General features: G+C 34.2%; 3 protein-coding genes and 1 non-coding gene across 13 annotated transcripts; 2 read left to right on the forward strand and 2 right to left on the reverse strand.

Annotated features, from left to right (window-relative positions):
- The first annotated feature begins 247 nt into the window (after positions 1-247).
- On the forward strand, positions 248-6,538 carry LOC107644414 (protein REPRESSOR OF SILENCING 3-like). Its single transcript, XM_088486702.1, has 5 exons — positions 248-473; positions 1,523-1,747; positions 1,856-2,071; positions 4,567-4,971; positions 5,331-6,538. The coding sequence occupies exons 2-5, from the start codon at positions 1,541-1,543 to the stop codon at positions 6,345-6,347; spliced, it is 1,845 nt and encodes a 614-aa protein (XP_088342828.1). The 5' UTR covers positions 248-473; positions 1,523-1,540; the 3' UTR covers positions 6,348-6,538.
- A 459-nt stretch (positions 6,539-6,997) lies between these two features.
- On the reverse strand, positions 6,998-15,955 carry LOC107644413 (CRS2-associated factor 1, chloroplastic). 7 transcript variants are annotated; one of them, XR_015883551.1, is made up of 11 exons: positions 15,471-15,954; positions 13,090-14,320; positions 12,573-12,700; positions 11,947-12,172; positions 11,722-11,849; positions 10,699-11,594; positions 10,116-10,227; positions 9,837-9,978; positions 9,644-9,719; positions 8,451-8,693; positions 6,998-7,314 (listed from the first exon to the last, which is right to left on the reverse strand). XR_015883551.1 is itself a non-coding variant. In XM_088488234.1 (6 exons), the coding sequence occupies exons 2-6, from the start codon at positions 13,910-13,912 to the stop codon at positions 10,791-10,793; spliced, it is 2,109 nt and encodes a 702-aa protein (XP_088344360.1). In that variant the 5' UTR covers positions 13,913-13,917; positions 15,471-15,955; the 3' UTR covers positions 10,419-10,790. The 7 variants fall into 7 exon arrangements, 2 of the variants coding, with proteins under 2 accessions (XP_088344360.1, XP_020958632.2); XR_015883554.1 differs by lacking the exon at positions 10,116-10,227 and having other exon boundaries at positions 9,837-9,913; XR_015883553.1 differs by lacking the exon at positions 10,116-10,227 and having other exon boundaries at positions 9,837-9,963.
- A 300-nt stretch (positions 15,956-16,255) lies between these two features.
- LOC107644415 (putative glycosyltransferase At3g07620) lies at positions 16,256-19,815 on the forward strand. Of its 4 annotated transcripts, none has more exons than XM_016348269.3 (6): positions 16,256-16,447; positions 16,584-17,259; positions 17,367-17,497; positions 17,763-18,108; positions 18,724-19,012; positions 19,247-19,815. In XM_016348269.3, the coding sequence occupies exons 2-6, from the start codon at positions 16,675-16,677 to the stop codon at positions 19,390-19,392; spliced, it is 1,497 nt and encodes a 498-aa protein (XP_016203755.2). In that variant the 5' UTR covers positions 16,256-16,447; positions 16,584-16,674; the 3' UTR covers positions 19,393-19,815. The 4 variants fall into 4 exon arrangements, with proteins under 4 accessions (XP_016203755.2, XP_088344362.1, XP_016203752.2 ...); XM_088488236.1 differs by having other exon boundaries at positions 16,604-17,259; XM_016348266.3 differs by having other exon boundaries at positions 16,262-16,447; positions 18,724-19,815.
- A 42,061-nt stretch (positions 19,816-61,876) lies between these two features.
- LOC148566189 (small nucleolar RNA R71) lies at positions 61,877-61,984 on the reverse strand. Its single transcript, XR_015884100.1, has one exon. It is a non-coding gene; the product is annotated as a small nucleolar RNA R71 (small nucleolar RNA).
- Positions 61,985-72,089: the final 10,105 nt, after the last annotated feature.

Below are 72,089 nucleotides of genomic sequence, written 5' to 3' on the forward strand. Positions count from 1 at the left end.
AACTTGGTTGTTTTTAAGATGTTGGTGAAGAACTAAAGATATGTATTTTGAATTTTTTTAATGTTATGACTATTTTTAGTATTTTATATTTTTTATTTACGTGAAACCGATTTTACCGGTTCAACCAACGATTTATTGGTTGAACCAATAACTCAGTAAATCGGTAACTTGATCGGTTTGATCACCGGTTCGATTCTTACAACTATGCACGCGTGAACCAAACCACCCCCCCCCCTTTTACCGGTTCAACCAACGATTTCATTTAATCATTTGTCACTATACTCCCTGTACTGGAGATTGGAGGACTCTGAAGCGGAGGAACCCTAGCCCTCCATTGTCGCCGCCGTTCCCAGGTCGTCAGCGCCGCCGCCGTCCCCAGGTCGTCAGCACCGCCGTTCCCAGGTCGTCGAACCCTAACCCAGTAACTCGGCAGGTACTCTTCATCTTTGCTGGCTTCTCGGCACGGAACCCAGGTTAGTGGCTTGTCTTCGTCTTCGGTCTTCTTCTTCAATTTTTGTTCCATTTTTCTTCAATTCTTCTTCGGTCTTGGTTTGAACTTTGAAGTTTGGCTCTTCAATTCTTCTTCTTCGGTCTTCCGTCTTGGTTTCCAGTTTGGTATTCCCTTGTATTTGCTGTTGCTGGTGGTTAATGGTGGAAATTTTACAAATTTGCAAATTTGTATGTATGGTTCTGATTGCTCTGTCTTGTATTCACTATACTCTGATTGCTCTGTTAGTCAGTAATACTTACTCTGTTACCCTGTTTTAGTGTTTTAGTCAGTAATTCTTACTCTGATGGCTCTGATAGTGTTTTACTGGTTTACCAGTTGCTGATGGCTCCTAATTTGTTTGTTGCAATATTGTTGAATGCTGTAGGCTGATGGCTCTTAATTTTTTGTTCAAATTTACTGATGGCTTTGTTTGTAGTTGCTGGTTTTGCTGGGTGAAGGTTTAGTGTTTTGGAATGTTTCATAATGTGCTAATGTTTGTAATTGCTGGCTTTGTTTGTAATTGCTGGGTGAAGGTTTAGTGTTTTGTGATTATTGGTTAATGTTTTGGTTTAGTGTTCTCTCTTTTCCAGATTTCCCTTTTCCCTGTATTTCTGCATGTTGCTGAATTGGTAATTAATAAATTTGCCTTTTTGCTGTAAATCGGAACTTTACTAGGATTTGTTAAATTTGTTGCTGTAACTTGAATTTGTTGCTGAATTTGTTGCTTCCCAGTCACAGAATCAGAACAGAATGCTCAGTCAGTGCTTGATTGATTGGCTTTGCTCACTGATTGTATTTGATGATAAATTTTAAATTTTAAATTTGCACTGCCTATGTTATTGATTCACTGTTCTTTTAGTGTTTTTGTTGTTGTTAATCATTGTGATGAGCTTTGTTAAAATTTGCACTGCCTATATTGTTAATTAAGAAAAAAATTGCTGCTTCTAATTGTTACTCTTGGAGGCACAAAACATTGTCGAACCAACTTAATAGCATTCCTCTATCAACCGTATTATTGTTAATTGAGTGCAGGCTAACGTTCCTTAGGGCATGGAGGGGCAACACAAGAAGACGGTGAGAATATTTGTCGGTGGATTGGGGGAATCAGTAACTAAACAAGACCTCCACAGTATGTTCAGCTCTTTCGGCAATGTCGAAGCAGTCGAAACAATCCGAACCAAAGGTCGCAGTTTCGCCTATCTTGACTTCCTTCCTTCTCCCACCGATGACAAATCTCTTTCCAGGCTTTTTAGCAAGGTTAGTTTTTTCTCTTATTTTTTTAGTTAAAACTTCATTAAATTCAATTGATTATAACAATATGCATTTTCTGTTAAAAACTAAAAAAAAAAATTATTGTCTTGGCAGTATAATGGTTGTGTTTGGAAGGGTGGGAAGTTGAAGCTCGAGAAGGCTAAAGAACATTATCTAGTGCGGTTGAAACGAGAATGGGATGAAGATGCTATGTCTAAGATTGAGCATGTTAGTGACAAACCAGTCACTACTGATAAGTTAGAGGAAAAGCCCACAAAAGAGAGTTTAAAGACAAAGCAGCTCCACATTTACTTCCCGAGGTTAAGAAAGGTGACATACTAATATAACATACCTTTATTTATTCATTTAGTCGACACAAGTATGTATTCATTGGTCATTGACGTTGTTAAATGCCAATATCCAATGAGTCTGGATGGATCAAGCTCCTCTAAATTGAGGATATTGATAAAGTTACAAATTAAGATAGTGGGGTTCACATATGTTAGAAGTTACAAATTCAGTGGTGATTAAGCCTTCACTTTATCACTTTACTAATCTCATTTTAGAGGATCTTTTTTCAGTTTGGGAACCCTACGTTAAATGAACTCCATCTACAAATATGTTCACTGGTTGTGTTTCAACATGTCTTTTGGATGTTGAACTGTGGCCTTTAAAGGCGTTTGTGTTTTGAATAACCTTTAAACTGTGAAGCTAAAAGGTGTGGATGCTAGTCTTGGGTGTGTATCTAGTGTGGCTATGGCTTTGTAGAATGCCATTTTTGCGTATGAAAGTGGTATAACATGGGAAATATTATGTGAAATACTGTAGAGCTTTGTCATGGATTCATGTCTTAATATTTTTGGTTTTTTTTTTCAATGTCAAGAATTAAGCTCACAATATTATGGGTACAGTTATTTCGGTAATGAATGACACTAAGAAATTATCTGAACTGTTAGCTGCTCCATTTCTATGAGGCCATACTGTAAACATTTATTATGACATGTTTTAAAGGTTTTGGCAGGAATAACAAGGCCAACATTTGTGGGAGTGTCTAATTATGCTGTTCTCAGATGGTCTGTTTGTTTGAAGTGTGTCATCTTAGATTTTTTAGGATTATTCTTTTCTTTTACATATCTTATAGGTAATTTTGTGCTTTTGGTGTCTTGTTTTTGTTCTGTGATGTATATGTGTTTTTTCGGGACTGTCCCTGTATAATATGTAGAGACTTCAGGGAATGTTTGCGACATTTGTAGCCTTGAAGACTCATTGTTGCCTTCTAGGTACTATCATGAGAAGAGAGAGAAAAAAAGAGAAGGGGGGGGGGGGGTTGTATATATTTTTATATCATTGTTTTAAATGGTTTTTCATTTATATTCCTCCTCTATTCTGTTAAAATTTCTGTTCATGTAATACATGTTAGGTTAACATCTTAGGTTTAAAATGGTCAAGAATCTGAGATTAAGAACCTAAGTTGTAATGCACCTTATAAGAAAGTATGCAGCTGAAGATATAAGATGTGAAGAAAAAGGTAAATGGGTTAAGGAAAATGTGGGGCAGGTTTGGAAGAATGATCTGGTGGGGGCTGGGTCAGCTTAACTGACTTGCTGACTCAGCAGAAGGGTGTGCGTGAGGTGCTGTGGAGAATATGCAGCATGGATAGGGCACATCTGTAGGAATATGTGTGTCATTTGGAGGTAGGCTATCATTTGAGAAACAAAAGTTCGAATAAATAAGAACTAACAAACAGAAGAGCCTAGCATGAATGTAGCAAAAATGTGAAATTCACTAATCTATCTCTCTTAATTTCTAAGCCAGATACCTCAAATGTTTACGTGCCTTGCACCATGTACAAGCAAGGCATCTAATCCTACCCCACATGGCTTGCTTGTTGGAATGTCTGTCATAGCCAAATGTGTCAATGCCAATCAATAAGAATTGCTCTGAGCCTCTAGGGTACACCCAACACTCGCCAAAGATACTAAACAATGCATTCCAAAGAAAGCAAGCCACTGGATAATGTAAAATGGAAAAAAGTGATATTGATTCAGAATTCAACCTGAACATAGCACACATCTGGAGGATTATCCATATATGGCCTTTCAAACCTGAGAAAGGTCATTGTTATCCTTGGTTGTGAATAATACACCTTTTTTCCTTCTTTTCTTTGTATCATATAACATTGAAGACCAAGAAGCTATTTCAGCAAAATTAAAAGAAGAATCTGCAGAAATGCACACACCAGAAAAAAGTAAAAAGAACTCGTGTGCAAATGATAAAAAACATGAGAAACTCTAATTTGGCCATAGCGTAACATATAAGATGCATTGCCTTTGTTTACTTTGTTTCTCCTCTGTTCCAACTGCGACAAAACACAGGCTGAGACAGAGAGAAGGGATGAATGAGGCTGCAACAGAGGAAGAAGAACCTAATTGGGTTACCCAAGTTGTTTGTCTTTGACCTGACTACCCACCATATTTTGATTATGGCCTCAACACCACGGAAAAAAAAGCACTCCGCACCAGAAGCTCCATTGCATCCGGCTCCTGCTCTCCTCTGCCTCAATCATGTGCTATATACCCCTGCAATTGCTAAGCCTGCATGCTTCTATTGCTAAATTTTGGCTCAATTTGTATGTTTTTTAAATTTTTTGGATTCTTTTGTTGATATTTAATTTAAGACTTCCATTTATCTGTGATATATAAATGTGTAACAGTTTTATTATGTAGAATGCATTCTTGCCTTTCCCTTATATTCGGTCATGTAAAGAAACGTTAATGCTTAATCATATGGTTCAATTTTCACATGCAACATCTGTACTTATGCAGGTAAAATCTATACCATTCACTGGAACTGGAAAGCACAAATACAGTTTCCAGAATATTAAAGTTCCTCTTCTCCCTGTGCATTTCTGTGATTGCAAGGAACATTGTAGTCCTTCTGGCACAGAAAGGGGAAAACTACATATTGAAAGGGCAACAGAAATTGGAGGAATGAATGATGAAGAAATTAACATAATGAATGTCGTGATGAACAAACTACTTGGAAAAGAAAATGTTTCCGAAAAGAAGAATCTTGAAACAGAGGATTCCTTTGAATCACCTGCACATCCTGATGACTCTGAAGTAGGTAGTTCAACAGATGAAGATGATCTCATTATTAACGTGAACACAAAGAAAAATAAATCGTCCATAATAGGGAGTGAGGAACTTCAAATGATCTTGGAAAATCAGGTTAATTTTCATTGCTGTTATTATTATTATTATTATTATTATTATTATTATTATTATTATTATTATTATTCAATAGGCCTAGGGAATGGATCCTCTCAATTTTTTTCCCTCAATTGTTTGGTAAAGTGTGATCTCTCGCGTTACATTAAGTGGGATCAAGAAAAAATATGTGAGAGAAGATATTGAATGATGAGAGATCACACTTTACCAAACAATTAAGGGAAAAAAATTGAGAGGATCCACTCCCTTTACAAAAGGAACCGGTTAAGTTATCTCTTATTGTATCACTCCTTATTTTTTTTTTTTTATCAAAGAATAGATTTATTTATATTGTTTCTAATTGCTGTTTGGATATTCAGGACTCATGGTCCAATAAATCAAAAATTGGTAAGGAAGAAAATGACAAGAGTGAGTCTGATGTGCATAAAGGGCATAAGAGCAATCCCAACAATAAGAGAAAATCACTTCGCAAATCGGAAAGGGAAAGCATTGGACATGTGTCTACTACTGCTAAAGGAAAGAATAATGTGCAGACCCTTCCAGATGAGGTAGAATCTGGAGTGCAACCTGTTGAGTCAGAAGATGATTTTGGCAAACAGTCTAAAGTTTCATGGTCTCAGAAATCTTCATGGAAAGAACTACTTGGTAATGGAGGTAATACTGCTTTCAATGCCACTCTCATGTTTCCTATAGAACAAGAAAGACCTGATAGTCCATCCCAATCCATATCTTTAAACGACAAAACTGAAAACATGGAAGGGCATGAACACCTAGGGAGTAAACCCACCAATACAGAATCGACAAAGGAGCTCACTGAAGATAATCATACCAACACATCAGCATTAAGAAAGCATGCTGAAGCTCAGCCTGCTGACAACAATGTGGAGTTGAAGAAGACCGGTCGAGGTGCATCATGGCGACGGAAGCAATCATGGACACAACTGGTTGCTGGAGACAACAGTTCATTTAGCATTTCACAGATTTTGGCAGGCATTACATTCTCAGAGCCAATGGCCAAGGGGTCTACCGTGGACCCTGCAAATTCCAACAATCCCAAGCATAATAATGTAGGTAAGGATGCCATTAATGAAGTTGTTACTAGTGATGGGCGTATACCGGAAAAGAGCCAACATGATGGTGGTGGTGCCAATGATACTGCATATGAGGAAAAGAGTGAGACAAGAGAAAAGGAAGGATCGTCTGAAGAAACAGTACAAAAAGAGAGATCCACTGCGAGGGTTGAAGTAGGCGAAACTTGCACATTCATGAGAAGTTGTTCTTCTTTGAAAGAGTGGGCGAAGGCTAAGGCTGCTTTAAGTGGATCACTCAAAAGGAAACGTCCCAACTCCCGAGAACCAGTAAAGAAGCATGAATAACACTGTCGTGTATTTTTAATTTGTTGTTTTTCTTGGCTTATGCATAGCAAAATGAGGGAAATTAATTTTCAGATACTGCGAAATGATTGATTTCTGTTTGATTGGACAATGCTGTAGGGACTGCTTAACAACGTGCTATTTTTAAAATTTTCTGAAAATTTTAACGACAGAAGCCATATTTTACCTTCAAATATGTATCTCATTTATCTTTTGTGGAGTAATATTATATGTACAAGTCTTTTGGTAACTAGGTCCAACCAACTACAATAAAAACCATTTTCAAAATGAAACGCACGACGCGTGCTCTAGTGTTCCACTGGCGCACAATTCAAAGAGATTGTATTATCTGTACAAGTCTTTCTATACTTTTTGCAGTACACAATTTTTTGTTGGAGAGCATACAAATTTTGGAGCATAGCATACAAAGTTTTGAAGTATAGCAGACAAATTTGCACGTAACACAAACTTATCCATATAGCACACAAATTTTTGCACATAACAAATTTTTGAACTATAGCACAAAATTTTGCTGCACCAAAATTTAAGTGTGTATTTTTTTATTGACAAACTTATCGATATAGAACACATTTTTTTGCACATATTACACAAATTTTCGAACCATAACACATTGTCAAAGCACAGCGCACAAATTTTTGTTGCACCAAAATTTATGTATATATTCTTTTATTGATTTCTATTACACATTTATTTTTTTCTTCTCTTTTTCTTCATGGTGTATAAACCGATCACCATTCATTGCAAGCCAATATTACCTTACAGGTTCTATTTTCCAAAAAAAAAAAAAACAAACACATTAAGTATGTCATCATAGCTCATGGCTATTAACTTTGATGTGCAGTTCCAACATTTCTTGGTGGCTAGGGTCCACAGAAAATGTGACACGACAATCAATGGCTCTTGAAAAGTTCAGCGATCACCTCGTCTTTCTTGCAGTTGTCCATCAACACTGCAAACAAACCATACCACATTACATGTGTAAATCAAGCAAAGTGAAACAACACACCCCTTCATTTTTACAGCACACACATAACCGAAGCTAATAGTTTGGTAACTCACACTAATTTGACAGATATCATTAAACAAATTCTGGTTTATCATAGCACACAAATATTTAAGCGTAGCACACATTTTTGTTCAGCATAACTCAAAAATTCACACATATAGCACAAAAACCAAAATCATAGAATAACACTAATTTTCTAAACAACTCAATTAAAAAAAAAAAAACTAAGATCATCATAAATAACCATAATCAAGAAAAAAACATATACAATAGCACACAAATATCGAGTATAGAAAAATAACACAAATAATCGAAGTTAATAGCATGGTAGCTCACACTAATTTGTCATAAATCATTAAACAATTTCTAGTTTATTACAGCATACAAATATTTAAGCATAGCACACATTTTTCTTCAACATAGCACACAAATTCATACATATAGTATACAAATATTGAGCATAAAAAAATAATATAAAAGACATTCGTGCCTTTTTAATTTCACTCAACAAAAAAGATACATCCAATTTACAAAGAAGAAAAAATTAAACAACAACAACAAGACGTTGAAGAAAGAATGAACGTAAGAAGAAGACAACGGTGGTAGTGGCAGCAGCGACAACGACGGTGGTGGTGGTGGTGGTGGCAGCAGCGATGATGACGACGTTGGAGGAGGGGGAGGAAGAAGAGGGCGCGTGACTAAAGTTTAAATTTTAATAACTTGGTTAACTTGGTTAATAAAAACACTTGGAGACCAAGCATTTTTGTTTAGAAAATAATCGATTTTAATTTGTTTTGTTTATAGTCTAATATCCTCTTAAGCAAAAGTTACATTCACACTTAAGAATTCAGGAATATTTTGTATTTTAAAAAACTAGATTAGTTAAACTTTGAAAGACTCAACTTAGATGAGTTTTGACTATGATTTCCAGAATTGGAGCTGATAAGTTGGTTTGACTAAGTTAATTGGCAATTGGTCACTTGTTTGGTTTGGACCTGTTACTGGTTGACAGTTGACACGGAGATTCTATTTGCAAATAATTGAAAAAAACCGGAACAATTGGCAGAAAATTGGCAAACCATTTAAACCAAATGTGTTTTCTCCCCCGGGTTTTGCTGGCATAATGTCTGTCGTGCTTCTTGTCATCGCAATCTGCTTCTCTTCTGCTTTCTATGTCAACAGAATCTCGCCGCATTGTGTCGATGTCGCGATATGCAAAAGCTCATATCTGTAAGCTCGCCACGATGCCACTGTCCAGCATCTCCTCTTTACATTGCTCCCATGTCGCTGTCCGCTTCTGGACTTGGTGCCGATTCTCCATCCTGGTCATATTTTTGGTTTTTTTTTTCAATGTCAAGAATTAAGCTCACAATATTATGGGTACAGTTATTTCGGTAATGAATGACACTAAGAAATGATCTGAACTGTTAGCGGTCTCCATTTCTATGAGGCCATACTGTAAAAATTTATTATGACATGTTTTTAAGGTTTTGGCAGGAATAACAAGGCCAACATTTGTGGGAGTGTCTAATTATGCTGTTCTCAGATGGTCTGTTTGTTTGAAGTGTGTCCTCTTAGATTTTTTAGGATTATTCTTTTCTTTTACATATCTTATAGGTAATTTTGTGCTTTTGGTGTCTTGTTTTTGTTCTGTGATGTATATGTGTTTTTTCGGGACTGTCCCTGTATAATATGTAGAGACTTCAGGGAATGTTTGCGACATTTGTAGCCTTGAAGACTCATTGTTGCCTTCTAGGTACTATCATGAGAAGAGAGAGAAAAAAGAGAGGGGGGGGGGGGGTTGTATATATTTTTATACCATTGTTTTAAATGGTTTTTCATTTATATTCCTCCTCTATTCTGTTAAAATTTCTGTTCATGTAATACATGTTAGGTTAACATCTTATCACGTAATAAGGTTTAAAATGGTCAAGAATTTGAGATTAAGAACCTAAGTTGTAATGCACCTTATAAGAAAGTATGCAGCTGAAGATATAAGATGTGAAGAAAAAGGTAAATGGGTTAAGGAAAATGTGGGGCAGGTTTAGAAGAATCATCTGGTGGGGGCAGGATCAGCGTAACTGACTTGCTGACTCAGCAGAAGGGTGTGCGTGAGGTGCTGTGGAGAATATGCAGCATGGATAGGGCACATTTGTAGGAATATGTGTGTCATTTGGAGGTAGGCTATCATTTGAGCAACAAAAGTTCGGATAAATAAGAACTAACAAACAGAAGAGCCTAGCATGAAATTTGGCTTCCATAATCTCGATACCTCTTGGCTCTAACTCTCCCTAGCACCCATCTTGCCTCTTCAAGTTTGCCTGGTTCCGCAAGGCTGTTAGGTGTCTCTGTACAAATATATGCAAATTTAATAGTGTCAATGTTACATTCTAAAACTACCATTCATTTCATAAGAATCTTGAAATTCATTATTCTCACAAATAGGAATAGATAGAGTTACTAACCCTGATCCATTGATTGGAGTTCATATTGAGAATTCACTTGTCTATTCCTTTGCCCTTTCTTTATTTCTTCGTCAAGACTTGTGAAAGAAAAAGAGGAACTTCATTGGCAGGAAGAGGAATTCTGGTTCTGTTTCTCATAAAACTAACTTCCATCAAGTTAGTTACTTTCAAATATCTACTAACAAGCTTTCCTTCATTTAATTAATTGATATATTTATTAATCCTATAAAATGCAACACACAACACTAGAGACATAATATAATTTCTTACAAAATGTACCTCCAAGAACTAGAAACATTAGAGTTGCTGGAACCGTAGCCAAACACAAGGATATTTTCCATCCATATCTCTGGACTTCCTAAACTAATTATCCCCATTTGCAGCTAGGACACTGTCAAAAGTCATTAGGGTAATAGAGTCATTTTATGTTTAAGTTACACTTTGGCATATGGAAGATCTCGGGGTCCACTAAGGGAGTAGGGTCCGAGTGAGATTTTTTTTCCCTTGTGTGTGTCAACATTAACTTTTTTTTTGGTGACTTGTCAACATTAACTTTTAAATGTGAAATCCAAGACCAATGTATTAGATGCGCAAAGAAAATTGCATTGATATAACATAAGAATTATGATTATTCAAAATTAAAAATAAGGCAAGGGGCAGCAATAGCATAATAATAACAACAATAAAACCTTGCCCAAGTAGGTGGTGTTGGCTACATAGATCAAACGTCATGAATCAAGTCTAAACTTGGATCACACTTAGATATCTTCTTGACGATAATTTAATTCCATTCAAAAATAAAACAGTCAACTATTTTGGATATCAAAACAATAATAATTTTATTGTGCAACAAAGTACCTACTTTTGGTGGTATCATGTCAGAAGTCTCACAAGTTCATCTACTCTTGTTCCCTGTGGCACTACATTCCTCTGTCGCTCATCAAAATCTTTTCTTCAAATTTCGGAACTCTTCTGAGTGTTCTCCATTTCACCTTCAATCACAACAGTGGTAACTTCTTTTTTCTCAAAAGTTGAATCTTCTTGCTCGTCATTATTTTGAACCCTAACCTTTCTAGATCGGCTAAAAACAGGCCCTGGGGGAGCTGATTTGGCAAAAGCCACTGCGGTTTGATAAACATTGTCAGCATCCAAAGATCTGTCATCTAAAACAAGTGCACTACCTTTCTCAACAGCTTGCTCCCACAGTAACATAACTCCTTCTGTGCAAGATGCAGATGATATTGAAATTAAACTTTCATCAGCTGCACTTGAACTATCTAGCAACCCATTTGTAGAAGGATCTACCTTGCCATCAATAGAATTCTCACAACTTTCCAGCACAGAAACACTTGATTTTGTGCTATCAGAAGGTGGAGAACCCCTGACATCATCTGTGGTTTCAACTTCACAGGTTCCCATAGAAAGTGAAGCAGCATCGGTAACCATCGAGAAAGGTGGATTGCTATCTTCTATAGGGTAAGGCACCTCAGCTTGAGAGAAACTCACATCATCTGAACTCGAAGAAATACTAGTGTCATAAGATTCACTGCTTAGATGCTCTAATGAATTCTCCTGTGGCATTTCAGACAATTCTGGGGCATCTGAAGTCGGTGTATTGGAATTGTCACTGTCAACATCAATTTTATTGGCTTCATTGTAATCATCTTCGAGACCTGGGAAAGAGGACCTCCACTTTTTTCCCCTCCACATAAGTATGTGTTCATTCTCAAATGAGAGCAATATGCATGGAACAAGATCCTACAGTCAAGAAACAAAATTGGAAGAAAAATGTTACTTATTATCCTATGTCACCAACGAAAAAAGGGCAAAAAAAAAAAAAAAATCTTCAATGTTGTTTGCAAGATATAGGAGAAAATGGCTATACCCTTAGTTTTCCTCCAATCCTTCGATAATCACTTTCATTTAGTCCTTGACAATTTATTCGCACTAGTTCACACTCTTCAAAAGCCTCTCTGACATTTGCTACAAGGTCACAGTAAACACCATTTTTTGCTGTATATAAAGATAGAAGTTAGTCTCACATGGTCAGCCAAAAAGAGCAAAAACTTGCTTTCTTGTTAAATTGTAATGAAAATCTGAAAGATTCTACCCAGCTTGAATATCGGTTCCAAGTTCCTTCCCTTCCGACGAAATTCAGTTGCTTCTTCTAGTGTTAGGCCTTCTGGAACTCGCTTAACCAACCTAGGATATACTGGAGATACAGGTTTCCACAGCATCAGAGGAAAACGTTGGCGTGTTCTATAGTTGTAGTTTCTGCCCCGGAAGAGGTATACCGTACCACTTTTCCTATGAATGATTTTTCCCCCAGTCCTTTCCTAGGAAACCAGACAAAGACCATAAGTAATGAAAAACAATTAATTTCTTTATTGAGGAATGTCAGAGGACATGGTCAACTCAGAAAAGTAAGATCAGCGAAGGCATCGTAAAGAAAAGAAAAACAAAAGTTAAAAATTTATATCCTTGAGAGAAGCCAAAGAAAATGCCATCGGAAACCGTAGCCCCCCACCCCAAAACAAAAGATGCATGAACTATATTCTCCTTTACCATTTAAATTGCATAGCAGGATGAACAAATAAACGAATGTTTTAACCCAAAAGCAAATACACATCGACCACACAAGATGAGGTTTTACTTCCAAAACACAAGCACAGATTTGAGGTCATTATGAATTGATATCAGTGAAAAGTGGGACAGTTGAGAGCAGAAGAAACCAACCTCTAACTGTTGGCACACATTATCCATGTCGACGGTGCACACTCCTTTGCACTTTATCTTGCACACTCTCCGTCGTTTCCAAAGAGCATGTATATTCTCCAACATGTTATGTGTCAAACCATCTCTACCTGAAAAACACCCAACACAGAGAGTGCGTAGGAAAAAGGTAAATTTTCCATGAAATTCACATAACACTACCCAGAGTAATCAAATTTGCACAAACATTCACATACACACCCTGATCCACCATAACCTTTCCAATTTGGCCAAATTTTGCATATCTTACCTTATTGATTAACCCTTAATTTTGTTGGGGCAAAATGATATTTCAATTATCAACAAAAGGAACACACTTTTCATTACCTTAGAAAACTCCCAAGTACAAACTAACTAGATATTTTCGAGCAAAGTCTAACTTCTGCCTTGCATCAATTAACTAGATATCTTTAACTCTCAAATATGTAAAAAATAATAATAAAAAAAAATTAAAGAAAAAATTCAAAACAAGCAAAAGTACCAATATTGAGCTGGCGGGCAGATTTGACGGTGCCGGCAACCAACGCATTGATCTCTTCCTTCGTCAATGGCTCCCCCAACAACTCTTCCTTTGACTGCACGTGTTTCGGGCCCGATCCGGGTAAAAAGGGCCCGGGCTTCTGGACGGGCTTCACCCCCTTCTTGTCTGCCGGCGGCAGAACGAACGAGTCGAATTCCCTCAACTTCTTCTTGCTCGTCGGCAGCGGTGCCCGTCCGGTCCATGGCCGCGGCATCGTCGCTGGTCCGAACGGCACGTACGATGGCTCCCGAATCTTCACCGGCTTCGCCGCTGGCGTTTCCGTGTAGCTGTACCGAAACTCGAACGGTGCGCCTTCAACCACGTAGGAGACTCCGTCGTCGCCGATTCTCACGTTTGCTGGTGCCAATTGAGTCCTGCTTGGATTCGAATTCGGGGTGCTGGAAAACCTAACCGCCGCATGAGAATCCCACGGGGGCTCCGCCGGCGGTTTGGAGTACTTCGATTTCCTGCCGGGGATGGAAGGCCTCGACGGAGCGGAGGGCGTCCCAGCGGATTTGAAGGTTTTAACGGTGGCGCTGGAAACGGCGGAAGTCTCGGCGGTTTCGGCGATTTTGTCGGCAGAGTCGAAGCGGCGCGTGCGGCGTATCTCATCCTCGATTTCCTGCTGGGTTCGCCGGCGCTCGTTGAACTTGGCGGCATTGGCGTTGTTCCAACGAGAGAATCTGACCTCTGTGGATATTTGGGTCGGTTCATGGGTCGGATACGGGTCGATAATTGGCGCGGAAATTGGGAACCGTATTGGCAGCTTGACGGTTAGAGCCATTTTCACTGATCCAAAAGTGAAGTGAAGTGAACTCAAAACCGAGGTTCAGAAAACCGGACCGGTCATCGAACCGCTCATTACTGATTCACTAATTCATTGGTTCAACCATGGTTCAACCGAAAAAACCGTTTTATAATAAACACCTGATTCTATAAAAATTCAATGAATAAAGCAACTGGTTCTAAACACTCTTCCACTGCATTTTTTTACTTCGAAAGGGGATCATAAACAACTAGTTCTATGAATAAACAAACTACAATGATATGCAATGCCAAAAATAGGCCAATGATAAAATAATAAAGGGTTTCTCTCTTCAATTCTATGTTCAAGCTTGTAGCATACCAGAATCAACAGAATAATACCGTTAAAATAGTCTTCCTTCTTAATTCTTATATACCTCAGAATTTCCTACAAAATGAAAATTGAACACAACACACAGCTTTAAAACAAAAACAAAACAACACTCAGAATTCAATCACCTCTTCTAAACTCAGCCTTAAAACAAAACAGAACAACATTCAGAGTATGAGCATTAATCACAAAAAATTGATTTCTGAAACAACAAAAACAGCAGAACAACATTCAGAGTTTGAGCATTGATCACAAAATATTGATTTATGAAACAAAACAAAAAACAGAAGAACAACATTCAGAGTTTGAGCATTGATTTCTGAAACAAAACAAACACTGCAAAAACCAACAGAACAGCATTTAGAGTTTGAGCATTGATCACAAAAAATTAATTTCTGAAACAAAATAAACAATCAACAAAACAATGAAAACAGAATTTTTTTTTCCTTCAGAAGAAGAAAACAATGAAAACATGAAGCATATAATAAATCAATGATCACCAATATCCAGCAAGAATCTCAAAGGCAACAAATACACAACAACAATTTAGCAAATAAACAAGAACAAGACCTAAATAGAAAATCCAACAAATTAAATCACAGAAACCTACAATTTAGCAAATTAAAACAACAGCAGCCCAACAATTTAGCAAATTATCAACTTAACGGGTTCAAGAACAGAAAATCACAAAAAATAAAATAAAATAAAAATAACAGAAGAACAACAGAACAACAACACAAGAACAATTAGCAAATTAACAAGTTCACACTAACCGTTAAAAATTACCAGAAGAACACTAATGCAAGTGGAATCATCATGCTAATATGTTTTCTACAAAGATGCTATTTGTGCAGCTAAAATTTCCTAATTCCTAAGATCCAATTATTCTAATTTCACATGCAATCAACTTACTAAGTTTCTAAAAGCTAGAAATGATAAAACCAACCCGAAATATGGTTAAAGCATTTCATCAAACATGTTGAGTGCGGTAAACTTGAAACGAAATAAGAGAATTCAAAGCTTAGTATCAATGTGATAGAGAAGAGAACATAACTATTGTATACTTAATTCAGTCTATGAAAAAAATCCAAACCACTGCCAAATCAAATAGTTACTTATCGTAATAGAAATAAGAAGTTGCAGAGTTTCAAGCAGAGTATTGGTGTTGTGTGAGTGTATTGTCTGGTGGTGGGTTTAGGGAACTCACGGCGGCGAAAAAAAGAGAGCAGTTCGACGGCTAGTTGAAGCGCGCGGGTTGGTCGCAGAGTTTGAAGCAGGGCAACGTGGCTTCCAGACGAAGGCGAACCCGAACGGTGAATGGCGAGTGAACGCGAACGGTGAACGCCGAGCAAACTTGAACGGCGAAGAACGCGAACGAAGACGACGGCTGAACGGAGACGCGAACGTTAACGGCAACCAACGGCGGCGGAAGCGCGGCTGAGCAGACAAAGACGACGGACGCCGAGCTCGAGGAAGCAGCTGCGATCGGTGACAACGAACGGGGGTTGAAGACTTGGAGCACGAGGGAAGCTAGATAGACGGACGGACGGCGGCAGTATGCCACTCCTTGCGGCGGCGGTGGTGTAGGCTTACAGTGATAGGGTTTTTTGGCTGTTTCTGTGAATGAAAGAAACGGAGGGAGAAAGGGAGAAAGAAACGGAGGAGCTTTAGAACCAAGAGTGAAACTGAAAGTAAGCAAATTTGGCAAAAACGACGCCGTTTCTTTTAAACCGGTTGTTCTCTGTCCGGTTCAACCGGCCGGTTCGACTATTCTCCTCCGGTTTTTAGAAAAACGGTTTTAGAAAACAAATCGGACCGTAATTACTGCCGGTTCACGATTATACCGGTCGAACCGGCAATCCGGTCCAGTTTTCAGAATGTTGCTCAAAACAGTGAAACATAACTCTCCTAACCGATAAACCGAAGGATGAAGGATTGAAGGGCATTTTCGGAATTACGAAGCGACGTCGTTTTGGGGTTTTCTATTTTCTGTTTTCTGTTTTTCTCCATCGCCAACACACAGAAGGCAATTTTTTTTGTATAGTTTTTGGACAGTGGTATGAACGTAATTAACTTCAAGAATGAGAGCATTTTATAGTAACTTCAGTTTGATTCTTGTGCGTTCTCCTTGCAAGTGAATTGAGTAGTGTGAACTGTGAAGCTTAGTTGGTTGCTGGAGCAAAGGTATATGTTTTAATTCATCATAAAGTTAATTTCTTTCTTAATTTTTCTAGTTTTAAGAAGTAAGAACTGTTGTTGGCGTCTAATTTGATTTACCATGCTTATATTTTTATTTTTTATTTTTTAAACTTTTTTCTAGCTTTTGGGATATTGGAACAGGAGTTTAAGATTGCTGTAAGGATGAATGTTTAGTTTGAACTTTGAAGTGATGATGAATTGAGTTTTGGGGCATGAAAATGGGTGTTATGTCTATTCTAGATCGGAGATTGTACCATCTTGCTACTATGCGGTTCTTATTTGTTGGTGTGTTGGTTGCAATAGTAGTTGTTTTCCAATGTTTTGCACTTCCCTCTTGGAGATTACATTCTCTGTTAGATTCGGAGAAGTTCTCAGTAGCTCTGCCAGCTAAGGATATGGGGAATGGAGTAGATTTGGACTATGAGTTGGAGTCTAATGTGGATGGAAATTTGAGCATTGGAGAGACCCTAGATAGCAGTTATGGAGGGGAAAATAGTGAAGATGCAATTCAGAAAGGTTTCACTCATGAAAGACCAAACTATGCACATGATCCTGTAGAATACAGATATAATGCTTCACCACTAGGGGTTCCTTCAAAGGGCATAACATTTCTGGATGAAGATTTGGGCACCTTAATCACTGCAAGAAAATCTTCAAATGGCAGTGGAATGCAAAGGGGGGAAATGAAAGCTCAAAATGAGAAGTCACCTCTATTGAAAGTTCCTTTGTCCAATTTGAGTACTTCATTGACTCGGATGAACTCCTTATTGCTTCAGAGTTTTAACTCTTCTTATATGGTATGGAGTTTCAGCTTTGTGGTGAAAAAAAGATGAGACATTATGGAATATGTATGTATGGACTCCTAATTGTTGCATATTGTGTATTGATTGATCATTGATGACAGAGACCTAGGTGGTCTTCTCGTCCTGATCGTGAACTCTTATCAGCAAAACTGGAGATCGAAAATGGCCGTGTCGTATCAAATCCTTCTGGGCTTTATGCACCTATTTTCCGGGATGTTGCCAAGTTCTCAAGGTATGATCATAATAGTTAAATGTTCTAGATAGATATATAGCATTGAGTTGTGAATTATTCTTGTTCCATTTTTATCATTGTTATCATTCTGCTACTTTGATAACGTTGATTAATTCAGCAAGTCCTTTGTATTTTAGTGCTTCAAATTTGAAATATGCACATGTCAACTAGATTTCACCATTGTTTCCTCCTGAATAGTTCATGTGTTGTTCTTCTTCCAGTAGATAATTGATGGTTGAAGCATTTCTCTACATCTGTTCTTCAGGAGTTATGCACTGATGGAACGCAGGCTCAAAGTTTACGTCTACAGAGAAGGAGATAAGCCTATATTTCACCAGCCAAGGACGAGGGGACTATATGCATCCGAAGGTTGGTTTATGAAACTGATGGAGGGAAATAAACGGTTCGTAGTGAAGGATCCTCGCAGAGCTCATTTGTTTTACCTGCCATTCAGTTCACAAAAGCTAAGAGTTACTCTTGCTGAACAAAAGCTTAATGGTAAGCAGATGGAGCAATACCTAGAGAGGTACGTGCATTTAATCGCCGGAAGATATCGATTCTGGAACAGAACTGGGGGAGCAGACCATTTTCTTGTTGCTTGTCATGACTGGGTGAGCTTCTGTTTCAGACTGTCATTTCTTTGATTACTATTTATGTAATGATTTTCAACAAGTTAATGTCAATAAGTTCATTCTTTTAATTGACCTCCTTTTAGAAAATGTTTTAAGCAACAAGCATTTATCAATTCAAAATTTTGACCAAGATAATTAGTTAGGATTGATCATACTCAAAGCAAGGCGCTTCACACACACATCTAGACAATTGTACAAGTCCTTACGATTAGGGGAGAGAAATGATGTCTACACCACCTTTTGTACACCTTCCTTTTATGGTATAAAAGAGAATTTTTTTATCTTCTTTCATTTTCTATCGATCATTTTTAATACCAAAAGTGGAAGGTATATACAAAAGTGGTGCGTATAACATTTCTCCTGTGTAAAATATAGCACTAACCTTCCCTTGAGGGAGATCAATGTCACTTGGACAAGTCGAGGGTATTGTAAAAAATTTCAGCAAACCTCAAGGAGTGTAATTTGCCCTAGTTTTTATGATAAAACATGGAATAATCACTTTAATTGGATGAAAGGGATGATGGCCATATACCTAATGTAGCATATTAAAAAAAAATGTGCATTATTAATATGATGTTGTTTATGAAATTTCAGGCCTCTCAAATCACAAGGCAACCAATGAAAAATTGTATTAGGTCTCTCTGCAACTCAAATATTGCTAAAGGCTTCCAAATAGGAAAAGACACCACTCTACCAGTTACATATATACACTCTATGATGGATCCTCTAAGAGGTTTTACAGGTAAATCTCCTTCAGAGAGATCTATTCTCGCCTTCTTTGCGGGGAGCATGCATGGTTATCTCCGTCCCGTGCTGCTAAAACACTGGGAAAACAAAGAATCAGACATGAAAATTTTCGGTCCAATGGGGCGCGATATTGAAGGTAAGAAACTTTACATGGAATACATGAACAGCAGTAAATATTGCATATGTGCTAGAGGCTATGAGGTTCACACCCCAAGAATAGTTGAGGCCATTTTTTCTGAGTGTGTCCCAGTTATCATATCAGATAATTATGTGCCACCTTTTTTTGAAGTCTTGAATTGGGAAGCATTTTCTGTAACTGTTAGTGAAAGGGATATCCCAAATCTAAGAGAAATACTTGTCTCAATCCCAGAAGAGAAGTACCTTGCATTGCATTTGGGAGTGAAGAAGGTTCAGCAACATTTTCTGTGGCATAGGATTCCTGTTAAGTATGACTTGTTTCATATGATTCTTCATGCAATATGGAACAATAGGCTTTCTCAGATTAGACCAAGATAATGTTGTCAATGATACTTGACATTAATAAGTTCAATTTTTGGGATGAAATATGAGCAACATCGTGGATAGAACAACTGAAGCTAGACTCAAAACCTTATGATGGTGATGAATTAGAGTCTTGACCCTTTGCTAAACTAGTTGGGCTAAAAGCATATTGATGATAGTAAATTGGTCAACTGAAACTAGTCCAAGTTGATAGAGAAATATTATTTTGTCTTGTACATCGAGTCAATACGCATCAGTTTATCACTGGATTGAATTTAGTTATGTCAGGTCAATGTACATAAATAAAAAGCAAATTCTTGTGGAGTATTATGGAAATGAAAGAGTGGAGGGAATTCTAAATTCTTCCAGGGAATCTTGGTCTCGTGGACTGTTGTATAAATAAATAATAAATATTCTAATAAATCATTGAAGTTTGGTGTATCTATCTATCCATCCATCATGGAAATGGATTTTTTCAATTTTTTTTAACAATTAAAAGAGTAAAATATAATCTCTCATTATTAATTTTATAAGTGAAATTAAGAAAAAATATATAAAAAAAAGATATTGAAAGATTAAAGATCACACTTTACTCCTTCAATTATTTAAAAAAAAATTGAGAGACCATCTATCGAAAATTTATCTATCTATCTATCTATCTAATTTTTATTATATAAAAATTAAGGCCAAAATCTTTGTACATTAAATTTAATCATCTTTATTTTTTTAATGATGCCACCTTAGCACATTTGCTTACTAGACAAAGTTTAGAAATCAACCAATCAAATTTTTAAAAATTAAAAATTAAAAAAAAATTAAAATCATAACTCCCATAATTAATTAATTTATTACATATTATTATTCAATAGAAATATAAATTATTAATTGAATACAATAAACATCTACATTAAAAGTGTCATAATAATATTATCATAACAAATTTTAAGTTATAGACTATTTAAATTCCATACTATTTGACATACTTATATATCATATATAAGACTTTTACCGCTATTACTTTATTTCATAATTCGTAGTTCGTCTACGAAAAATATTTATACCAACAAATGAAGAAAAACCTATTTATTTAAAAATGATTCTATTAGATTATTAGGTACAAAATAAAAATATTTATTTTATTTTTAAAACAAATTTATGAGGAAAAAAAACTCTTATTACTTTTACTATTTATACTTTTTTTTATTATTTTGTAATATTTTGCATATAATTATATTTTAAAATCTTTATAATTATACTTATTTAAATATGCTATTTAAGTTAAAAAATTAATTTTGATCATTTTCCAACACTATTTTAAATTTGTATAATTTGAGATATTATCTAATAGAGTAAGTTAAAAAAATATATTAACAAATATTTTTACTTAAATACTATTTAAATTAATTTTATTAAAAATGAGTTATTCAATACACACAAACACACATAATACATATTCTAAAAAATTGTAATCTTACTATTATAGATGTCATTGAAAAATTATATGCATTAGAAAAAAAAAATAAGTAGATGTCAAAAGAAAACCCACAAAAAATACAAAAAATAAAGTTCTTGTGATACAACATAAAATATTATTAACATGTATTTTTATTTTATGCTATTTAAATTATTCTTATTAAAAATAGTTTATTCAATATATTATATATACACACACAATAAATATTCTAAAAATTTTTATTCTTATTGTTATAGATATCATTGAAAAACTATATGTATTAGAAGAAGAAGAATAAGTAAATGTCAAAGAAAAACCCACAAAAATATAAATAATGAAGTTTTTGTACTACCACATAAAAAAAATATTACAGATTTAAATTATAAAAAATTTTATTAAATTCTATCAAATTATATACATCATAAAAAATTCTATCAAATTATAAATTACTAACTCAATAATTATTATAGATTCTGAATTAAACCAAAGGTTTAGATCAAAGTGCTACAATAATTTTTGTGCTATTTGATAGAGAAGCAAAAAAATTATTGGGTACAACTACCTTAAATCTAATTACACTCTAAGATAGCAATGACACTCAAATATCATCCCAATTAAAAGATTGAGAAAATTATTCTAAAGGACCGTTAAGAACATTTAATTATTAAAAATGACCTTTAATACTACAATTATTAAGAAGGACTAAATTTTTTTATAATATTTAAGAAGAAGAATCAAATCTTTTATAAGGAGATCTTAATTATTTTTTTATTTATTCTTTTATAATCTTTAATATATGCTGTTTGATTCTCAACACTATATAGATATATATGAATATTCACTTGGGATTAATTAGTTAATTAAGGAAAAATTATTCTAAAAGACCATTAGAGAGATTTAATTATTAAAAAAAGATCTTTAATATTAATATTATTAACAACAACCAAATCTTTTTATAAAAGACAAATATATCTTTAATTATTTTTTACTTATTTTTTATAATTTTTATATTAATAATTTTTATTTTTTCTAAAATTTTAGTAATTTTTATTATTTATTTATTTATTTTTTTGATCTTTTGTCTTTTTTTCTCGTTGAATAAAGATCACAAAAATAAAAAAATAATAAAAATTACTAAAATTTTAAGAAAAATAAAATTTATCAACATAAAGATTATAAAAAATAAATAAAAAAATAATTAAAGATATATTTATCTTTTTATAAAAAAATTTAGTTCTTTTTGTTAAATATTATAAAAAAATTTAGTCTTTCTTAATAATTTTAATACTAAAAGTCTTTTTTAATAATCAAATCTTCCTAACGGTCTTTTAAAATAATTATTCCTAAAAGATTTATACAACTTCACACTTATATTTAAAGTCAAAATAAATGATTTTAACTATGTTCTCAACAATACATTATTACCAAGACATTTGTCCCAATAAAAAATATCGAAACTCAACTCCTATTACAACAAATAAAATATGTAATATAAAATTTTTTTATTTATTTAAAATATCATTTATATTGCTCATTTATATTCTTTATTGATTATAAAAATTAACTTCACTAACACTAATATCATCAGTACTAGATGATATACAAATCAAGAAATTAAAAAAAAAAAAGTAAATAAATCTAAGTCAGATGAAGTACATATATACAAAGATGGAATAAAAAAAATAATATATTATAAAATGTATACAAGTCAACAATTTTAGAAAAATATATCTCCACAAGAATATATGATAAAAAAAAAAAAACTCCAACAACAACCAAAATAAAAAAAAAAGACAAACACTATATAAAAAGACAAAATTCTTCAATTAAAACAAATATAAAAATAAAAACAATAAATAAAGATATAAATATGTACAATTTTAATATAAAAAAATTTATATTATAAAATATTTTAAATAAAAAATATCAAATTTAATATTAATTTATATATATTTTAATTAATTTTTAAATAATATAATAATTTTTTAAAATATATTATATACTACCATTAATTTACTATCTATAATTTAATAGATTAAAGATTAATCTGTCATGTATCTGAAGTATTTTATTAAAAGTTTACCATTAATTAATAAATTATTATAGATTTGGATTCTTTAAAGTGAAATTAAATTTCACTTTAGAGAGTAAAATGTAATCTCTCACCATTAATTTTATAGGTGGGACCAAAAATAAATATGAAAGAAAAACTATTCAAGAGTAGAGATCACATTTTACTCTCTAAAATAAATTCAAACTTTAGAGGATTCAAAGTCAATTATTATATGTATAAAATGAAATTCAAATTTTTAACACTTATTTAAACGGACGAGTGACCTGTCTTGGTTAGCACATATACATATTTAAGGTAAACTAATTAGTTATTTTTGGTATGAAAACGGCGCATTAAGCCCAATCGTAATGTTTAATTAAAAACTGAAAAAATAGTCGTTAAGGAGGAAAAACTAGGCTTGACCAGAAACGAGAAGAAAAAACTAGGCCCAAGATGGAAGTGTAGGAAGCAAACAAACTTAAGAATAAGACTGAACAAAAAACCCCCTAAGAATAAGACCCACTCTCATAATGACTTTGGAGCCCATCAAGTTTCCTCTAAATGTTGTTTTTCATATTTTTTGGTTGCCGGTTTTTGTCATTTTTTGTATAAATGCTTTTCAGCCTAAAACCATTAACAACTAATAACCATGTCCACCCTGACCAAAAAGAGAAAAACTATGTCCAGAATAAAAACGAATTGCCCCTAATAAATTGCTTTTGATTCGGCGGTGTTATAAATGTTCAATAATCATGGCAGAAAATAATATTATGGTTGTGTTGGGTTTGGCCCGTTTAATATCGTAATCGAAACTTTAGGGATAAGCACGGGTAGTGGGTACCCGATTACCTGTCCGAATCCGAACTGAACTAAATAAATTAGTTCTGGAACTAACGGGTAATCTGGTTCAACCCGAACCAAATTGATGATCTTTGTTAGTGATTGGTTCGAGTATCGGTTCTGAGGGTGCGGAACCCGAACCAACCCGCGAATCCGATCATATATTAACTAAATAAAAAAAATAAAAAATATATATATGACTTTTCCATTAAACAAAGATTATTCGCTATTAATATGTTTGGATTTTAAGGATTTTAGTTTTTAATGTATTTGGTGTTTAACATGTTTGGATTATTTCTATTGATGTTACATTTTATTGTATTTGTTGAATTTTTAAGATAAAAATTTGGTTTTTTTTTTTATGAATTTTAAAGTCATTGGGTACCCAATTACCCAAACCGAACCAATACATTCTTAATTAGTTTGGTTTGGTTCGGATATATATACAAAAAATACAAATCTAAATCAAACTGAACAAATTATATTTTGATCGGTTCGATTCTAAATTTACTATAAACCCAAACCAAACCGACATGTGCTCACCCTTACGAAACTTTCGACTTTAAAAATAGTTTCATGAAAATGAGACATTTTAATGAGTTTAACTCGATTAATCTGTGAAATAAAGTGGGTTGATCCGTTTATATATATTTTTTTCAACTTTTAACATCGGGAGTCTAGATACGGGGTTTGTTTAGTTCAGGGTACTTATTTAATTTAAAATTTTGTGAAAACAAACTGTTCACACAATAAAATTTTATTTTTTATTTTTTTTTTCAAATACAAATATTAAAAAAAAAGTAAATAGTCATTACTAATAATAAAAGATTCGGTCATTGATAAAAATAATTATAAAAAATAAAACTAATATTCTACCCATAAAAAATAAATTATGTTTGACAAAAATAATCTGTCATTAATTTTTCATTGATTCTGTTAAAAAATTAATCAAAATATCCAAATTAACTTCATTTCTTTCATTATCTTTTAACATTTCAAATTCTTAAAAAATTCAACTCTTTATTAAGTGTTAACAACAATAAAATAACTACTTTTTTTTTTTTTTTAATTTTAAACACCATCTCACTATACCACCACCACCATAGATAATGCTACCATCGGCATAACAAAACAGCAAATAAAGATAGAGAGTGACACAATAAAAGGAGATAAATAATAACACCATTTATTGAAGGTGTAGTAAGAGTAGCTAAAGATTGTGTAAGTTTAAAGAAAACATAGAAAAGAAAGATAGAGATGTTACTTGAATCAAATAATGACAAAATTCAATTAACTATGAAGCATGACAAACCTTATATACAACCTTAGATATAATGAGTTAAGCTTAACTAATTTGTTAGGTTTTGCACATATTATATTAGTATACACATGCATAGCAGTTGATAAAATTCTACTCTAACCACCTTGTGATAAATATCTCCACACTAGCTAACTAATTCAACTACTTAGCAACTAAATGGTTAGTTTTTTAGTCTCTTAACTCACATGTCAAGTAACACCTTCTCTCAAGTTAGGAGTATAAATGTCTAGTAGTTCTAACTTACCGTAGATAGTGGAAAAAGTTCCTGGTGCAAGCGGCTTTATCGATAGGTCTGCTAGTTGTTCATGAGTCGAGATAGGAAGTAAGTGGATAAGTTTTTCCATCAACTTGTCTCTTACCACATGACAATCAACCTCAATATGCTTTGTTCATTTGTGAAAAACTGGATTGTGAGCAATGTGAATGGCTGCTTGGTTGTCACAGTATAGACTTATAAGTTTCTCCAGCTCAAAACCCAAGACTCTTAGGACTTTCTTTAACCAAATTGCTTCTCTAGTAGCTGAGGCCAATGCTCGATATTCTGCTTTAGCAGAATATGATGCCACGGTCCTTTGTTTCTTACTTTTCCATGAAACAATCAAATTCCCAATATAAAAGTAGTAGGCAGAGATGGATCTTTGTGAATCAGGGTATGCCACCCAATCAAAGTCAATAAAGCCTGACACTAGCAGATCAGACTTGGACGGGAAGAACAACCCAGTTGCAGGAGCCATCTTGATGTATCTTAGAACCCTATATGCTATCTTGAGGTGCAAAGTAGTTGGTTTCTCAAGAAATTGGCTGAGCTTGCCAATTGCAAAACTGATTTCTGGCCTTGTGTTAGCCAGATAAATAAGTTTGCCGATTAGCTTCTTATACGCGATGTTGTCAAGTAGTAACCCCTCCCTCCCCCCCTCCCCCCAATCTTTTGTCAACTAAGTGCCATAATCCATTGGGGTTGAAGCTGGTTTGTGCTGCTCCATTCCAGAATCTTGTAATAAATCCAAAGCATACTTTCGTTGGTATAAAGCAATGCCTTCCCTGCTTCGAGCAACTTCCATCCCTAGGAAGAACTTTAAATCACCAATGCCCTTGATGCACAACTTCTCATGCAACAGTGCCTTAATGAAATTGATTTCACTAATGTCATTCCCTGCCAACGTCACATCATCTATGTAAACCAGTAGTGTAGTAAAGCCACTGCTCTTGTATTTGGTAAACAAGTTGTTATCAGACTTTGATTGGCTGTATCCACTTTCTAATAGAATATATTTTAACATATTGTTCCACTGTTGACTTGCCTATTTCATGCCATAAAGGGACTTCCGTAGCTTGAAAACGTGATTGTGTGGGGCATTCAACCCGGGGGGATGCGCATGTAGACCTCTTCCTCCAACTCACCCTGAAGGAAGGTTGTGTTGACATCAATCTGCTTAAGAAATTAACCAACTTTGGGCAGCAGCCAATGCAAGCACGACGCGAAGTGTGCTGAGCTTTAAAATAGAACTAAATGTATAGAGGTAGTCAATGCCAGATACTTGGGTGAAGCCTTTCACGACTAGTTACGCCTTATGTCTTTCAATGCTTGTTTGAGCTTAAACACCCATTTGCACCCTATGGCTTTCTTGCCAAAAGAAAGAGCTTGGATTTCCCAAGTCTGTAGTTGCTGTAGTGCATCGAGTTCTTCTTTGATGGCACTCCTCCAACAATCATAAGCTATGACATCCTCATAAGACCTCAGTTCTTTGTCAATAGAAATGGCCAGGGAGAAGAATCTATGTGATGTTGAAAGTGCATTATAACATAAGAGGGTACATTTGCTTGGTGGGGCTATGGAAGCACTCATACATTGGAAATCTTTGAGATATGCATGTTTTCTATACTCTATTGTGGACCTTCTTAAAGACACAAGATGTTGAGAGTCAATGGTATGAAGATTATCTATGGATGTATGCTCAGTTGTTTCTCCGTTTAAATCATTATTGATGCATGGATCAATGATGTGTGTGGTGCTTTGTGTTGGTAGAGTGAGTGCAGGAATCTGCTGTTCAGGAAGGTATTCGTGTGTGTGGATGCTGGACTTGTGGTAAAATGTATCAATATGTATCATATGTGAAAGGGACATGCATGGGATGAATCTGTGATGATGTAGAATGTGAATGTGTGTCAACCGTTTTGGGGAAAGAAAAATTTTTTTCATAGAACTTTACATCTCTAGATATAAAAATTTCATTTGAGTGAAGATCTAATAGAACAAAACCTTAATAACTTTCCTAAATCCCAAAAAGGTGCATTTCCTTTCCCTTGGGTCAAGTTTTTTTTCTCCCTGCCATAATGGTATTAGCATATGCTAAACACCCAAAGACTCTCAAATGTGATATAGAGGACAAGGAATAGTGCAAGACTTGGTAGGGTGACTGATTTTTTAAGAAAATAGATGGCAGCCTATTTATCAAGTGAATTGCATGTGCAGTGGCATAATTCCAGAAGCACTTAGGAACGTTTGAGAGAAATAAGAGGGCCCTGGTTATAACAAGAACATGTTAGTATTTTCTTTCAACAATACCATTTTATTGAGGGGTCTCAACACATGTTCTTTGATGAATTATGCCACTGAATGCATAGTAATGTGGCATTAAAAATTCAGATCTATTGTCAGTTTTCACCCTTTTTACAGTTTGATTGAATTATGTTTTAGCTAAGTTGACAAAAGATTTTAATAAGTTTATGGCTTCTGATTTAGCTTTCATAAAATACAACCAAGTGTACCTGGACTTGTTATCCACAATTGTTAAAGAATACTTATGACCTCCTGTGGACAAAATAGACAAAGATTCCCATATATATACATGAATGAGTTCTAGGCAATATGATGCAATCTTATTACTTGCTGTGAATGGCAGCTTTTTTGCTTTGCAAAATGGCAAGTGTTGCAAGATAACATCTCAGTGTTATTACAAGTAGTGAAATTATAAATATTTTGCATTGATTTTAAGCTATTTAATGATGGATGCCCTAACCTACAATGCCAAAGGCTTCTATCCTAAGTGCCTTGATTGCTCATGATGTATGGTACAGAATTTGTATGCAATGAATGTTCCTTATTGAGTGTATAGACGCCTCCAACAACCTCAGCTTTGCCAATCATCCTCGAGGAGCTGCAGTCCTGTATCTCGCACAATTTTTCAAAAAAATTCATGATACAATGTAGTGTGGCTATAAGCTTAGAGACTGAAATTAGCTTGAAATTAAATGAAGGAATGTATAATGCATTTTTTAAATACAATTTTTCGGAAAATACAATAGTTCCAATTATGCTACTTGTAGCGTAAGAACCGTTTAGTGGTTTCACAATAATTGGATCTATTTGTTGATAATCTTGAAAATCATCCAAGGTATATGATACGTGATCTGTAGCACCCGTATCAATTATCCAGGATTTGCACTTTTGTTTTGAAATGTTTAAGGCTTTAACACTTGTTTTGAAATGCAAAACATTCACCAAATTACCTTGATGAGGTGGTGACTACTGTGAAGTCACAATTTGGCTGGTACTATGAATGTTCCTTAGGCAGCATTTGTTTTCGTGGACAGGATACAGAGACAAGGACAATAAATATCTAAAACGTGTTTGAAAAGAGAGACATGGGCATTGAATACTAGGGGTCTAAGTTACCAAATCGGACCGAAAATTACCACAGAATCGAACCGAAATTTATAACAGCCGAAAGAAAAACCGAAAAAATCAGTTTTTTTTTCCAAACTAAACAGAACGGTTTGGTTTGGTTTTTGATTGATTTTGCTGAAACCGAACCGAACCAAATCGAGGAGTGAGTGTTCAGCAGTGCTTGTTTTTACTAGTTTGCCCTTTAACCTAGTAATAAAAGAATCCATCAGTCCAAATCCCTAACTTTCTTCCCCTTTTATGCGCAAGCACCCATTCAGTCACTCATGACTCACCCACAACTCACTTCCATCTTCCATTCTTCCTCCTCCGACCTCCATGCCTGAGAGAAGGAGAGCCTGAGGGAGCCAGAGAGTGTCGTCTGCCATCAAGGAAGTCGCCCATCGTCACTCGAAGTCATCACAAGTCGTCCATTCATCTCCATCGCAGGGTCGCCATCACAACAAACCCTAAGCCGAGCAGCACTCCAGTCCAGTCCATCGTTGAGCAGCAGTCCGTCGCCGAGCAACACTCCAAACGCCGAGCAGTCCAATTCGAGCCCCCACCTACAAGCTGCAAGTCAACAATGTCTTCTTCCGAGGTTAGAATTTGATTTTCAAATTTTTATTGTTGATTAAAGGCAAATATATTAGTTAAATTCACAAATTAATATATCTCTGTCTCTAGAATCTGTACATTGAAAGTGTCTCTTACATTTTCAAAATAAATCAACTTTAAATAAATTAACCAATTTAATTTGTTATCAACTTATCAATTGTCATAGTTTATAAACAAGTATATTATCCTGCAGAACTTACATCCTAAACAATTAATTACATTGAATATTTTTTTTTGAATAAAATGACTATACCTATTGTTGTTGCTGGTCTGTTGTTAATTAGGAAGATGAGTTTGATTAAAATTATTGTTCCTAATTGTTGTTGCTGGTTTGTTGTTAATTAGGAAGATGAGTTTGACTAAAATTATTATTCCCAATTGTTGTTGCTAGTCTATTGTTAATTAGGAAGATGAGTTTGACTAAAATTATTGTTCCTATTGTTGTTCCTTTTACTCTCAAAGCTACACATATATGCTTTAATTTATAGGGGAGACATGGTCCAAAGAATAATTTATTGTTGTTGTTCTTGATGCTGTTGCTGGAAACAATATAATTTTGTTGCTGCTGCTGGAATGTTGGAAACAAAGTATATTCACAATTTGTTATTTTGTTTCATAATTTGTTATTTAGTATGTTTCACAATTTGTTGTTGTTGCATAAATGTTGGAAACAATATTTTTGAACAAGTTTGAATGCTGACTTTGTTGCTGGAAATAATATTTTTGGTGCTATTGATGACTTTGAATGCTGATTTTTCAATAAAATTGCTGTATTTTGTTGTTCATTGTTATGTTTATATATATGCACCCAACAAACCATGAACAATCCAATATTTTGAAGTTCCTTTCATAGTTTATGTTTATAATTTATAACCTATATTATGTTTATGTTTATAATCTATATTGATGATTTTGTTTTGTTTTTGTAGAAATCGCACCAACTGGAGAAGATGATGATGAATTTGGTGTGGATTTAGATTAAGCATGGTGACTGTTTTGGTTTTTATTTGGTTTAAAGTGGTTGTCTCGGTTTTTAGTATGTTTTAAAGTGTGTTTGTTTCGTTGTTTGCTAGACATTTTTAATTGTCTTTGTTTTTATTTTTAATTGTTGGGACAAGTTGAACTTGTATTGAATTTGGATGTGATATACTCTTGTTATTTTAGTTTATTGACAGTTTTAAACTTTATTTTATGGTGATTTAAATTCTGATTATTAGGTTTAAAAAACCAAAAAAATCAACCGAACCAAACCACTATTGGTTCGGTTCGGTTTGGTTCGGTTGTCCAGAAAGCAGCAAACTGAACAGTTGGCATCACTGTAGAACCGAACCGATTACACCACTATTGGATACGGTGTCTCCATGACAGTTTTTTTTTCATTTTTGGGTCCACTTTTAAACGAAGGACAATGATAGACACGGGATTTGAGAAGGTGACACGAATTTTTTTATTAATTTTTTTTTTGCTTTTTGTTCGTATATATTTTTTGTTATCCACTGTTACCCCTTCTTATTTTTCCTAATTTGAGCTTCTTCCATGCATCATCGTTCTCATAAAGGTACTATCTTCTCCCTGCCTTTTGATTCTTTATCTCTGCGTTCTTCTTTCTCTCTTTTTTCCTAGATACTCTATTCTTCTTGCAGAATTTCTTACTTGGCTTGCTAATTCCTTCCTTCTTATTGTTTATTCTCTTCTCTACGATGTGCTGCAGGTTTACTCAATGAAAGCTTAATTCACTCTTCTACTTACGTTACTTTGTTCATTCTTACTTTTGTTACTTCAATACCATTTTTACCTTGTTGGTTCATAGACCAATTCTTCTTGTAATCCTCTATACTCCCATATACTCTCATTCTCTATTAAATTAGTTTATACTTGATGCAAAAAATTTGGAATCACATGGATATTTTAGTCATTTCACATAATATTTTAGTGTTATCTATGTCTATCCAAATATAATATAGGACACTACATTAGTGTCTTGTGCATTGTATCCAAACACAATACACAAAAGATAATTTTTAGTGTCTCTGTTCTATTGTCTTTGTCTCAGTGTCATATTCTGTCATGTCCCCAAAAACAAATGTAGCCTTAGTTCATGCATTTGAAGCAATACCAATAAAGCTTCCTTTTATTCTACAGTAAATCCAGAATTGGAAGTCTCAGACTCTCCTAACTGCATACTGAGTTCTCCATTTGCATCCTCAATATCCGTTGTGGCCATTATGTTTACAGCAACTTCTCCATCATTCCTTTGCCTCAAGCATGGTGGAAGGCCATGCTTTTTATAGCATATCTCTATGGCATGTCCCAATTTTCTACAGTGTGAACATTGCATTCTTCCTTGTTGTCTTCCTCGACCATCTTTCCCTCTAGCTTGTTGCCTACCTCCTCTACCCTTTCCTCTCCTTCTATTCTGACTAAAGTCCAGAGTGTTTGAGAAAGTTATAGAGTATGCCACGAGTCTATCAATTGAGATAGGTTCTAAGCTATGTTGCTGTCTTTCTTGCTATGAGAGCATTGAAAAAGCTGTGTGGATATCAGGGAGGGGGTCCATGAGCATGATTTGGCACCTTACAGTCGAATATTGATTGTTCAAACCCCTCAAGAAACGTGTAACTTGATCCTCAGTCTTGTCTTCTCACAACACCTAAATCACACATACAGTCCTTTCCATATTCACATGAAAGAATCATCCTGAAATTCTCTATGTCCTCCCAAATTGATTTCAATTTAGTGAAATAGGTTGTGACACTACAAGAAAACACGTCTATTGCCACGCTTTTAAAGCGTGGCAAAAAGCTGAAAAAAGCGTGGCGATAGCTTTTTGCCACGCTTTTTGACCTACTGCCACGCTTTTTTCAGCCTATTGCCACGCTTTTTGTTTGCCACGCTTTTTTACAAACTGCCACTTGTAAAAGCGTGGCGATAGATAGAGATATGCCACGCTATTAAAGCGTGGCGATAGGGCAGATCTGGCCACGCTTTTAAAGCGTGGCGATAGGTGGAGATACGACCACGCTTTTAAAACGTGGCGATAGGAAGAGATACGGCCACGCTTTTAAAGCGTGGCCAGCCATAGCAAAATATACAGCCATGCTTTAAAAGCGTGGCGAAAGCCTTGTTAAATTAAAAAAAAAATTTCTTTCCTTACTTGATCTTCATTGCTACACAATATAAATTTTCAATCCTTTTTTATTACCAAACCTACAAATATAGTATGCAATTTTTATTACAAGACAAATCAAACAATAATTAGTGAGATATATAATTTACTATAATTGTTTTATACATTAAAAAACTATTACTCAAATACAAAATAAATCTCGAGTTCAAATTCCAAAACTAAAAACCGAAGAAAAATACAGAAACAATACAAGTTAGAACTGCTCATAATATATCAAATTACACTAATAGAGATGATCATCAATCTAAATACTTAGTAAAAGATCAAAATCAACCTAAAACTGCTCCACTTTGTGCATTAAGCGTTCAAGTTATCCATTCCAATACTAGCCTGCAGCAAAATATCAAGAACAAATTGAACCAACAAAAACGATATATATAAAAATATTATAAGAAATAATCTAATTTATGCATGTATTAACAATTCCAAATTAAACCAGGTTCACATTCTACTATAAAAATTCATCAGCATTGTTATGCTAATAGGAATAAAAATTCCAAACACCTTGCACATCTAGTTATCTTTATTATTACAAAAAGTAGTAGGCACCTAATGAGCAGCTTCTACCTAGTATCCATTTACAAATAGTGGCAGTGGTATTCCAAACTCATAGTAAGTGAAAATTAGTGAAGAAAATGGATTGAACTACATTTTGAATCCATAAAGTTCACCATTTTGCCGATTTGCATTTGGCAGATATTGCACTCCCTTGGAAGTAAGGCTTGGAGGTTCTCAACTTCTTCATAGGTTGGTCTCTTATAGTCTACTGTCTATTAATCATTTAGCGAAAAAATTAGATCCTTAGAGAGAGAGAGAGAGAGAGAGAGAGAGAGAGAGAGAGAGAGAGAGAGAGAGATAATAAATTCTCACTATTTTATTTTATTTTATTTAGAAAAAAAAAGACCCATAAGCGAGGATTATCAAATACTGTTAGATTGAACCACAAATAGCCAGAAATTGAATTGAATGCTCACTGATTGGTAAATGCAAATGTAAAAGTACAATACCACGAAACTAAACTATGCTCAAAATACCAAACTAAATTATTGAACAACTATAAAGCAGATGCATTATTTGCTCTTTTTTCAAGCGATAAAATTATTTATTTGCAAAACCAATAAAGCAATAAGGTTGATGCAAAATGCTTAAGGTATACCGGTGAGGGAAAAAATCTGCATCCTATTGAAGAATCCAAGAAAGCAGTGAGATCAAACATGTCTTCAAGTTTGAACTTTATGCCAGTCTCCTCTTCAACCTGTTAGAGGCACAATTAAGCCATAAAGAGAATTGTAGAGAGAGAGAGAGAGAGAGAGAGAGAGAGAGAGAGAGAGAGAGAGAGAGAGAGAGAAGCCTCACGAACTGCAGTGCCAACGAAATCACCCTTGTCATCATCCAACATTCCAGCAGGCAATTCCAAAATAATTCTTCCAGTAGGAACCCTTGCCTGATAAATAAAAAATAATAAGCATAATATGGAACTCTAGTTAAAATGTTTGAAAAAAAACATAGTTCTCTCTACAAGGATCTAACATCTAAGAACCTGTTCAGTAAGGACAGCATAAGTTTCACCTTCTGATTCCAGAAGTATCAACACAGTCACAGCAGGTCCTCTTGCAAATACAATACCTGGAACCTAATCACGGTTTACTTTATTATATATAAAGAAAGAAATCAGCATCAGGTGCAAGTGCATAGAAATTACAAGCAAAAGAGGAATGATGGATGCCTGAGAACATAAGGTAAGAAGCAAAAGATCCTAATAGTTGTGCATTTTAGATACCACATAGCTCAGAATGTGGTATGCCTATGAATCAAATACTATTAATACATTGCTTGCCATGATGAGGAATCCAATTTTTGGATATTGAAGCAGAAGAAGCTATTTTTGAATAATATATATAGAGCATAACAGGTAAAATGTCTACTAGTTCATAGCCCCTTGCTAAAATTAACACAAGAAAATGGAAATATAGACTAGCTTATAAATGTCAGCTTTAAATTTGAGAAACCCAATGCACTTTCCAAACATGTCTACACCCTATTTACATCAAAAAGAGTCCAACTAGTTTCGTTGATTTTGATTTGAGAACATGAATAAGACTAGAAGACTAACAGGTTAGTCAGTTACTTAAATTACCACTTAACAAGGCCTAATTATCAGAAATCATATCCACTTTTTAAATACTGATGATGCAATTACCTGAATTAGAACTTGTCTCAGAGCCAAGGTGCCATCAGCTAGAATCCCAATCTCACTTTGCAAGTTATGCAACCATTGCTTGAATAAAGAGGAATCAATAGCATTCCTGCAATGGAAAACAACAAAAACCAAACCAAACCACCACAACTGAGACATGTTTTTTATATAGCATGATAACAAGAAGAAACTGTGTGCCTATCAATTCTCTTTTGCCATTACATCTCATGGGGACTTATCAAAACCTAGCATCTAATTGAACAAAACCTCCAATATCTAATTTTAGTAGCTGTCAAAACCTGCAGGGTGTGAAAGAGGAAGAAAGGAATGCCTAAATCCATCTTTTAATATAATTATTCAGCACATTCCCTTCCTGAACAAACACACTGTGAACTTTCAACACATATCTCACCCTGAAATCAAAACAAGAACAAAATGTTAAAGAGTGTCATTATAATGTGTAACCTGAGTTTCTTCATTATTAATTCACTTAAGAGAAATTTGACCTTGTTATATACTATGCCCAAGAGAGCAAGGCTAGCAGCTTTATCTACATCAGCATCATCAAAGATTAGAAGAGGTGACTTTCCTACTAATTCAAGTGAAACTTGTTTCAAGTTGCTGCTAGCTGCAGCATGCATTATTTCACGGCCTACCTCCATCGAACCGGTGAAGCTGACCTGCACACACATAAAGCACAAAAATCAAAATATTAGCCGAGGTTAACTATACAAATCAAACAATGCTATAGCCAAGTTACATTGCGGTCAATCACACTTAACTCGATACAATCAATACACACACAAATTCTTCCAAAAATAAAACAATAAAAATAAATTGAAAATTTGTTTGTCAGGACTTAAATTAGAATTTTTCCTTCCAGCTGAAAAGAACTTATTCATTTTGGTTCATTTCAGTGGATCTACCTACTAATCTGATATTTAATTCAGCAACAAAGTAACAATATGCAGTCGAGGGAAAATCTTTACTTTCTGACACTTTAGTAGGGACGTATACCTTCGGGTTTGCTTGTAGAAGCTTCACAAGGATCCTGAAGATGGATTTCAAAGATGAAATCACTTCGAGTTTTTCCTTAATTGATGCCACAAGATCTTTGTTAACTTCTGTCATACTGATATCTGAAACATGGCCACAGTCCATGCTTTTCAAAAGCTCCTTAGATTTGTTAATGCTGGTTTCCATGAAGTTCTTCCCTCTCTTATGCGTATCCATTGATGGATAGAGCCACAAACTTAAAGGAAAAGGAAAATTGTTAGCTGAAAAAAATTCCATCATATTGATGATAGGAAATCAGGACTTATGGCTGAACAAAATTCAATTTCAGTTGATAGTATATACATCAAGGTTTCTGATCAATCATATTTCAAATTTGTTAGCTACATGTTAAGAATAATAGACTTAGACAATGTTAATTTTCAAAATTGTATATAGTTACTATATATTATATATTACAAGGAAAAATTCATGGTAGAAAAGAAAACAGAAATCTAAGTAACAAAAATTAGGATATTCTGTTGGAGAAGATTAAGATTTTTTTTCTTTAACAGATTAAATAAATTTGAGAGGAAAATTTGACTTATCTGCTGGTTTTTATTCGCAAAATTTAGAAACCTGTTGGAAGAAGCACCTGGCAAGAAAAGGCATCTTTCGTTCAAGCTGGTCATCTTCTCCACCCTCAAGTGACCTCTTCTCCATGCTTTTTGTGTCCCCAGTTGCCCTCTGCATTTCACACTCACTCACTTCCAATAATAATACCCTAAGTTACCAAATCTGCAACAACTAAACCACTAAAGTCAATCACCATTATGCAATCCACGTCACAAAATATCATAGTATTAATAATTAATTGATAATAATAATAATAAACAAAACAGAGAAACCCTAGCAACAATAGCAACGACAAGCTAGAACAGATCTATAATACCATAACATAACAATACAAACAAATAAAACCGGGAATTTCATTAAAATATTCAAATTCCAAGCTTGCCAAACTCTAATCCCCCAAACGAGCAATCTTGACCACCAAATTCCACGAAAAAATTGAGGGAAAAGGAAAAAAAGAACTAGAAAGGAGCTGAACTCACCAAGAAAAGCCTCTGCTGGATGTAGAAGTGGAAGTTGAGGAATAGAACCTGGGAAACTAAACTGGATGATGTGTAAGGTACTAAGGTGTTACTGATGCTGCTCCAGAGAGAGAGAGAGAGAGAGAGAGAGAGAGAGAGAGAGAGAGAGAGAGAGAGAGAGAGAGAGAGAGAGAGAGAGAGAGAGAGAGAGAGAGAGAGAGAGAGAGTTTGGTGAGAGAGTTATGGTGGGATCGGAGTAGCGATAGTGGGAGTGTCGGAAGAGAGAGCGCCGATGGGGGCATTGCGATGGAAGGGAGTGGCGACGGAAGGGAGCGGCGATGGAAGGGAGCAGCGTCGGAGGGGCATCGATGGAGGGTTTGCGAGGGACGGTCAGAGTCACCGCCAAAGGGAGTCACCAACGAGGAGAGGGAGTGCCGACAAAGGGACCAGGGATGGTGGGAGTGCCAGAAGAGGGAGCGACAGCGATGTTCTTTGGAGTGCTGGGATTCTTTGCCGTCACTGGTGTTTAGGGTTATGTGCTAGTGTTTCAGTGTTTAGGGAACGACCAAAAGGGTTTCATGTAAATGGGAGAGTTTCGAAACTGTTTTTGAATAAAAGCTTTTTTTTCCTTAAACCTTTTGGCCACATTTTTTAAGCGTGCCAAAATAGTTAAAGGAAATGGCCACGCTTTTAAAATGTCACGGTAACGAAAACATGTCGCCACGCTTTAAAAGCGTCCTTGTTTCTCTCTATAGCTACGCTTTTGAAACGTGGCAAAAAAAAGCGTGGCCAAATCTTGAATCAATTGCCACCCTCATAAAAGCGTGGCCATAAACCCCTTTTGCCACGCTTTTTAAGCGTAGCAAGAAAAAATGTGGCCAAATCTCTAATCAATCGCCACCCTCATAAAAGCGTGGCCATTGACCACTTTTGGCTACGCTTTTAAAGCGTGGCCATAGGGCTTTTTTTCTTGTAGTGTGACATCCATGTCTCCTTGTCTAACCGCATAAAACTCCTCCTGTAATTCTGCCACCCTAAATCTATCACCATGATAATACATGTGTTTCAAGTCATTCCATAGATCGCTAGCAAAGTTCATCCATATTACTAATTCCGAAATGCTAGGGATTAACGAGAGGTTTATCTAGACTACAACCTAAGTATTGCATCTCTCCCAAGATTCGAACACACTATCATTTTTGTCAGGTTTTGGTAAACTACCATCTATGAATTTCAGTTTATTTTTAGTTTTTAATGCTAACAACATCGATCTACTCCAAGAGCCTTAGTTCTTGCCATCCAGAATAATAGGGGTAAGAGGAGTACTAGCGCTCTCAGAAGGATGAAGCTAAGAAAGTAAGGGTTTGTTGGATCTTGACTCGAATTGGCGTTGTTCCGAGTTAGTTGAGCTTGAATTGACGCAATTTGATTCAGAAATTCAGTAATTCTTTGTAACTCTACCGTAGAATGTGACGAACCCGAGTTCGCAGTGAATGGTTTTGTCATTTCTCCCTTAATTTTACTGATTGTGTGAAATTGGAGTTCTGTGCTCTTTGAATTGATGATTGAGGCACAGAGATCAAGCTTCTTCTTCCTCAATGCCTTGCTTCTTGCACATGCTACTCTCTTTGGGTCCACGCTAACCGCACCATATTGAAGGTGCAGCGAGAGTAGCTAGAGATTGTACAAGTTCAGAGAAAGCAGAGAAGAGAAAAATAGAGGTGTGGCTTGAATAAGAAAATGACAAAACTCAATTAACTATAAGACATGACAAGCCTTATATGCAACCATAGATACAATGAGTTAAGTTCAACTAATTTGTTAAGTTCACTCACATCTATATTAGTATACACACGCATAACACCTGATAAAATTTTACTCTAATTACCTTATGATAAATTAAATATCTCCACCCTAGCTAACTAATTCAGCTATTTAGCAACTAAATAATTAATTTGTGAACGTTTGAATCTTTTATAATTAAAAATGATTATTTACTAAAAAAAATTATTCAAAGTAAAAAACTCAAATTAAACACCCATGCATGCATGTGTTAGTTAGAAAACAACGTTTCATATCTAGTTATGATGCCACCGTACCATTTATTTATAAGCAACGAACCAATGCCATCAAAACGAAATGAGTACGTAAATGTTACAAGTACATTGGCCATTGCTACAGCTTAATTTTAATTATTTATCGATGGATCACTTTGAAATTATCTCATATCCAATCATTTTATGATAATATACAAACCAGCGGTTGGATAATTAATAATGAATGAACAAAACATGTTTAATTGTGATGACAGCTAATGCAAAAGCCAAAAGGTACGTTTATGTACGTAAATGTATTGACTCTCTGAAACTAAATAGTGATCAATGTTTTTTTTTATATATATAAACATAAAAATATTTTAATTCCCAAAATACGCACTATAAAAAAGTTTTGCAAAAGTACATATAGATGAATTTTATATCTCTGCACATTTAATTGAAAAGGTTATTATTATTTATCATCGTCACCACTATTACCAAGGAGGGATGCATGCATGCATGTTTAAAGAAGTGGGAGTAAATGCCCCCAGTAAAATTTAAAATTTTTTTAATTAATATAATAACAAAATTTATTTGCCCTATTATATAATTTAATTTGACTTCAGTATAATTGAATTTCACAGATCAACTTTAATTATGTAAAAATAAATAATACTATAATCCAAGATTCAAATAAATTTATTACAATATCTTTTAAAAAGAGTAAAATAATTATAAATTTATTATTTTATAATTACAACTAATAAATAAACTTAAAATTTGAAAAAATCTGTTTATATATTTAATGAATATTATATATATATATATATATATATATATTTGATTATTTGTTCAAAACAGAGGTAACTACCAATTTGATATCCAAAAGATTCAAACAAAATAATCTTTGAATGATTTGAAAATTGCGATAAAAATAATTAATAAATATTATATTTATTAAAAGTGACAAAAAAAATTTTTATTTAATAAATGACATATCCATTTAATTTAAATTATTTTGTCAATGTTTGAACAAATATTTAAAAGATGCATAAAAATATTTAGAGTAAAATTTGATATTTAGATTTTTTTTTTAAAAAATTAATCATTCACAATTAAAAATTTTAAAAAAAATTCAGTTGACATAAAATTATAAATTTTTGAGAATGAAAAGATCTTATTTTTTAATATTATTTATAAAAAATTGTATCAAACATCTAAAATCTTTTTTTAGGATATATATTTAATGTATATCTAATTTTTTGGGACTTATTTGTTGTTAACACCTTTTAGAGTTACTTTTTTGTTAACGATGTAAACTTTTTGATACTATTTTAATTGTTTACTCGTTTAAAATAATATGTTTCAAAACATTATTTCCTCTTCTATAAATTACCGCTAGGTTAGCATCTTAATTTTAAATCAATAAAATATTTAATAGTCAATAGAATTCAGCTCAATATTTTATTAAATTTGATTATAAATATATAAAATTATTCTGTTAAATTAATTTCAAATGTAATCGATTATCTTATTAAACTAATTTTAATATTAAATTAAAAATATCTAATAAAAATATTAATATTATATTATTGGTTATTAAATAAAAATGGTTAAATAAATAAATAATAATAATAATAAAATTAAAAAATCAAAATAATACTGTTTATTCATTGGTGTTTTCTTTTATTTTAAATTAACTTTAGTTTTTTTTGAGACAACATCAGTTGAAAAAACCTTTTTAAATATGAATATTATAAAGAATTGATTTCGTAATCGTATGAGAGATGAATTTTTAAATGATTATTAACGACATGCAAAAAAGAGAGATGTTTAATTGTATTAACAATGAAATTTTAGATTTGATTGTATTTAATCATTAAAATATAAAAATTAAAAAATAAAATTTTAATTTATATATTATTATTTAAATTATTATTTTAGTATTTTAATTTTTTGGTTCGATAATTTAAAGACTAATTATATTTTATAATAACAAAGTATAATTATAAAAATTATTATCATATTATGTATATTTTGCCCCCACTCACATATTTTTTTTGGATCCATCACTGTAAGGACACATTAAAAAAAAAATATAGGGACTTAATTAAAAATTTAGTAAAACTATCGAGATGAACAAAGTAATTAAACTTTTAAATATTTATGAACAGAAATGATTGTTTTTTCTTGTTAATTGAGTTATTAATTTATTTAATTTTGTTGGTGTACTACTTATTTGTATACTTAAATGGGATTATAAAACTTTAGTTAGTGTTATACATGTATTATTTATATATTCTTTACTTTAGTTTTGACAGGAAATTAACTTTTCTTTAACTAATAATTACCTAATAAGATAGTGAAATAGCAAATATTAAGGCGTGAGTAAGAAGAATTTATGAAAAATAATTAATATTGAGGGAAGGAATTTGCCCCAAATACAATTTGACAGTATTGACGGCAGAATTGTCATTTATTATATTTCGACAATGACATTTTGTTTTTTTATCATTTTAATTTTTTAAAAAATATAAAACGGTAATCCCATTTTGTCATTTATCATTTTTTAATTAAAAAAAAAATCAAAATCGTATTGTATTTTTCTACAATCATGTACAACACATGTTCAGTGATGTTTGGGGACTACACCCCTTTAGAACCAATATAAAAACAAAAAAAAAGACCTAACTTTCTACACCAATCTCCTAAGAAATATCATAAAAAAATTTCCTAGCTGTTAGTTGTGGCACATGCAAAAAATTTAATGTCTGCAAGTACATAGAAAAGAAGGAGATCTATGCCCTTTACCCTTTTTGGCCTCCAATTCCTTAGTTTTTCAGTTTTCTCATCCCCTCCGTAACTCTTTTATTCTGAATGTATGGATCAATTTAGGTAAATGATTTGATGAGACATATAATTATTTATATATTTTTGTTTAATATTTTAAACTTTTGAGATAATTAGATAAATAATTTTATGACATCTTATCAAAATTTTATAACGAAACAATTTAGAATTTGTTATTTATTTCATATAAAAAAAGGAATTTTAGCCTGAATCAAATAATAATAATAAACGTATGCAAAATTCAGAGTCAAACTCAAAGAATAAAAAACATTCAAATCAAACAATGCCTTTTTCCGTTGTCTCTTCATTTCTGTTTCCAAAAATGAAAAAATCAGATTATTTATTATCGTAGTCGTTGTTGGCAACTCACATGGATATATGTTCATACCTTAGGTTTTTTATTCAACGACGATGGTGCATGCGTTGAAAGAAACTCTAAAGAATTCATTTTTCTTTTAAATAATTTATTATAGAAAGAATACTCAATTTGTTCCTGAATTTGCTGCAAACTTCAATTTAATCCCTAAAATTTTAGTTATCTCTATTTAATTTTCAAACTTTGCGAATATGAAATAATTTTTGACGTAACGGAAGTTGATACGTGAACAGCCAGATGCTACGCTAGACTCTGTAAAACAATGTTGTTTTGGTTTCGGCACTCAAATAGCCAAAAAAATATTATAAGTGGTGTTTATTTAAACATTTTCTTGCAAAACAAGCGATATGACATCGTTGTTGGACTATTTGAGTGTCATAACCAAAACTAAATCACTTTACAAGTTTCAGCATAACATTTGATTGTCCATGTCAGTGTGACATCTTTACTATCAGAATATCACACTTCTGACTGCACTACTCTGATAGAACAAATATTACGATGACTTCCATACATATATAATAATAAACTATGAGCCTTTAACTTAAAACCGCATCGCTGTTTTCTTTGAAAAACCAGAAATACTTTTTTTTTTTTTTGAAAAACGGAAAATACTTTTTCTTTCGTTTTACAAGCATACATACATATTCCAATACACACACACACAAGGGTCCTTTAACACAAGTAATTACAAACATTGATCATCATTACAATCATGACTCATATCTTTCTTTACAAAAATATAAATCTCAATAACAAACATTAATCATCATTACAATCATGACTTCTATCCCTCTTTACAAAAATATAAATCTCAATAACAAGGCGAGAAAAAAGACATCTATGATAATACAACCATAAAGTGTAGAAATCATGTCATAAACTTCTTTGTCCGCTTCCTGAAAAGAGAAGTCTGTAGGGATGAGAACCTAACCACACGGTCTCAGCAGAAAGTTTGGAATTGTCATAAGAGGATACGTATAAGGAAAAGAATGGATTTCAACCGAAGTGATTATCGCTCGTCTTATGAATCCTTTCAAAAACCAACAGTTACTTATTCAAAATCCAAATTCATACTTCCATTATAAAATCTTAAAAGTTACTCAAACTGTATGAATGACCAACTTGTTCCAAGCATAGGTTCTTTAAATCTATGATGAACCAGTTTGATCTTTCATACTTTACTAAACCTTAAACATAAATCAATCACGACATCCGACCCATCACATAATCAATCAACACACAAATCACCACAAGCCAATGCGTGTATCAACCTTTACCAACTTACTGAATTACAGCCTCCAGACCAATTAGTCACGACCTCCGGCCCAAAATAATCAAATCTCGGCCTTCGGCCCAAAATAATATCAAATCTCGGCCTTCGACCCCAAAACAATATCAAATCTCGGTCTCCAACCCACATCAATATCAACTCTCGGCCTCTGACCCCAAAACAATATCAAATCTCGGTCTCCAACCCATATCAATATCAACTCTCGGCCTTCGGCCTAAAACAATATCTAATTTTGGCCTCCGATCCAACATATAATCAAATCACTTACACGCCACCACACTTCAAACCAACAAGTCACAAACTCAAGCAATCAAACAAACAATCACACACATAGAGAGCAAGTACAACAAGTAGTACAATTAGCAATTAACAGGATGTTAATTAGGCATGCCAAGTATAATTATGCAGACCCAAGCAAAATCAAACAAATGCAGTATGATGTATGCCTGTCCTACTGGCCATGAGCTCACATGTCGGTTAACATGCCAGAATCCGATACATGCAGTATCTAACCCGGACATTGTCTCTCGCTTGCGCATCTCCAAAAGGAACATAAACAAAGGAGAGTGCCTTTCCACCTTCTCCTAGAGGTAGTACAAACGAGTGCGCCTTTCCACATCGAAGGAGTTTGTCTTTCCACCTTTCAACCAGAAAAAGATGTGAGGAAACAATACGAAAGAGAGTGCTTTTCCACCTTTCCTTAACTTAGGGGTATAATACAAAGGAAGTGCATTTTTACCTTCCCCATATCCACACTGCAACAAGAGAGAAAATTATGCATCCTCCACTTGTCTATCACAGCAAAAGAGGGAATCATTCATTCTCAACTTGTCTATCCCTAAGCGGGACAAAGCCACCGATCTCAACATGGGCGAGACAAAACCACCATCCCCACTATATCAATCATAATCATTTTCATCATCAATTTATCATTAACATAATCATAACCAAGCATAATCAAGACCACAATCAAATCCTTATCAATTATAAATACGCAAGCGGGACAAACTTTCATCCTTGCCAAAAATATATATTCAATCAATACGCAAGCAAAATACCACCCAGACCTTGTCAATCCAGCCATTTAGGCCACAATCAGTCAATATCAATGTCTTTTAGTAATATCATAAGTTACTAAACTCGTTAACCCCCAAATCGTTGCTGATTTATCAAGCTTAGGTTTATTAATCTCAATCTTTTATTAATTTTATTACCTCGTGAGCGGAATTACACCACCGTTCTCACTGCAGGTGGGACAAATCACCAACCCAAACAATCATATCATCCGGTTTAATCAATTATTTATCCGAAAATAATTCAATTTAATTTATTGGATTTAGTAGCCACACTCTATCCAAAGCTTCAAAATAAGTTATCAGACTTAATTTAGGAATTACAGAAGTTTACAAGCTTACTGAAAAATTTACACAGTTAAAAACAGAGTTTATTTGAGAAAATAAGATCTGTGTGTATGCATCACCTTGTGCGTACATATCAATCAAAAAGCAATTTCTGTCTTGTACGTACGAGCGTATGCACAACTTGTAAATTCTCCTTGGCGTGCGTACTATAAGACCCCGAATTTTTTAAAATAAAATAATTAGTTATTTATGTTATTATGTTGGTTGAGATTTTATTTTTAAGAAAATTATTTTACCAAAAATAATTAAATAAAATTTTATTGTTATTGAAGTTTAATTTAATTATACTTTATTTTATTAGTTTGAATTATTTATTAAAAATTATTTTGATAGACAAAATAATTAAATTAATTATTATTATTATTAGTAGTCTATTATTATTATGAGTCTATTATTAGTAGTATATATATATATATATATATATATATATATATGCTCCACTGCTTGTGCGGGCCCCCGTCAATTCCTTTGAGTTTCATTCTTGCGAACGTACTCCCCAGGCGGGATACTTAACGCGTTAGCTACAGCATTGCACGGGTCAATACGCACAGCGCCTAGTATCCATCATTTACGGCTAGGACTACTGGGGTATCTAATCCCATTCGCTCCCCTAGCTTTCGTCTCTCAGTGTATATATATATAAATACAATTTTAAGTTTTTATTACAATCTTTGTATTAAAAAGTTTCATCTTTTGTATTTTGGTTCAAGCCTCTGAATTATAATACAAATTCATATTACTCCATCATCAAGTGAGTATTAATATTTAGTTCATTATTGGTTTATTAGACTTTATTATCTTATTGACAGTACTTTTTAGTACTCTATTTTTTATTAGTTTAAATATTTTTATTATTAATATGATATTATCAATAGTTGGTACCTTTATTATTATTCTAAATTTTGTTAAACAACTAAAAACCTTGTAGAACTTCATTTCATAATCTATTAAAGATAAGTGTAATGGTGAGAGCCGTCCCAGTGAGCATACCTGGTGATAAGTCCTCTTTGAAGGCAATAAGACCATTGGTAAGCTAGGGTGGTCCCGTAACATAAGTCTTTAACAGATAATGGCTGGAATTCTAAAATCTTTAGCTGAATTAAACAAAGAAAAGAATAATTCAACAATAACAAGGAATAATGATACTGAAGTCTCAAGTTCATCCTTAGAATTACAAGTAGTAAAATTAGAAGAAAAGTTTCATAACTGATCTGTACTTCTTATAAGCAAAAACGAAGTTTATAAAAGACAAGCATTTTGAAAACAAAAAGATAATAAAATACATATGTTAGAGTACAAAAACAAAGTTTATAAAAGACAAGCATTTTGAAAACAAAAAGATAATAAAATACATATGTTAGAGTACAGTTACCCAGAAACTAGTAATAATAACATCATAAACATACCAGAGGAAGAAAAACTAAAAGAGCATCAACAAAAAGGTTATAATTTTATTCATATAGGACTTATCCAAGTAGTCGCCAAACCTAGCTTTAGACTAGAAATTAACATACCTATCTTAATGGTATTACAGGACACAAGGTTTAAAAAATTTAGAGACTCACTAATAGCTATATTAGAAAGTAATTGTTATGATGGCCCAGTATTTTTTAATTGTTATCCAAATTTTTTCATGAGTCTTAAAAATGAATACACATCTGAAGCTCTCAAATTATATATTAAAATACCTAAAGATATCATTGATGAAAAATATGATCCTTTTGAAGTAATTTATAGAATATATTATAAATTTTAGGGCTATAAGAGAATCATCAAAAGACGAAACTATTATTATTCATGCTAATTTACGAAGGTCTTTTGTTCAAACACCTAAAAAAACTTCAACATGAAGAACTAATCGGGATTATCCCTAAATAATGAATTTTAGAAGATATAGTAGAAGAAGACAAAATAGAAAATACAGAAATTAGGAACATTATTAGAGAAGGTCTAAATATTAGACTAAGAATGAATAGGTCTCATTCAGTTAGAATACCAAATTACCAGAATAAAGAAGAAATTTTACCAAGACATTCTATAGATAATTTCGTCATAAACGATGAAGTTATAGGAATAAATAACAATAGACCACATATAGCAACTCCTTTATATGGAACAGAAACTAATTATTCGCCAACTACCTCTCAAATTCTAGGAGTTATAATAAAAGAAGAACCTTTAGAGATTGATAAAAATTGGATTAGTAAAGATTTTTATGCAGAATATAATACAGGATTAAGAAAATGATATTTTCCTAGATATTCTGAAAAGGAAACTATAGAAATAAGAAAAAAAATTTATGATTACTTAATAAAAAATAAAATCAATTTATATTTCTTCTACTGGTTAAAAAATTACTTTCATGATTTTAAAAAAAATTTTTGTCTTTTAACTAAGACAACCACTACTTGAAAAACGAATACAGGGCAAACCGTAGAATTCCAATATCCACCAGAAGAAACCATAAAACTACAGGTAGCACACAATTTAGAACTAGAAGCCACCCCATATAAAGATAGTGGAATAGAAGGAAGTGTAGACAAAAGAGACATTAAAAAGGTACATCAACAACTTAACTACACCAACACAGTCCTAGATATTATGAAAAACCAGTTAGAAAGAATTGAACATAAATATGAACAACTTAAGCCCATAGAAAAACCTATATATAAGTTTCAAAGTCCTGTGTAATCAAACTTAGAACAAATGTAGAAGCAAACATTGATGAGTTAAAAGAAAAACTTAAGTCTATAAGTCTAGAAAAAACAGCTGTTAATACAATAGAAATTAACAAAATGACACATAAAGAATCAGTACTATCCAAAGCTAAGAAATTATTATCCAAGACCAACCCCGACTGACGTAAGCCTTGAAGAAAGAACACAGATAGTACAAAATAGTTTTACCGGATCCGAATTAGTAGAATGGAATTTAGATGGTTTAAGTGAACAAGCCATTTTAGATCTAATGTATAGTATGAGTATGGCAGCAACTTCTTATAAGGCAAAATGATCTACTGATAGAGAAGCAGCAGTCATGATCACACAAGGGTTCACTGGGCAATTAAAAGTATGATGGGATAACTTTTTAACTATACCAGAAAAAGAATTAATTTTAAGTAGTATAAAACCAGAAGACCAATCACAAGACGCCATAGCAACCTTAATTTTTACAATTATAAAAAACTTTTTAGGAGACCCAAATATTTTCAAAGATAGAATAGGAACCCAACTAATGAACCTACGATGCCCTACAATGTCTGACTATCGATGGTATAAAGATGTTTTTATTTCTAAAGTTATGATGAGAGATGATGCAGCAGCTCCTTTTTGGAAAGAAAGATTTATAGCTGCCCTACCTAAATTCTTTTCAGAAAAAGTTTTACAAAAACTATAATCTCTATTCGATACTCAAATGCCATATAAAGGCCTAGCTTTTGGCCAAATACATAATATTGTAGTACAAACCTGAGTAGAAATATGCATTGACACTAGATTACAAGAGAAAATGCGAAAAAAAAAATTATGAGCAATAAACGAGAATTAGGAAACTTTTGTCAACAATATGGCATTACAACTAAAAAAGCACCTAGCAATCAAAATAGAGTCATTAAGAGAAGAAAAATAAAAATTTATGGGAATAGGTGTCGGTATCAATTGAAAGAACCTTACACAACAGGAAATAAGCCAAAAGAAAATTATAGAAAAAAATAAAAATAGAATAATCAAAAGAAAAGTAACAAGAAACAAATAGTTTGCTGGAAGTGTAAAAAATCAGGTCATTATGCTAATAACTACAAAACAAAAGAAAAAATAAACAAAATTAGTAATGAAGAAGTAAGAAAATCTTTAGCGGCTATACTAATTGACAGTGAATCAGAAATTGAAACGGAAAAAGAATATTCTTCTGATGATTCAAAAAATTTTATACAACAATTAGATATACCATCCTCTTCAGAGTCTTCTGTAACAGAGGAAGATTTGTGTTTGGGACCAAGAATATGTAACTGTGATAGTTGTATACAATCTTTAAATGTAATTACGAGTACTCAAAAGTCAATCAATACCTTAACTAGAGAACAAACAAACACTTTAATTTCTATAATAGATAAATTAGGAGATTCTCCCTTCAAAGATGAATTCTTATTTCAATTAAATGATCTGATCAGGAAAGAAGAAAAATCTAAAGAAGAAATAAGGCCAGTAGAAATTAAGGAAATATATAATAGGTTTAGAACACATAAAGAAAAAAATTCTTTAAAACATTTACAAGAAGAGATAAAAATATTAAAATCTGAGATTTCTGAATTGACACAACAAAATATATCTCTTGACTATAGAATACTAAAATTAGAAGGAGAAAACATAGTAAGATTACAAAAAGGAAAAGAAAGATTAGAATCAATAGAAGAAGAAGAAGAAATTATACATCCAATTAACCAAATTAATGAATTAACATTATTAATTAACCAGAAATGGTATACCCATATAGTCATAATAATCGAAACAGAGAAATTTGAGTTTATGGCTATGATAGACTCAGAGACAGATGTAAATTGTATCCAAAAAGTATTAATACCTACCAAGTATTATGAAAAAACAACTGAAACTTTTGTCAAAGTAGACAATGACAAAATGACTATAAACTATAAGACTTCTAAAGCAAAAATTTGTAAGGAAAATGTATGCTTGTCAACTACCTTTTTCCTAGCAAAAAGAATATCTCAACAAGTTATATTAGGAAACTCTTTCACTCTACTATTATACCCTTTTACAGTAGATGTAGATGGTGTAACCACCTATTGTATACCAAACCAACCTATTCTATTTGAATTCATACAAAAACCCAAATGAAAGGAACTAAATTTACTACAACAAATGGCTACTTCACAAATCAATATAATAGAAAGAAAAAAGAAACAAATTAGCTTTTTGAACCAAGAAATTGTATATAAGAAAATAGAACAACAATTAGAAAGCCAAAAAATTTAGACTCTAATAAAAGTGATAGAAGATAGGATAAAAAAGGACTTGTGCAGCCTAAGCTTTTCATTATAGAAAATTACATAAAATATCTCTACCCTATGAAGATGACTTTAATGAAAAAGATATCCCCACTAAAGCCAAACCGATACAAATGAACAAAGAATTATTGACATATTGTAAAAAAAAATCCAGAAATTCTTAGATAAAGGACTAATCAGGCCATCAAAATCTCCTTGGAGTTGCACAGAATTCTATGCAATGAAAGCTTCAGAAATTGAAAGAGGAGCTCCAAGGTTAGTAATTAATTATAAGCCTTTAAATAAAGCCTTAAAATGGATAAGATACCCCTTACCAAATAAAAATGACTTAATTAAAAGACTAAGTAAGGCTACTGTATTTTCTAAATTTGATTTAAAATCTGGATACTATCAAATATCAGTAAAAGAAGAAGACCAATATAAAATAGCTTTTATATTACCCTTTGGACATTATGAATAGAATCTAATGTCCCAAGGATTAAAAAAAGCACTAAGTGAATTTCAAGAAATTATGAATAATATTTTTTATTCATATGTAGATTTTATCATAGTCTACTTAAACGATATTTTTGTATACTCTAAAGGAATAACCCAACATATTCAGCACCTAGAAAAATTTATTAATATTATAAAAGAAAATGGTCTTGTCCTATCTGAAAAGAAAATGAACATATTTATAACAAAATTAAAGTTTCTAGGATATGAAATTTTTCAAAGAACAATTACTCTGATTAAGAGATCTATTGATTTGCAGAAAATTTCCAAATAAAATTATCGACAAGAAACAATTACAAAGATTCTTAGGATGTCTTAATTATGTAGCTAAATTTCTACCAGAAATAAGAACTTTATGTGAACCTTTATATAAAAGGCTAAGAAAACAGCCTCCTCCTTGGACCAAAGACATGTCTAAAATAGTTCAAAAAATTAAATATTTAGTAAAAAAAATTTCTTGTTTGAGTATACCAGACTCTAAGGCAAGTCTAATTGTCGAAACAGATGCTTCAGAATTAGGGTATGGAGGAATACTTAAACAAGTCCTTCCAAACTCCTCAAAAGAACAAATAGTTAAATATCATTCGGGTGTATGAAATTCAGTCCAGAAAAATTATGCTACCATTAAAAAAGAAATATTAGCCATTGTCCTATGTGTTTCACATTTTCAGGAAGATTTGTTCAATAAAACCTTCTTGGTCAGAATTGATTGCAAAGCAGCTCCTAGTGTATTAAAGAATGATGTTAAAAATCTAGTTTCTAAACAAATATTTGCTAGATGACAAGTTATATTATCATTCTTTGATTTTTCTATTGAGTATATTAAAGGAGAATCAAATGCATTACCTGATTTTTTAACAAGAGAATTTTTACAAGGTAAAAATGAGCAAGAAACAAGCAAGCAGTGAAGATTATGGTCAACCTCTTGACCAACCAGCAACTTCAATACAAGCTAAACAATTATCTATTAAACCCTTGACGATGTCACAGGTTGTTAAAAGTAAAAAATCATTAGCATCAACTAAAAGCTTATATGAGGTCCTACAATTAACAGATATACATTATTGCAGCCATCAGATTTGTTTAAAACTAAACCATTATCTGAAGAACATCCTTACCATGAAAACCAATACCTTTAAAAATAATGGCTTTGGAAAAAGAGTGGTTTAAGTTGGATAGAAGAACCCTTTATAAAACAGTTTTTCCAAATACTTTTCATTACCCTCCAACAAACATCCAAAAAACCCGAACCTTTTATGAATTTATCTTAGTAGACACAAGATCCATTGAATTAACTCATAATAAAGACCCGACCACAAAAGATACAATATTCTCAAAAATTAAGATTATGAAAGTAATAACATTATCAGAATGGAAAAAACCTCCCTTTCATTGTAAAAGTTTTACTAGAAAATTTGAACTACAACATTCTTCCTATTATGATTATATAGATGCCTGGTGGAACGCCCTATATCTTTCTCCAAATTCCCACTCTTGGTTCATATGGTTCTGAAAAGGGATTTCTCTACAGTTTTTCAAATGGTTCCAGATATGGTTTCAAGAGTTTGGACCAATATAAGTAATTTTTCTAAAAGAAGCTAGCATGACTTATGAATATTTCAAAAACAAAACATCATTTCTAGATGGATATAAGCTGATTTCCTTCATTTCAACTGTGGGAATATGCTGGATAATGACCTGGGAATATGATTCCACAGGATATGAAGACACTCCAAACGTGCAATATTTAATTAGAAACATAAAAGTGTAATGGTGGAATAAATTTGACCTGAACTTAATTAGTAAAAGAGCAATTGATAATTGGATGACTATATCCCAAAAAAGAGCAGAACCCCCAAGCCACAGTTCAGGGTTCGAAAAAATATCATTCAAAAAAGAAACTCGCTTTCAAGCCTATAAAAAACAAATGATGGCGGTCCTTGCAGCGGCCACCTCGGAAGAAGAGATCCATAATTCTTTAAAAGCAATAAAAGCAGAACCAACAGACGAAAATATTTCAAAAACAAAACATCATTTCTGGATCGATATAAGCTGATTTTCTTCATTCCCACTATGGGAATATGCTGGATAATGACTTGGGAATATGATTCCATAGGATATGAAGACACTCCAAGCGTGCAATATTTAATTAGAAACATAAAAGTGTAATGGTGGAATAAATTTGACCTGAACTTAATTATTGATAATTGGATGACTATATCCCAAAAAAGAGCAGAACCCCCAAGCCACAGTTCAAGGTTCAAAAAAATATCATTCGAAAAATAAACTCGCTTTTAAGCCCATAAAAAACAAATGATGGTGGTCCTTGCAGCGGCCAACTCAGAAGAAGAGATCCATAATTCTCTAAAAGCAATAAAAGCAGAACCAACAGACGAAAACAGACACTTGTACAAAATCAAGAGAGAAGGTGTCAAGACAATCTCAGAAAGCAACAAAAGCATCGCATGCAAAAAAGAACAAAGTCATCAGCAGGATTCCAACAGAATCATATCAGAAAAAACAAAACCAACTACCGGCTTTCAAAAAACTAAAACAGAAGACATTAACTCAGAGACAGAGCCTCTGAATCAAACCACAGAAAGTGCAAACGGATTAGCAAAACCAAGGGTTAAAATGTAAAAGAATAAAGGGCATAGCCCACTATAAAAGGGGAGAAGGGGAGGGGGTTGTAGAAAATCCGCAATTTTACACACATCCTCTCATACTCTGAAACACTTTTAAGCTTTCATTGCAATCTTTGTATTAAAAAGTTTCATCCTTTGTATTTTGGTTCAAGCCTTTGAATTATAATACAAGTTCATATTACTCCATCATCAAGTGAGTATTAATATTTAGTTCATTATTGGTTTATTAGATTTTATTATCCTATTGACAGTACTTTTTAGTATTCTATTTCTTATTAATTTAAATATGGACGGCTCTCATCGCTACACTTATCTTTAATAGATTATGGAATGGAGTTCTACAAGGTCTTTAGTTGTTTAACAAAGTTTAGAATAATAATAAAGGTATAAGGATACGAATATATTAAAGAAGTAAGATATAACAAAGTTTAAAGATTGTAGTAAAACCTAGTATAATAACGTAAAAATTTAATCGCAAGTAATTGATTATAAAGGATCTCCTCATCTTGGATTATATAGTTTGTTTCATATGGATAACAATAAGGACAAAGTTTAATTGATCTTCTCATGGTATTATGTTTATATGGTGGTCTCATGAGAAGATACCAGAACCAGGCTTTCACTTGGCTCTGATACCTTCAACTTTTGGCGCTCAATTTTTTGAACTCCGTAACTCCAATAAAAAATGTAATTCGATAAAAGTGTTTATATCTTCCTCCTCTACACGTTGGCATCACTTTTGTTCGTTGGAAGCTAACGGTGACGTAGCCCCCCTTTCCCCTGAGTTCGGCCAATTGGAGTTCTAGGAGGTACAGATGATTTCTGACAGTTTACCTCTTCAGCAGCTCGGTCAGAAAGCTTCTCCAAAACTTCCGTTGTTTTTATTTTGTACGGAGGTAGGGTTTGGTAATTTTATAATAATTTAATATGAATTTGATAAGTAAATATTGGTTTGGTTGATTATTGTTTGAGTTTGATTAAGTTTATGTTGAATTATTATTGTTTGCTTGAGAATTATGTATTTTGGGGTTTTGTTTTTTAAATGGAATTAAAGAATGAATTTTGACATTGGTTTGAGACTTTTGTTTTGATGAAAAGGAGTTTAATAAAAGAGAAATGGATTTGAATTATTTTTAAAGAAAGATTTTGATATCTGGAAAGACCTGGGCAGTACGAAAGAGTCGTGGCTTAGTCCCACGTGCTCCAGGTCAAGATTTTAAAAAGATTGTGGTTTTGAATTTGAGCTATGACCTGGCAAGGATCGTGGTGGTGTATCGCTTGTTCAGTTTCGCGATGGACGTAGGGATTGTGGTTGTTTACCGCCCACGGGTTGTGAATGTGTTTGTGGGGATCGTGGTTATTTACTGCCCACATGTGGGTTGTTTTTTCAATTGAAGATCTTGTGAGGTTCCTGGTGGTGTACCACTCGGAATGGTGGGATTCGTGGTGGTGTACTGCCTACCGGTTTTCAGGAGGACGATATCCGGGTTAGCTGTTGGATGTGTCAGGTTCTGGCGATATAATCAACACGTGAACTCACAGCCAGTAGGACAGGCATGCATTATACTGCATTTGTTTGCTTTGTCTGAGTATGCTTAAGTATTTTGGTTTGCCTATCTAATGATTTCTGTCTAATTGTTATTTGTTGTATATGCTGTAGTTACTCTCTGATTGTGTTTGTGCTTGTGATTGATTCTGTTTTGTGATTGAGTTTTGATGTTGATTTAATTTTGGGCCAGAGGCCGAGTTGATTTGAGTTGGGCCAGAGGCCGTGATTAGTAGGATCAGTGGTAAGTTTTGATTAAAATGGTTTCTTAGTAAGTGGTGAAATGTATGGAGTGTTGTTTTGTGAAAAATTTTAAATAAGGAAAATATGAGTTTTAGATTTGAATAATGAACATAACTATACAGTCCAACCCTACTAAAAACTCTCCAATTCTTACTCCCTATTCCACCCCTTTCAGCTACAAGTGTGAAGGTTTAGTGGGGAGCTATAAGAGCATAGGAGATTGAGTTTACGAGTTAAGTTCTTAGATTTTATTTTCCCATCATTGTTTACTATTTTATTTTCTAGAGGGGTAGGACTTGCATTTGAGGATCTTTGAATAAGTCTATGTGTATAAAGCTATGTGAATATATATATATATATATATATATATATATATATATATATATATATATATATATATATATATATATATATATATATATATGTGTGTGTATGTGTGATTAAGTGATTTAAAATAAAGTCTCTTTTCATTTTCTTAATTAAAATTTTGGTTCGTATTCGCGAAGGCTCAATAATAAATAAAGATAGTATATAATAAAAAGGATTAGAAGTAAGTAGCGCTCGAACTTTTAGTATGATCATGAGATACTAAAAGTTAGGGTGTTATATTATAGTATTAGAGCAGTTCGTTCCTGTTAGAGCCTTGGGAATGGACTGACTATGTTTCACTACATACTCTAAGTATTTGTCATGCAATAGGACTTGTCCCAATGATAAGAGTTTGAGTTTCAGATGCATGACTATCTAATGATTAATGCTGTTAGTCGACCATTACATTCCTCATGGTATTAGGTCTGGCCAACTTAATACTGATGATTTATGTATATGGAAACGTTAATGGGTTATTATGGACGAAATAGAAGTAATGAGTAATACGAATTACGGGATTTGAAAACGTTAGAGATTACGAAGTTAGCCTGGATCTGAAGTACAATCTTTATTATGCTACATGAACTCGTGCCATCTCTTCCTTCATTATCTTCATTTGAATCCTTTGTCTTGGATTTTCTCAGAATGTGATCTGATTATTTCCCAACCATACCTTATCGTTCCTATGTATCTTTGTTTGCCTGTAAATCTAAAGGCTTACCTGACTTCTTTCGAATACTATCTTTGACACTGTGCGTATTTCTCTTCATGGATCTTATTTTTCTTTGATTTAGGTTCGAACTTGTTTCAAAGTAACAATTTTTTAAGACGAAAACTTTTTTTAAGTGGGGTAGGATGTAAAACTCCAGATTTTTAAAAATTAAATAATTAATTTTTTATGAGTTATTATGTTTGTTGAGATTTTATTTTTAAGAAAATTATTTTACCAAAAATAATTAAATAGAATATTATGATTATTGAAGTTTAATTTAATTATGCTTTATTCTATTAGTTTGAACTATCTATTAAAAATTATTTTGACAAACAAAAAATTAAATTAATTTTTATTATTATTATGAGTCTATTATATATATATATATATATATATATATATATATATATATATATAAACACGACACATGTCTCATTTCTTTATTAACAATGATATCTAAGGAAGCCTTCCTTCTTGCCTCACCTCATGATCGAACTGAAATTGAAAGAAAAAGAAAAAGAGAGTGAACCGTGAGTAAGAGAACGTGAAGCCATAGAACTTTTGACTTTTGTCTCTCGATTTCTTGAACTCCGTAACTCCAATAAAAAATATAATTCGATAAAAGTGTTCGTATCTTTTTCTTTTACATTGGCATCACTTTTGTTCGGTAAAAACTGACGGTGACATAACTCTCCTTTTTTCTGAGTTCGGCCAATTGGAGTTCTAGGAGGTACAAACGATTGCTGATAGTTTTCCTCTTCAACAGCTCGATCAGAAAACTTCTCCAGAGCTTCCGTTATTTTGATTTTGTATAGAGGTAGGGTTTGGTAATTTTATAATAATTTAATGTGAATTTGATAAGTAAATATTGGTTTGGTTGATTATTGTTTGAGTTTGATTAAGTTTATGTTGAATTATTGTTGTTTACTTGAGAGTTATGTATTTTGGAGTTTCTTTTTTAAATGGAATTAAAGAATGAATTTTGAAGTTGGTTTGAGACTTTTGTTTTGATGAAAAGGAGTTTAATGAAAGAGAAATGGATTTGAATTATTTTTAAAGAAAGATTTTGATATCTGAAAAGACCTGGACAGTATGCAAGGGTTGTGGCTTAGTCCCACTTACTCCAGGTCAAGATTTTAAAAAGATTGTGGTTTTGAATTTGAGCTATGACCTGGCAAGGATCGTGGTGGTGTATCGCTTGTCCAGTGGCGTGATAGACGTAGGGATCGTGGTTGTTTACCGCCCACATGTGTGTTGTTTTTCTAATTAAAGATCTTGCGAGGTTTGTGGTGGTGTACCGCTCGCAATGGTGGGGTTTGTGGTGGTGTACCGCCTACTGGTTTGCAGGAGGACGATATCCAGGTTAGCTGCTGGATGTGTCGGGTTCTAGCGATATAATGGACATGTGAGCTCACGGCCAGTAGAACAGGCATGCATCATACTACATTTTTTTGCTTTGTTTGGGTATGCTTAAGTATTTTGGTTTGCCTATCTGATGATTTCTGTCTGATTGTTATTTGTTATACTTGTTGTAATTGCTCTCTGATTGTGTTTGTCTTGCATTGTTTGTGCTTTGATTGATTCTATTTTGTGATTGAGTTTTGATGTTGATTTAATTTGGTTCAGAGGCCGAGTTGATTTGAGTTGGGCCGGAGGCCTTGATTGGTAGGATCAGCGGTAAGTTTTGATTAAAATGGTTTCTTAGTAAGCGGTGAAACGTATGGAGTGTTATTTTGTGCAAAATTTTAAATAAGGAAAATATGAATTTTAGATTTAAATAATGAACATAACTATACACACCAACCCTACAAAGAACTCCCCAGTTCTTATCCCCTATTTCCACCCCCTTTCAGCTACAGGTGCGAAGGTTTAGTGCGGAGTTACAGGAGTATAGAAGATTGAGTTTACGAGTTAAGTTCTTAGATTTTATTTTTCCCTCGTCGTTTACTGTTTAGTTTTCTAGAGGGGTAGGACTTGCATTTGAAGATCTTTGAATAAGTCTATGTGTATAAAGCTATGTGAATATATATATTTTTGTGATTAAGTAATTTAAAATAAAGTCTCTTTTCGTTTTCTTAATTAAAGTTTTGGTTCGTATTCACGAAGACTCAATATTAAATAAAGATAGTATATAATAAAAAGAATTGGAGGTAAGTAGCACTCGAACTTTTAGTACGATCATGAGGTGCTGAAACTTAGGGTGTTACACGTACGTACACCCTTGATGAGCGGATAATTTATACGCTTTTTGGCATTATTTTTACATAGTTTTCAGTATGATTTAGTTAGTTTTTTAGTATATTTTTATTAGTTTTTAATTAAAATTCACATTTCTGGACTTTACTATGAGTTTGTGTGTTTTTCTATGATTTCAGGTATTTTCTGGCTGAAATTGAGGGACCTGAGTAAAAATCAGATTCAGAGGTTGAAGAAGGACTGCAGATGCTGTTGGATTCTGACCTCCCTGCACTCAAAGTGGATTTTCTGGAGCTACAGAACTTCAAATGGCGCGCTTCCAATTGTGTTGGAAAGTAGACATCCAGGGCTTTCCAGCAATATATAATAGTTCATACTTTGCCCGAGTTTAAATGATGCAAACTGGCGTTGAATTCTAGTTCCATGTTGCAGTCTGGCGTTCAGCGCCAGAAACAAGTTACAAAGTGGAGTTCAACGCCAGAAACACGTCACAAACTGGCGTTCAACTCCAAGAATGACCTCTCCATGTGTAAACTTCAAGCTCAACCCAAGCACACACCAAGTGGGTCCCGGAAGTGGATTTCTGCATCATTTACTCGTTTCTGTAAACCCTAGTAACTAGTTTAGTATAAATAGGACTTTTTACTGTTGTATTTACATCTTTGGATTATCTTTAGTTTCATCTTTAGATCATGTTTGGGGGCTGGCCATTCGGCCATGCCTGAACCTTATCACTTATGTATTTTCAACGATAGAGTTTCTACACTCCATAGATTAAAGTGTGGAGCTCTGCTGTTTCTCATGAATTAATACAAAGTACTACTGTTCTTCTATTCAATTCAAGCTTATTCCAATTCTAAGATATTCATTTGCACCTCAATATGAATGTGATGATCATGACAGTCATCATCATTCCCAACTATGAACGCGTGTCTGACAACCACTTTCGTTCTACCTTAGATTGAATGAGTATCTCTGGGATTCCTTAATCAGAATCTTCGTGGTATAAGTTAGAATCCATGGAAGGCCATTCTTGAGATCCGGAAAGTCTAAACCTTGTCTGTGGTATTCCGAGTAGGATCCGGGAAGGGATGGCTGTGACGAGCTTCAAACTCGCGAGTGCTGGGCGTAGTGACAGACGCAAAAGGATCAATGGATCCTATTCCAGTATAATCGAGAACCGACAGATGATTAGCCATGCAGTGACAGCGCATTGGATCATTTTCACTGAGAGGACATGATGTAGCCATTGACAACGGTGATGCCTAACAAACAGCTTGCCATAGAAAGAAGTAGGACTGATTGGGTGAAGACAGCAGGAAAGCAGATGTTCAGAGGAATGAAAGCATCTCTATACACTTATCTGAAATTCTCACCAATGAATTACATAAGTATCTCTATCCTATTTTATGTTTTATTTATCTTTTAATTATGAAAACTATACAACCATTTGAATCCGCCTGACTGAGATCTACAAAGTGACCATAGCTTGCTTCATACCAACAATCTCCATGGGATCGACCCTTACTCACGTAAGGTTTATTACTTGGACGACACAGTGCACTTGCTGGTTAGTTGTACGAAGTTGTGAAACAGAATTAAGAACATGAACGTGCGTATGTAGTTTTTAGTGCCGTTATCAGGGAAGTAAAGATCACGATTTCGCACACCAAGTTTTTGGCGCCGTTGCCGGGGATTGTTCGAGTTTGGACAACTGACGGTTCATCTTGTTGCTCAGATTAGGTAATTTTATTTTAATTTTAAGCTTTTTATTTCTTATTTTCGAAAAATACAAAAATTTTTTCTTCTTTTTTGTTTTTCCTAATTAAATTTCGAAAATCCAAAAAAAAAATTTACAAAATCATAAAATCAAAAATATATTTTTTGTGTTTCTTCTTTGAGTCTAGAGTCAAGTTTTAAGTTTGGTGTCAATTGCATCTTTTTAATTTTCTAAAAATTATTTTCGAAAATTTCATGCATTGCATTCTTCATGATCTTCAAGTTGTTCCTGGCCAGTCTTCTTGTTTGATCTTCATATTTTCTTGTTTTGTGTCTTTTCTTATTTTTCATATGCATTCTTGAATTCTTAGTGTCTAAAAATTAAAAATATTTAAGTTTAGTGTCCTGCATGTTTTCTTTTCTTCAAAATTTTTCAAAAATAAGTTCTTGGTATTCATCTTGACATTCAAAGTGTTCTTGGTGTTCATCTTGACATTCATAGTGTTCTTGCATGCATCACATGTTTTGATCCAAAATTTTCATGCATTGAGTCTTTGGGTTGTTTTTCTCTTTCTTCATTGAAAATTCAAAAATAAAAAAAATATCTTTCCCTTTTTCTCTAATAAATTTTCGAAAATTTGGATTGACATTTTCAAAAATTTTTAAAATCTACTTGTTTCTTATGAGTCAAATCAAATTTTCAATTTAAAAATTCTATCTTTTGCAAATCTTTTTCAAAAATCAAATCTTTCTCATTTTTCTTTCATAATTTTCGAAATTTTCAAAATTAATTTTCAAAAATCTTTTTCATAATTTTCGAAAATCTTATTAGCATTTAATGTGATTGATTCTAAAATTTTAAGTTTGTTACTTGCCTAGTAAGAAAGGTTCAATCTTTAAAATTTTAAATCATATCTTCTAGTTTCTTGTTAGTCAAGTAATCAACTTTGATTTCAAAATCAAATCTTTTTAAATTTCTTTTTCAAATCTTTTTCAAAATAAGTTTCAATCACATCTTTTCAAAATCAATTTCAAAATCTTTTCTAACTTCTTTTCTAACCTCTTATCTTTTCAAAAAAATTGATTTTCAAATCTTTTTCAAACTAATCCTATCTTTTTGTTTGATTCTTATCTTTTTCAATCAATCTTATCTTTTTTGTTTCAAACATATCTTTTTCAAAAACAAATTTCAAATTTTTTTCAATCAATTATATCTTTTTGTTTCAATCATATCTTTTTCAAAACTGCCCAACTAACTTTCTACCTTTAATTTTCGAAAATTCCTTCCCTCTTTTTTCAAACTTTCATTTTAATTAACTAATTATTTTTAATTTTAATTTACTTTAATTTCAAACTTTAATTTTCGAAATTTAACTTTAAATTTTAATTTTTATTTTAATTAATTTTCGAAATTACCTCTCTCTCATCTCCTTCTATTTATTTATTCATCTACTAACACTTCTTTTCATCTCATATCTCTACTCCTATCCTCACCCTTGTGTTTGGATTATCCATTCTTCTTCACTCTTATTCCCTTTCTTCTTCTACTAACAATAAGGAACCTCTTTACTGTAACATAGAGGATTCCTCTTCTTTTCTTGTTCTCTTCTCTTTCATATGAGCAGGAACAAGGAAAAGGACATTCTTGTTGAAGCTGATCCAGAACCTGAAAGGACTCTGAAGAGAAAACTAAGAGAAGCTAAATTACAATAATCCAGAGACAACCTTACTGAAATTTTCGAACAAGAAAAGGAGATGGCAGACGCACCTAACAACAAAAATGCAAGGAGGATGCTTGGTGACTTCACTGCACCTAATTCCAATTTACATGGAAGAAGCATCTCAATTCCTGCCATTGGAGCAAACAACTTTGAGCTTAAACCTCAATTAGTTTCTCTAATGCAACAAAACTGCAAGTTTCATGGACTTCCATCTGAAGATCCCTTTTAGTTCTTAACTGAATTCTTGCAGATCTGTGATACTGTTAAGACCAATGGGGTTGATCCCGAGGTCTACAGGCTTATGCTTTTCCCGTTTGCTGTAAGAGACAGAGCTAGAGTGTGGTTGGACTCTCAACCCAAAGATAGCCTGAACTCTTGGGATAAGCTGGTCACGACTTTCTTAGCCAAGTTCTTTCCTCCTCAAAAGCTTAGTAAGCTTAGAGTGGATGTTCAAACCTTCAGACAGAAAGAAGGTGAATCCCTCTATGAAGCTTGGGAGAGATACAAGCAACTGACCAAAAAGTGTCCTTCTGACATGCTTTCAGAATGGACCATCCTGGATATATTCTATGATGGTCTGTATGAGTTATCAAAGATGTCACTGGACCATTCTGCAGGTGGATCCATTCACCTAAAGAAAACGCCTGCAGAAGCTCCAGAACTTATTGACATGGTTGCTAACAACCAGTTTATGTACACTTCTGAGAGGAATCCTGTAAGTAATGGGATGCCTCAAAGGAAGGGAGTTCTTGAAATTGATGCTCTGAATGCCATATTGGCTTAGAACAAACTATTGACTCAGCAAGTCAATATGATTTCTCAGAGTCTGAATGGAATGCAAGCTGCATCCAACAGTACTCAAGAGGCATCTTCTGAAGAAGAAGCTTATGATCTTGAGAACCCTGCAATAGCAGAGGTAAATTATATGGGTGAACCTTATGGAAACACCTATAACCCCTCATGGAGAAATCACCCAAATTTCTCATGGAAGGATCAACAAAAGCCTCAACAAGGCTTTACTAATGGTGGAAGAAACAGGTTTAACAATAGTAAACCTTTTCCATCATCCACTTAGCAACAGACAGAAAATTCTGAGCAGAATCCATCTAGCTTAGCAAATTTAGTCTCTGATCCATCTAAGGCCACTCTGAGTTTCATGAATGAAACAAGGTCCTCCATTAGAAATTTGGAGGCACAAGTGGGCCAGCTGAGTAAAAAGATCACTGAAACTCCTCCTAGTACTCTCCCAAGCAATACAGAAGAGAATCCAAAAAGAGAGTGCAAGGCCATTGATATAACCATCATGGCCGAACCTACAGGGGAGGAAGAGGACGTGAATCCCAGTGAGGAAGACCTTCTGGGACGTCCAATGATCAACAAGGAGTTTTCCTTTGAAGAGCCAAAGGAATCTGAGGCTCATCTAGAGACCATAGAGATTCTATTGAACCTCCTTATGCCCTTCATGAGCTCTGATGAGTATTCTTCTTCTGAAGAGAATGAGGATGTTACTGAAGAGCAAGTTGCCAAGTACCTTGGTGCAATCATGAAGCTGAATGCCAAATTATTTGGCAATAAGACTTGGGAAGATGAACCTCCCTTGCTCATCAATGAACTGAGTGATCTGGATCAACTAACATTGCCTCAGAAGAAACAGGATCCTGGAAAGTTCTTAATACCTTGTACCATAGGCACCATGACCTTTGAAAAGGCTCTATGTGACCTTGGGTCAGGGATAAACCTCATGCCACTCTCTGTAATGGAGAAACTGGGAATCCCTGAGGTACAGGCTGCCAATTTCTCATTAGAGATGGCAGAAAAATCTATGAAAATGGCTTATGGACTAGTAGAGGACGTGTTAGTAAAGGTTGAAGGTCTTTACATCCCTGCTGATTTCATAATCCTAGACACTGGGAAGGATGAGAATGAATCCATCATCCTTGGAAGACCCTTCCTAGCCACAGCAAGAGCTATGATTGGTGTAGACAGAGGAGAGTTGGTCCTTCAACTAAATGAGGACAACCTTGTATTTAAAACTCAAGGATCTCTTTCTGTAACAATGGAGAGGAAGCATGAAAAGCTTCTCTCAGTACATAGTCAACTAAAGCCCCCACAGTCAAACTCTAAGTTTGGTGTTGGGAGTTTATAAAATTGACCTGATCACCTGTGTGGCTCCATGAGAGCCTACTGTCAAGCTATTGACATTAAAGAAGCGCTTGTTAGGAGGCAACCCAATTTTTATTTATCTAATTTTATTTCTATTTTTATTGTTCTTTCATGTTTTATTAGGTTCATGATCATGTGGAGTCACAAAATAAATACAAAAATTAAAAACAGAATCAAAAACAGCAGAAGAAAAATCACACCTTGGAGGAAGGACTTACTGGCGTTTAAACACCAGTAAAGAGCATCTGGCTGGCGTTCAACGCCAGAACAGAGCATGGATCTGGCGCTGAACGCCAGAAACAAGCATAGAACTGGCGTTCAACGCCAGAATTGCATGTAAAGGCGTTTTACATGCCTAATTGGTGCAGGGATGTAAATCCTTGACACCTCAGGATCTGTGGACCCCACAGGATCATCTCAGCATCTATGGACCCCATAGGATCCCCACCTACCTCCACTCATATTCTTCCCTCTTCTCAACATTCATCTTCTCTTTCCAATAAGCACCCTTCCCCAAAACCCTTCACCAATCACCTCAAACTCTCTTCCCTATTACCCCTTCACCACTCACATCCATCCACTCTTCCCCATAAACCCCACCTACCTTCAAAATTCAAAATCACTTTCCCACCCAAACTCACCCAAAATGGCCGAACCTACCCCCTCTTCCCTCACTATATAAACCCATCCTTCCCTCCTTCATTTCCACACCACACAACCCTCTCTTCTATACCTTGGCCGAATACACCCCCTCCCTCTCCTCCATATTTTCTCTTCTTCTTCTTTTCTTTCTTCTCTTGCTCGAGGACGAGCAATATTCTAAGTTTGGTGTGGTAAAAGCATAAGCTTTTTTGTTTTTCCATTACCATTGATGGCACCTAAGACCGGAGAAACCTCTAGAAAAGGGAAAGGGAAGACAAAAGCTTCCACCTCCGAGTCATGGGAGATGGAAAGATTCATCTCCAAAACCCATCAAGACCACTTCTATGATGTTGTGGCCAAGAAGAAGGTGATCCCCGAGGTCCCTTTCAAACTCAAGAAAAATGAGTATCCGGAGATCTGACATGAGATCCAAAGAAGAGGTTGGAAAGTTCTAACCAACCCCATTCAACAAGTCGGAATCCTAATGGTTCAAGAGTTCTATGCCAATGCATGGATCACTAGGAACCATGATCAAAGTAAGAACCCGAACCCAGAGAATTATCTTACCATGGTTCGGGGAAACTACTTAGATTTCAGTCCGAAAAATGTAAGGCTGGCGTTCAACTTGCCAATGATGGAAGAAAACGCACGCCCCTACACAAGAAGAGTCAAATTTGATCAAAGGTTGGACCAAGTCCTCATGGACATATGTGTGGAAGGAGCTCAATGGAAGATTGACTCAAAAGGCAAACTGGTTCAACTGAGAAGATTGGACCTTAAGCCTGTAGCTAGAGGATGGTTGGAGTTCATTCAACGCTCAATCATTCCCACTAGCAACCGGTCTGAAGTTACTATAGACCGGGCCATCATGATCCATAGTATCATGATTGGGGAGGAAGTGGAGGTTCATGAGATTATACCTCAAGAACTCTAGAAGGTGGCTGACAAGTCCTCCACTGTGTCAAGGTTAGCCTTTCCTCACCTCATTTGCCATCTATGCAATTCGGCTGGGATTGACATAGAGGGAGATATCCTCATTGATGAGGACAAGCCCATTACTAAGAAAAGGATGGAGCCAACAAGAGAGCCTATTCATGGATCTCAAGGGACGCATGAAGAAGCTCATCACCAAGAAATCCCTAAGATGCCTCAAGGGATGCACTTTCCTCCACAGAATTTTTGGGAGCAAATCAACACCTCCCTAGGAGAACTAAGTTCCAACATAGGATAACTAAGGGTGGAACATCAAGGGCACTCCATCATCCTTCATAAAATTAGAGAAGATCAAAGAGCAATGAGGAAGGAGCAACAAAGACAAGGAAGAGACATAGAAGAGCTCAAGGACATCATTGGTTCCTCAAGAAGGAAACGCCACCATCACTAAGGTGGACTTATTCCTTATTCTTAAATTTTCTGTTTTTCGTTTTCTTATGTTAAATGTTTATCTATGTTTGTGTCTTTATTACATGATCATTAGTGTCTAAGTGTCTATGCCTTAAAGTAGTGAATATGAATCCATCACCTCTCTTAAATGAAAAATGTTTTAAAAATAAAAGAACAAGAAGTACATGGTTTCAAATTCATCCTTGAAACTAGTTTAATTATTTTGATGTGGTGATAATACTTTTTGTTTTCTGAATGAATGCTTGAACAGTGCATATGTCTTTTGAAGTTGATGTTTATGAATGTTACATATGTTGGCTCTTGAAAGAATGATGAAAAGGAGACATGTTATTTGATAATCTGAAAAATCATAAAAATGATTCTTGAAGCAAGAAAAAGCAGTGAATACAAAAGCTTGCAGAAAAAAAAATAAAAGAAAAAAAATTATAGCGAAAAAAAATTTGGGAAAAAGAAAAAGCAAGCAGAAAAAGCCAAAAGCTCTTAAAACCAAAAGGCAAGAGCAAAAAGCCAATAACCCTTAAAACCAAAAGGCAAGGGTAAATAAAAAGGATCCAAGACTTTGAGCATCAGCGGATAGGAGGGCCTAAAGGAATAAAATCCTGGCCTAAGCGGCTAAACCAAGTTGTCCCTAACCATGTGCTTGTGGCGTGAAGGTGTCAAGTGAAAACTTGAGACTGAGCGGTTAAAGTCAAGGTCCAAAGCAAAAAGAAGAGTGTGCTTAAGAACCCTGGACACCTCTAATTGGGGACTTTAGCAAAGCTGAGTCACAATCTGAAAAGGTTCACCCAGTTATGTGTCTGTGGCATTTATGTATCCGGTGGTAATACTGGAAAACAAAGTGCTTAGGGCCACGGCCAAGACTCATAAAGTAGCTGTGTTCAAGAATCAACGTACTGAACTAGGAGAATCAATAACACTATCTGAACTCTGAGTTCCTATAGATGCCAATCATTCTGAACTTCAATGGATAAAGTGAGATGCCAAAACTATTCAAAAGGCAAAAAGCTACAAGTCCCGCTCATCTGATTGGAGCTATGTTTCATTGATATTTTGGAATTTATAGTATATTCTCTTCTTTTTATCCTATTTGATTTTCAGTTGCTTGGGGACAAGCAACAATTTAAGTTTGGTGTTGTGATGAGCGGATAATTTATACGCTTTTTGGCATTGTTTTTACATAGTTTTCAGTATGATTTAGTTAGTTTTTAGTATATTTTTATTAGTTTTTAATTAAAATTCATATTTCTGGAATTTACTATGAGTTTGTGTGTTTTTCTATGATTTCAGGTATTTTCTGGCTGAAATTGAGGGACTTGAGCAAAAATCAGATTCAGAGGTTGAAGAAGGACTGCAGATGCTGTTGGATTCTGAACTCCCTGCACTCAAAGTGGATTTTCTGGAGCTACAAAACTCCAAATGGCGCTCTTCCAATTGCGTTAGAAAGTAGACATCCAGAGCTTTCCAGCAATATATAATAGTCCATACTTTGCCTGAGTTTATATGACGCAAACTGGCGTTGAACGCCAGTTCCATGTTGCAGTCTGGCGTTCAGTGCCAGAAACAAGTTGAAAAGTGGAGTTCAACGCTAGAAACACGTCACAAACTGGCGTTCAACTTCAAGAATGACCTCTCCACGTGTAAAATTCAAGCTCAGCCCAAGCACACACCAAGTGGGCCCCGGAAGTAGATTTTTGCATCATTTACTCATTTCTGTAAACCCTAGTAACTAGTTTAGTATAAATAGGACTTTTTACTATTGTATTTACATCTTTGGATTATCTTTAGTTTCATCTTTAGATCACGTTTGGGGGCTGGCCATTCGGCCATGCCTGAACCTTATCACTTATGTATTTCCAACGGTAGATTTTCTACACTCCATAGATTAAGGTGTGGAGCTCTGCTGTTCCTCATGAATTAATACAAAGTACTACTGTTCTTCTATTCAATTCAAGCTTATTCCGATTCTAAGATATTCATTTGCACCTCAATATGAATGTGATGATGGTGACAGTCATCATCATTCCCAACTATGAACGCGTGCCTGACAACCACTTCCGTTCTACCTTAGATTGAATGAGTACTGGGATTCCTTAATCAGAATCTTCGTGGTATAAGTTAGAATCCATGGACGGCCATTCTTGAGATCCGGAAAGTCTAAACCTTGTCTGTGGTATTCCGAGTAGGATCCGGGAAGGGATGGCTGTGACGAGCTTCAAACTCGCGAGTGCTGGGCGTAGTGACATAGCAAAAGGATCAATGGATCCTATTCCAGTATAATCGAGAACCGACAGATGATTAGCCATGTAGTGACAGCGCATTGGACCATTTTCACTGAGAGGACAGGATATAGCCATTGACAACGGTGATGCCTAACAAACAGCTTGCCATAGAAAGGAGTATGACTGATTGGATGAAGACAGCAGGAAAGCAGATGTTCAGAGGAACGAAAGCATCTCTATACACTTATCCGAAATTCTCACCAATGAATTACATAAGTATCTCTATCCTATTTTATGTTTTATTTATCTTTTAATTATGAAAACTATACAACCATTTGAATCTGCCTGACTGAGATCTACAAAGTGACCATAGCTTGCTTCATACCAACAATCTCCGTGGGATCGACCCTTACTCACGTAAGGTTTATTACTTGGACGACCCAGTGCACTTGCTGGTTAGTTGTACGAAGTTGTGAAACAGAATTAAGAACATGAACGTGCGTATGTAGTTTTTAGCGCCGTTACCAAGGAAGTAAAGATCACGATTTCGCACACCAACCCTCGTGCGTACGCACGAGTTCCTGCACACGTTCTGTGTGGTGCGCACGCACTATACTGTGCGTGGGCACGCAGACCAGAATTTATAATTTTGCTACATAATCTCAGATTTTAGATTTTTACACTAGTTTTTAATCGTTCATTCTTAAACCGTTTTAAAGCTTTTGATGAGCGGATATTTTATACGCTTTTTGGCATCATTTTCATATAGTTTTTAGCATGTTTTGTTTAAGTTTTATTTAGGTTTCATAGGTTTTAGTGTAAAATTCACATTTTTGGATTCTAATTTGATTTTGTGTGTTTTTATGCAATTTCAGGTATTTTCTGGCTGAAATTGAGGAGCTGGAGCAAAAGTCTGATTCAGAGGCAGAGAAAGCACTGCAGATGTTGTCAGGATCTGACCTCTGTGCACTCGAAGGAGCTTTTCTGGAGTTACAGAAGTCCAAATGGAGCGTTCTTAATGACTATAGAAAGCTAACATCCAGGGCTTTTTAGACTATTACTTTGCTTCAGAATTGAAGGCCCAAAACTAGTATTCAACGCTAGCCATCTATCCCAGTCCTGGCATCCAACGCCCAGAGAGAGGTGGCCAGTGTCCAACGCCCATAAAGGTGTCCCTAGCCAGCGTTCAATGCCCAAGGAGCATCCTATCACGTGGGAGACACTAAAGCTCAGCCCAAACACTCACCAAGTGGGCACTGGAAGTGGATTTTCACACTTCAATCCTAAACCTATCATATTTCTGTAATCCTTAGTTATTAGATTAGTATATATAGGCAAGAGTTCATCCTTGTTAGATATATACACAGACACAAAGACTCTTGCCCACTTTTACGTTTCATTTTGTATTTTTTCTATCAGCATGAGTCACTAAACCTCCTAGGTTAAAGTTAGGAGCTCTGCTAAGTTTTATGGACTAATAAAAGTACTACTGTTATATTTTCAATATGTATTTGATTCTATTCTAAGATGTATCTTCGTTCTTCAACCTTATGAATGAGTTGAACTGGCACAAGGTTATCTCTATTCTACATGGGTTCAGCGAGCGTCTTTCATCGGATATCAATGAACCACTAACTTGAGGACACGTCTCTTAGACGGCTAATCCCCGACTTTCGTTGGAGACTTCTCAAGACATCAGTTTAGCCGAGGTATGGGGAGATTAGGGTCTTTGTGGTAAAGACTAGAACCAAGGCGCAGCATTCTCTGATCCGGAAGATTCGACCTTGTCTGTGGCGTTTTGAGTAGGATCACCAAGGGGATGAACTGCAGGAGCTTCACCCTCATTCAGACTGGATGCACACTAAACCTGGTGTTCAGCCTAGAGGAAGATTAGCGGCCACTCAAACCGGCGTTGATCAAATACATCCTGCTATAGAAGAAATTATTCACAGTTGGAGTAGACAGTAAGAATGTATCGATCCAGAAGAACAAAGCATTTTTGAAGCCTTAACCATCTTCTTATCATTCGAATTCACAGTTACTGAGTAACGTTATCTTTATTTTACTTTTATGCACTTAAACAACTAAACAAATTTTTTATCCACCTAACTAAGATTTACAAAATAACAACTATTTGATCCAAGCCGACAATTCTCGTGGGATCGATCCTGACTCACCTCAGGTATTACTTGGACAACCCAGTGCAGTTGCAGGTTCAGTTGTACGGAGTGTGAGAATCTGTGCACCAAGCTTTCATCGTTATCTTTAATTTAAGACAAGTTTCATCAAATTACAAACTCTGAGCGCCATGTTATGCCCCGTTGAAGTTGGTCAAAAACTTATTTTTCCCAAAAATCTGCATAAAATCATTTTGACTACTTCTCAATTCCTTTCTTTTTGAAAACCAAAACCTTTTTTCCATTTCAAAACCACCACCCAAATCATATACAATATACTCAATACCATTTCATTCATTAACTTTCATTCTCAATAAGTTTTTCCCATTCCAACACCTTTAATCATCCAAAATTCAAACATTGATCACATTCAAGTCAATATGACAATATCACAATCACACCAAGGTTTACAATTCACTTACTCAATTTCACCAAACACTTACCCAAAACTTACCCAAATACGGCCTTATTAGACCCAAATTCTCACGTCAAACATCATTCAACTCAATTTATAACTCATCACAATTATCCATTCACAATCACAATCATAATATGACAATGCCACTGGCAATTCACATACTTCACCCAACAATCAAACATACCAATTCATAAGACTCACATAATCATAAAAATATAATTTTTCATATCGATGTCGATTTATAACAATTCTTGGTAATAAAATGGTTTTAATTAAGAAAAATCCCTACCTTATTGACTGCAGTTTTCCAATCCTTGGATTCTCTTCTAGATCACATCCAAGCCTCTATCCATGACACCAAACCTCCACTAAGTGCTTCGAAATCAAGCCAAGCCACAAAATTGCAACACAAACTCAATCCACGCAAGTCATCATTCCTTATTAAATCTAATTACACCAAACATTCACATCTCAAGCTAGGGTTTCATACATAATTAGAAAAATCAAAGGAAAAGAGTTTCCTTACCTTGTACCACGTGTTCACGGGCAAAAACTCTGCTAGAACTCAAGGTTAAGTCTTCCCTAATTATCAAAATCACAAAAATCTCAACATTCTACACCTAAAATGTGAAAATGAAGGAAAACTCGAAAATGACTCAAGGTTCATGGAAATACTTACCACAAAAGTGGTATAGAATCGAAGAGCATGACGAAAGTGACGCGTGGCCGCAAACAAATCGTCAATGGGAGTTACGATTTGGAAGATATGTGAATTTTAGTTAAGTGATGAATAATAACATGTAGGGCACCACTCTCTTCCTCTTTTTGTAACAATTCTTGGTAATAAAATGGTTTTAATTAAGAAAAATTCCTACCTTATTGACGGCAGTTTTTCAATCCTTGGATTCTCTTCTAGATCACATCCAAGCCTCTATCCATGACACCAAACCTCCACTAAGTGCTCCGAAATCAAGCCAAGCCACAAAATTGCAACACAAACTCAATCCACGCAAGTCATCATTCCTTATTAAATCTAATTACACCAAACATTCACATCTCAAGCTAGGGTTTCATACATAATTAGAAAAAATCAAAGGAAAAGAGTTTCCTTACCTTGTACCACGTGTTCATGGGCAAAAACTCTGCTAGAACTCAAGGTTAAGTCTTCCCTAAATATCAAAATCACAAAAATCTCAACATTCTACACCTAAAACGTGAAAATAAAGGAAAACTCGAAAATGACTCAAGGTTCCTGGAAATACTTACCACAAAAGTGGTATAGAATCGAAGAGCATGACGAAAGTGACGCGTGGCCGCAAACAAATCGTCAATGGGAGTTACGATTTGGAAGATATGTGAATTTTAGTTAAGTGATGAATAATAACATGTAGGGCACCACTCTCTTCCTCTTTCTGTGCTGAATGCATTTGAGTAAATGAAGGGAGAGTGTGCTGAAATGTCCTCATGAGGGACTAATAAGCTTTGGGTTTGGGCTCAATATGAGTCCATTTGTGACTTTTGGTCCGTCGGCTTTATATTAGGCCAATACCTTTAAAATAAGTGTCTGATTTTCGTTCTAATTATTTTTCTTGTCTTCATAAAACAAAAGTTCAAAATCTCAAA

The sequence above is a fragment of the Arachis ipaensis genome, chromosome B5 (genome assembly GCF_059453495.1).
Source record: "Arachis ipaensis isolate K30076 ecotype BB chromosome B5, ASM5945349v1, whole genome shotgun sequence".
NCBI classification, from domain to species: domain Eukaryota; kingdom Viridiplantae; phylum Streptophyta; class Magnoliopsida; order Fabales; family Fabaceae; genus Arachis; species Arachis ipaensis.

What these genes read in the sequence shown, in the direction of transcription:
- LOC107644414 (XM_088486702.1), top strand. Translation starts at nt 1,541, where the DNA reads ATGGAGGGGCAACACAAGAAGACGGTGAGAATATTTGTCGGTGGATTG. An exon ending in ACTTCCCGAGGTTAAGAAAG is followed by an intron (nt 2,072 to 4,566) that starts GTGACATACTAA and finishes GTACTTATGCAG; the next exon opens with GTAAAATCTATACCATTCAC. An exon ending in AAATGATCTTGGAAAATCAG is followed by an intron (nt 4,972 to 5,330) that starts GTTAATTTTCAT and finishes TTGGATATTCAG; the next exon opens with GACTCATGGTCCAATAAATC.
- LOC107644413 (XM_088488234.1), bottom strand. Translation starts at nt 13,912, where the DNA reads ATGGCTCTAACCGTCAAGCTGCCAATACGGTTCCCAATTTCCGCGCCA. An exon ending in ATGTGTGCCAACAGTTAGAG is followed by an intron (nt 12,173 to 12,572) that starts GTTGGTTTCTTC and finishes CTGGTTTCCTAG; the next exon opens with GAAAGGACTGGGGGAAAAAT. An exon ending in GGATTGGAGGAAAACTAAGG is followed by an intron (nt 11,595 to 11,721) that starts GTATAGCCATTT and finishes TCTTGACTGTAG; the next exon opens with GATCTTGTTCCATGCATATT.
- LOC107644415 (XM_016348266.3), top strand. Translation starts at nt 16,675, where the DNA reads ATGAAAATGGGTGTTATGTCTATTCTAGATCGGAGATTGTACCATCTT. An exon ending in GTTTTAACTCTTCTTATATG is followed by an intron (nt 17,260 to 17,366) that starts GTATGGAGTTTC and finishes CATTGATGACAG; the next exon opens with AGACCTAGGTGGTCTTCTCG. An exon ending in TTGTTGCTTGTCATGACTGG is followed by an intron (nt 18,109 to 18,723) that starts GTGAGCTTCTGT and finishes ATGAAATTTCAG; the next exon opens with GCCTCTCAAATCACAAGGCA.